Source organism: Cnephaeus nilssonii (assembly GCF_951640355.1).
Source record: "Cnephaeus nilssonii genome assembly, chromosome: 6".
Lineage (NCBI taxonomy): Eukaryota > Metazoa > Chordata > Mammalia > Chiroptera > Vespertilionidae > Cnephaeus > Cnephaeus nilssonii.
In genome coordinates, this window is record NC_137077.1 from 45,401,689 (window position 1) to 45,473,777 (window position 72,089).

Consider the following 72,089-nt stretch of genomic DNA (forward strand, 5'->3'; position numbering starts at 1 on the left):
GTGTTTTAGGTATATCAATATGGTATGTGGGTAGGATAAATAGTATTGGGAAAATAATAGATGGAAGAACTGTTAGGAAACCATCACAGTACTGTATTTCCCCCTTATCCATGTTTTCACTTTCCATGGTTTCAGTTACCTACTGTCAACAGTGATCCAAAAGTATGAAATGGAAATTCCAATAAACAAACAATTCATAAGTTTTAAATTGCTTGCTGTTCTTAGTAGCATGATGAAATCTCACACTGTCTGCTCCATCCCACCCAGACTTGAATCATCCCTTTATCCAGTGTATTCACACTGGTCATTGGTCACTTTGTAGCCGTATATGTTATTAGATAATTGTCTTAGTATCAAGTAACCCTTATTTTACTTAATTATGACTCAAAGACATATGCTAAGTGTCCGACCATTCGGTCGACCACTAGACCAGTGGCTATGATGCACACTGACTACCAGGGGACAGATGCTCTGACCGGTAGGTTAGCTTGCTGCTGGGGTCCAGCACATTGGGACTGGGAGAGAGGGTCAGACATGCCCTGGAGCCCTCCTGTGGTCCCTCCCCGGCTGGCCAGCCCCCATCGGCCCCAAACAGGACTGGGCAAGTCAGCTCGGATCGCCAGCTAGGCCGATGGACCCCAGCCATGCAGGAATTTGTGCACCAGGCCTCTAGTATTATGATAATTTTTACTTTATTATTGTTGTTGGTCACCTCTTACTGTATCTAATTTATAAATTAAACTTTGTCATAGGTATGTATATATAGAAAAAGCACTATTTATAAGGTTTGGTACTATCCACAGTTTCAGGCATCCACTGGGGATCTTGGAATGTGTACCCTATGGATAAGGGGAGACTAGTGTACTCCAGGTCATGAGTTCATATCCCTGTTCCATCACTTATCAACCATGTAACCTTAGAAACCTAACAGTGGCACCTCCACCACTCCATCAGTAAAATGAAGTGACATTGACTTATATGATCCCTATGGTCCTTTGTAGAGCCTGAAAAACCAAAGCAAAACTCTTTCACACTCTGGGTTCTATGAAGCAAAATTAAAGCAACATCAGAGTTGGGTCATTGAAAGAGCAAAAACAGCCTTGGTAAGTGTTGGTCAAGAGAAAGCCTCCTTTGTTTACTTCAACCACGTCCCAGTGCAGAAATACCACCTACATAATAGTTGATAGATGGCCCCCAGTCTGTGCTTCAATACCTCCAAGCGATGGGGAACGCACTCTTCTGAAGGACCCCACTTCATCCATTACTGGGCAGCTCTAATTGTGTTTTCATTTGCTTTTATGTTGAGGTAAAATCTGCTCATTATTTTCAGGTCTGCTATCTGGAATTACACCGAATAAGGCTATTTTCATCAGCATGACTGTAAAACTTGAGTCTAGTCCTTGTCAGCTAACCAATCTAAAGTATTTTAACTGTTTTCTGAGGATGTGGGTTTTGTAGCCTTCTTCATCTTCAGTATCCAGAGCACAATGGGTGCAGTTTAGTGAATATCTGAATGCTGCTGGGACAGCCCCAGGCTCTTCCACCCCTCCCCCACACACCCTTCCATTGCTGATGGAGCGAGCACACAGCTCAGACTCTACCTCCCTGATCAAAACCTGTGGTTCTTCAGGGATGGGGCTGGTGGAATCACCCAGGAGCTCTCTGTGGATTGTTAACAACTGAGCTGGCTGGGACTGAAGGTCCCATTTTCCCAGTGGGAGGGACTGTACCTGAACCCAACTTGCCAAGGATAGGGTGGCCTGGGACTGCTGGCTTCTTTCCCATAGCAGGAGGGGCGGCTAATTCCCATAGGCCCTCAAGGTCTGTGCCCCCGCCCCCCCCCCCCCCCCCCAATCCCAGCAGCTAGCATTGCCAGTATTTCCCTAATCAGCAGGCATTTAAATTCAGTTGGCTCAACACCTGAGTGCAAAAGTGATGGTCTCATCCACTACAAAGTTCACTTTCCAGTTTAGACTATCAGGAGAGCAGGGGCCTTCAAGCCCCCTCAGGTTACTTGTTTCCCCTGTAAATCTTGCCCCTGATGCCTATTCTGAAGTTGTAGAATTCACCTTCATCCACTTCACCGCAGAGTCCCCCCCGGCCCCCACACTTGCACGCACTCACGCGCACACACACAGAGACACACACATATAATATGCACGCGACCAAATTTCCCCTCCTAATTTCTTCCCTTTATTGGGGGATTAGATTGAAGTTTTAGCATTGGATGTAAATTCTGTTCTTTAAACCATGTGGGTTAAATTTTTCACTTATTGGTTTTTCTGAAAGCAGAAGTATTAATTCCAACCTTCATCAGGAGGTGATACATGCTCTTAACCCCAAGGACACACTGTTATCCCTAGGTATGCCTGCTGGCTGAAGAAGGTCTGGGGGAAGGAGGCAGGGGCCTCCCCAGGCTTCCAGAACGGCCCTCTTTGGCTGGCTCTTCCATCCATCAGCCTTTGGAGGGCAGCCAAGCAGGGACCAGGGGCTGGTGCTTGTCTAGGCAGATTTTAATCTGTGAACTTAAGGGTTCTGGAAGGTGAGGCTTTTAGTCCCCAAGAACCTGAACTATTGTTACTCAAGCTGGTTTCTGGCCTTCTGTCCACCATGATACAGTTGATCCTCCAAACACCAGCAAGCACGAAAGGGTGATGTCTGCTCTTGACTGGGGGTTCCAGGGTAACAGCTGGCAGTCTCCCTCCTGGGGTGGAACTAGGGAACCTCATGGAGAGCAGGGGCATACAGGCATCATCCAAAGTTACAGGAAGTCTAAGGGAATAGTTCACACCTGTTCTTTGTCTTTTGCTAAGAAAACACTGTATTATCTCAACCAGGTAATGAGGCAGAGCCCTTTCTCAGATCAGAAAGCCTCATCTACCTTAGTAAAGGCAGATCGTGTTTCTCTGAAGGGTAAGCATTTGAGTATGCTTCCTGGTGGTGACACTTCATGATGACTGTGTCAGCCTGCTAATAAGAACTAGTTAGTGTTTATTGGACTACATGCAGTCATAGTTCTAACTGCTTTACAAATTTTAACCCCTTGAACCCACAGAACAGGACAGCTGTGTGGCAAAGGCACTGTATTAACTCTGTTTTACAGATGACAGAATAGAGGCACTGGGAGTTGGTATCCTGCTCTGGGTCACACGGTGAATAGGTATGGCAACACCAGGAATGGGACCTAAATCATTTGACTCCAAAGCCCGGGCCTGAGCACTGTACCGCCCTGCCTTTCCAGATCCGGCCACCGCTTCAGAGCGGCCCCACTTTACCTTTCCAAGTCCACCTCTCTCCTTTTCTGTAAGAGAACTGGAGCATTTTCTGAACAAAATCCATTCTCTGTGTTCTTTCATGATTTTTTCTCTGCCTAAAATGCCCCTCTCTGTGCTCCATCTCACTCCTGTTTTTAGGGAGAGTTCATCTCAAGGATACCATCAAAGCAAAAGAAATTAACATTTGCTAACTTCCTACTATCTTTTGAGTACTGTCCGAAGGACATTAAAATAAAATATTTTAATTAATACTCAATCGAACCCTTTGGCATGGGATAGGTAAGGAATGGCTCTGAGATGAGTAAAGGGCAGAGCTGCCCTGACCACAGCATGTGCCCAGGGGCATTGTGGGCACTGGGCGTGTCCTCCTTTTCCTTGTTGCTCTCACTTAGCACTCTGTGCCTCTCTCAGGAAACTTGGCCATACCTTACAGTGCAGGTATCTGTGTAATACCCCAACGATAGGACTTCTGGCAGGAGGAATTGTATCATGCTCCTTTTCCTTGGGTGTCCAGCCTAGTCCCTTGTGCCTAAGTCAGTTAATAAATATTTGTGTAATTGAATGTCACCGAATCGAGGATCAGGGAGGCAACCTTTGTGGGGAGGACAGGCTCACGCTTGCCAACTCCAACACTTCTTCCAAGTTCCAAAATAATGAGTTGTCAGTTCCCTTGGGTTGCTAAGCCTTTTGGGAAGGAAGAAGTGAGCAAAACAAGCAAGTACATGCCTCAATCCAGGAGAGGAAGCTCCTGCTTTCAGACATGACGAGCTCCCAAAATATGTGGTGTTAACTCCAACAGTGTGCATCTAGCACAACTTGCGACTGTACAGGCGTGTGCGAACCAGCTCGAGAACAAAGAGGCACCCTAACCCAAATATGCCAAAATACATGAAAACACCACAAAAGCAGCTTAACTTGAATATTACATGGCTCCTGTAAAAGAACATAATTTGTTTGGTAACTCTCTTTTATCATATGCCATGTTTTTACTTACCTGTGTCTAATAAGCCTGTTTGTTGTGTGCCAGGTGTGCAAATAATTACTAGTAGATAAGGAGCCCAAGGCACTATGTCTGTTCCACCATTCCTGGATCCCGAGTTCCAGAAAATAAGAAGCCTAAAATCAAGAAATGAAAAAATGCTTTTCTTTTCCATTTCTGCTGCTTTTCCTCTCTCATTCTGAAGCAGAGGGCTGAGAGCCATAAAGATAATCTATTTTTAAAATATATTTTTCTTTAAATCTTTATTGTTGAAAGTATTTCAGGCATCCTCAAACTATGGCCCGCGGGCCACATGCGGGTGTTTTTGCCGTTTTGTTTTTTTACTTCAAAATAAGATATGTGCAGTGTGCACAGGAATTTGTTCATAGTTTTTTTTTTTTAACTATAGTCCGGCCCTCCAACGGTCTGAGGGACAGTGAACTGGCCCCCTGTTTAAAAAGTTTGAGGACCCCTGACATAGGTCATCCTTTTCTTCCCATTAACCTCTTCCAGCCTGTTCCCATCCTCCTCCCTCCCCGCCCCCCAGGCCCTCGCCACCCCATTGTCTGTGTCTGTGGGTTATGCACCTATGATCTCTTCCCACCCACCCTCCCTATCTTCCCTCTGAGGTTCAACAGTCACTCATATGTGGAATCTAATGAACCAAATAAACGGATCATCAAAGAAAATCTATTTTTTTTTTTTACTTTTCAATTACAATGTACAGTCAGTATTATTCTGTGTTAGTTTCAGATGTACAGCAAAGTGGTTAGAAAATCATGTACTTTACAGAGTGGTGCCCCTGCTGCTTCAAGTACCCACCTGGCCCCGTACATAGTTATCTCGATATTATTGACTATATTCCCTGTGCTATAATCTACTGTAATTGAAATATTAAAGTAAAAAATTATGATTGTAGATGTATCAATTCATTTCTGGACTTTCATTTCTATTTCATTGATTATATGTCTGTATTTATGCTAGTACCACACTGCTTTAATTACCGTAGCTTGTAGTAAGTTTTTGAAATCAATAAATGTGAGTCCTCCCGCTCTTTTTGGAAAAAAAAAGAAAGAAAGAAAGAAAAAAAGATAATCTAGCCATTCATGAGCTGCCACAGAGTTTCAAGATGCTAGCCCTCTTTATCTTGTTTTGATATCAAGTGTCTGAAAAACAGGATTGGTTTTAAAATACACAAACCTGATGATACAGTCACCAATAAAGTACTGGAAGAAGAAAAGGAGCTTAGTTTACCTTTTATCTTACACATGAGAACACAGGGAAGTCAAAGCAGTGGTGATAAAAATTGGATTTAAAGTCGATTAAAAAGGCTGTATTTAGAGGGAGAAAAAAGCCTGATGCGAGGCAACCAAGAGAAAACCATTGCAGTCGTTTCTGAAAGATATAAGGTCATCAGAGGCCAATGTTAGAAGGAATGATGAGGCAAAGGTGGGAAGCATTGTACTTGAGAGGGGACGGGGAAAGGTTGGAAATTGATTAAGGATTGGTGAGGGATGAAGGATGATTTCCTTCTGTAGGCTGAAATATAAAACACAGGAGCACAGGAGGTGTGAGGAGAAGATGATGTAGAAGTTGTAGCAGCGGAAGGCTGCTCTCTCCAGTTTTCTGGGTAAAGTACGGTAGGAAGCAGTGCCATCTGCTAATAATGAGAGGAGTGGGAGTGTGTTGGGGCCTTGAGGATGATGAAGATGTACAATGGTAAGTGAATGTAGAGAAGATGCCGACCAAAGGTAACCAAAAATGAAGAGCAGAACTGAGGACTCAGAGCCTGGAGAACACAGCCTGGCAGGACAGTGAGATTTCCTCCAGCAGCGTCAACTGCCCAGCTGTTAGAGGAGAGAGCAGAGCGTGGCAGCAATAGGCATAGGCGACATTCTGTATGAGGCGAGATTACTTGGTTTAGCATATTCTGATCACCAAAATCCTGCCTGAGACAGACAGGTAATATCTACCGAGGCCAAATACTGACCCAAACAATTTGTGTTTTAAGCGAATCACTGTGTAAAACAATATGCTTAGAGCAATTGGTGTGAGAAAGACTGAAGGGAGCTGTGCCTGGAGGAAGGGAGACTAGCCAGAACAGGCAGGGCAGAAGATAAGGTTCTGGTCTCAGGCGGTGTTGGTTGAGATATAACTCAAGACTTTATGACATTTCAACAGAAAGATGGATTTCTTTGTATTTTTGTTTGTCTGCCTTAATGTATGATTGGACCCTTAAAAGATAAAAAATGCAGGATATATCATTTTTAAGAGGCAGTATGCTTTGGCAGGTAAAACCACAGGTGCTGGTAAATCAGCTCCCTGGGTTCAGATCCTAACTGCCACATTAGAGTTGTGCGATTTTCAACAAATTACCTAATCCTCATCTATAAAGTGGAAATAATAATCTTACTCAGTTACTATATGGTTGTTGTGAGAATTAATTAGGTTAATACATTAAAGGGCTTGGGAAAACTGCCTGGTACATATTAAAAACTCAGGAGCAGCAGGAGGTATGAGGAGAAGATGATATAGAAGTTGTAGCAGCGTAATTAAATATTGGTAATTAAATATTAACCCAAATAGCCTCATCTCAAAGAATCATCTTGTTCTTGATATTAAAATGAAAACGGCCCAGGGTCTGGTCCTATCTATAGTGCCCCCTCGCCTAAATTTCGATACATTCCGATAGATTGTAGCAGCTCTTGCTCACTAAACTCTTCTGCTCATTTCTCATGTCTGTGGTTGTTCCTTTTTTTCCAACTTTGTTGGTCCAAATGTAGACCACAATCTCTTGTCCTAGATTTCCCCAAAGTATCTTCATCACAAAACAAGGTAGAAGAATTTTATCCAAGGCTGAGAGGGTAACTTGTGAATGTCCCACGTCCTGCATGGTTCAGGGTTCGGGCTCTGGAAGAGGGGCCGCACGCAAATGAAAGAGACGAGATAAGAAACAATAATTTGGAAATATTGGGGGACCAGGCGGGAGCCCAGCTCAAGAGGAAGGACTCCGCTTGGCCTTGTTATCCTTTTATTCAATTTGGGATACACCTATAGCCCATAGGCAAGCAATTTCCAGTAGCAGGCAGACTATCTTATCAGTAAGGATTTACATGACTGTCTGGTAGGGAAATTGCTTCAGCTACCATTGTCTGGACTAAACAGTGGGTGTACAGCCCTGACCTTTGCCACAGCTCAAGGGTCACCAGCCTTCCGGGTTCCTTGTTCACACCTCTCTGCTAGTGAAGACAATGGGCAGTTTCCCGCAGAGCTGCAGCTGTGCCACAGCACTGCAACTTACTGTGGACTGTCAAGGACTGCCTGTGCTTTTGAAGGTCCATTGGATATTTCCATTGCCAGGAATGTGTTCCTGGCCACCGCTTTGTCTCACATGGCCAAGTTACCGAGCCTCTTCCTCTTTCTTTCAGCTTACACTTCTTCATCTCTCTTCCTTTCTAGCCTTGTCTCCTCATGTCCTCTTTCCTGGCTGCCAAAGAAACTCCATCTTTGTTTTAGACCCCACGCCCCACTACCATGGCCTATCAGGGTGTTTTGTCAAATAAAAAAATAATTCTCTCACTACAAAAAAATGCTGCTGTTGACTTTTAAAATAAGTTTTACCTCATTAAATGCACTATATTACAATTAACAAATGCTACATAGTGCTGTTCTAATATAAATGTCCACCTCTGTATATCAATAATTCATGAACTCTAGTAAAAAGCCTCCTTTTATACATTGTACTACTATTTTGTGGAGGTTCACATCATTGTTTGTGAGAGAGATTAATTTACAATTTTCTTTTATTTTACTATTTTAAACAGCTTTTTTGTGTCAAGGTTATACTGGCCTAAGAAAATGAGTTGGGAATGCTTATTCTTTTTCTCTTCTCTGGGAGAGTTTTTGTAAAGGTATTATTATTTCTTCTTTAATGTGTATGAGAGTTTACAGGAGAAAACACTGAACCTGGATTTTGTGTGTATGTTTATGTGTGTAAAAGTTTGTTGATGGGGTGTTTCTTATATAAAATTTTAATGTTTCTCATATATACAAAAAGAAAAATTAGTTATAAATTCCTACAGCCCATAAAACCTATACAAGCATGAGAAAAAATAAATTTATCTGCTAAAAATCAACAATGCTGTAAAAACCATAATATTCAAAATTAACAATATTATTTCAGTGTGATGGATAATTGTTTTCCTTGGCTAAGTTGCAATTTGAAATGTGAATGCGGTGTTGTTTGGGTCTTCTGAGATTGCTCTACCTAAGCTCTCTCGCATCAAAGGATTACTCAAGTTTCCCATCCCTTGTCTTCATTCAAAATATGAGAAACTTGAGGAGAAACCAAGATGGCGGCATAGGTAAACACCTAATCTGCAGCCTCGCACAACAATTTCAAAAATACAACTAAAAGTCAAAACGGACATCATCCAGAACCACAGGAAAGCTGGCTGACTGAAACGCCCACAACTAGAAGGAAAGAGAAAACCACAAGAAAAATCTGAGGAGCCGTAAAAGCCTGAGGTACGGAGACACGGGCGGAGACACGGGCGCGCGTGTGCGGGGAGGACGGAGCCGGAGAGGACAAGGCGGCTGAGTGCCTGGCCGGCGTTCTCTAGCGGGAAGGAGATAAAAGCTCCAGATTGTGCTGAACCCCAGCTCTGACTGCACTGAACCCCAGATCCGGGCGAGACCCTGGGAAGCCAGGCTCATACTGGGGGAATCTGGGCTGTAAGGCGGAAACTCAGGGGAGGGCGAAAGGCAGAGCTCTGGAGGCGCGCACGTGAATGCACACAGAGGACGGACTGTTGACTGTGCCACTGAATTGCCTTAGCGGGAAGGAGACAAAAGCTCTGGACTGTGTTGAGCCCCAGTTCCGACTGCACTGAAACCCAGTTCTGGGCGAGAATCTGGGAATCCAGATTCATTGGGGGAGAGACTAGACTGTTTGGCAGCGGGCGAAACTCCAGTGCACTTTTCTCTCAGAGGTGCTTGCAGGGAGTACAGAGGGACACTGAGGGACACTGAGACCCAGGAACCTCATAGGGCGGGGCTGACAGGAAGCCAAGACTGTAGGCTCCACCTTGAAACTCCGCCCCATCCAAGCTGAGCACAGAGGCTTTTACAATTTTGCAAGTCTAGTTGAATAAGGCTGTCTCCCGGCGTAGACACAGCTGATCCTCACAGCCAATTGGACTGGAGGTCAAATCCTCCCAGTGTACCAACAGCAATCAAGGCTTAACAACACCAAGACTTTGCACTCAGCCCACAAAGGGGGGTATCAAGAGCAACCACCTAGGGAGGTTGGGGAAGCTGAGCTACCGGCCCCTATAGGTCACTGACCACACAAAGCCACTCCATCAACACAGAGAGGCAGCCAAAATGTGGAGACACCGAAGCAGGTCACAAATAGAAGAGATGGAGGAAAGTAAACTAATGGACGACACAGTGTTCAGAACCACATTTATAAGGTTACTCAAGAATCTTCTAAAAACTGCTGACAAACTTGAAGAGACCTTCAAGGACCTTAATGAGAATACCAAAAAAATGGAAAAGGACCAGTCAGAAATTATGCACACACTGTCTGAAATAAAGAATATACAGAAACTCGACTGTAGATCACCGTACCCAAGAGTCAAACCAAAGATCTGGAATATGAGGAAGCAAAAAACACCCAACCAGAGAGGCGGAAAGTAAGAAGAATCCAAAAGTGTGAGGATAGCGTAAGGAGCCTCTGGGACGGCTTTAAGCGTACCAACATCTGAATTTTTGGGGTGCCAGAAGAAGAGAGAGAGCAAGATACTGAAAACCTATTTGAAGAAATAATGACAGAAAACTTCCCCCACCTGGTGAAAGAAATAGACTTACAAGTCCAAGAAGCACACAGAACCCCAAACAAGAGGAATCCAAAGAGGACCACACCAAGACACATCATAATTAAAATGCCAAGGACAAAAGACAAAGAGAGAATCTTGAAAGCAGCAAGAGAAAAACAGTTAGTTACCTACAAGGGAGTACCCATACGACTGTCAGCTGATTTCTCAACAGAAACTATGCAGGCCAGACGGGAGTGGCAAGAAATATTCAAAGTGATGAACAGCAAGAACCTACACCCAAGATTACTCTACCCAGCAAAGCTATCATTCAGAATTGAAGGTCAGATGAAGAGCTTCACAGACAAGAAAAAGCTAAAGGAGTTCATCACCACCAAACCAGGATTACATGAAATGCTGAAGGGTATTCTTTAAGAAGAGGAAGAAGAAAAAAAAAGGTAAAAGTAAAAATTATGAACAACAAAAAGACATCAAATACATACCTACCAACAAGTGAATCTAAATATCAAGTGAATAAAAAAATTTGAAGAACAGAATGGACTGGTGAATATAATAGAATCAGGGACATATAAAGGGAGGCGACAGACAATTCTCAGGGGGAAGGGGGTCTGAGGGGTGCAGAAAGAGATTGGACAAAAATCTTACACCTATGGATGAAGACAGTGGCGGGGGGGTAAGGGTATGGGGTGGGGTGGGGAATCAGGTGGAGGGGAGCAATGGGGGGGGGGGGCGGGAAGAGGAACACCTGTAATAATCTGAACAATAAAGATTTATTAAAAAAAATATGAGAAACTTTTCTTATAAGGTACACAGTGACATCATTTGGCCTTCATGTAGCAGAAATGCCTCATCTGTGTACTAAATCCTCACATTAGCTACCAGTGTAATGCTCTTAATAAAAGGCTTTCTTCAAATATCAGTGCTGGAAGCGGGTTAGTCTTTGATGAGTAACTTTTCATACTCTCTCTCTCTCTCTCTCTCTCTCTCATCATTAACCTCTTATCAATTATCTCTCCTATTGAAAGAAGTTCCACTTTCTGTCTCTCCTTTCCTCACCTTTCTGTTTCTGTTTCTTGATTCCCTGGTCTCCCTCCCCTCTTTCTTGCCATTCCTTGCACTCTTTGCCTCCCTTTTCTGCCTTAAGAATGGGGTTTTTACATTATTAGAAACATTTCATATTATTCTTTTCTAGAGTAAAGCCCTTTTGACTTCACTATAGTGAGTTAATATTTATAAAGGACTTAAAATAGTTCCAGACATATAGCAGGCATTGTTTGTTATTTATTTTTATTTATTTACTAATTTAAAAATATGAACATACTCTGAGGCCCATTTGCTTTACAATGATTTTCTTTAAAACTTCAGGAATTAAACACTCTGGATGGGATCCAAGATGGACCTACTTCTTCTGTTTCATTGAGATATAATCCTATATAATAAAAGCCTAATATGCAAATTGTCCCCTTGGGCAGTTGTTCGACTGGGAGTTTGACCACTCGCTATGACATGTGCTGACCACCAGGGGGCAGCACAGAACATGGTGGGTGTTGGCAATGCACTGCGACCTCTCACTAGCTGCCTGGGGGCAGGGGTGATGGGGATAGAGGTGCGCTGAGAATGCGAGAAACCTCCCCCCGCACACCACCACCACCCCTGTGCTCAGGTGTCAGGCGCCCGCCTGCACCCATGAAGCCTCTTCCTGGTGAGCCTGGCCACAGCTGCCAGGACCAAAGGGGCCGGTCAGGCTCCCCCATAGGTTCGCGTAGGAACTATTCTGCAAGGCCGGCCGGGAGAGAGCACACTGCCCACCCTGCTTCCATGCAGCGCCACTGGGTGGCCCAGAGGCCCACTTTGCCCTGGACCACAGCATCCGGCTGCACTCACCGCATCTCTACGTGGGGACTCGGATGCCATGACTCAGGTGGCGGGGGGCGCACAGAGGCCCGGGGCCCAGGTGCTGCCCAGGGCACAGAGATCAGCTGGGACCTGCCCTTCCATGCCAGGTGCTAGTGTTTCGATTGCCGGCCAGGCCTAGGGACCGCATCTGTGCACAAATTTCATGCAACAGGCCTCTAATTGATATATGACATTGTATTGGTTTAAGGTGTACAACATAGTGATTTCATATGTGTATATATTGCAACATGTTTACCACAATTTTAGTCAACATGTATTACCTCACATAGTTATAAAATTAGTCTCTCCCTGATTCAGGCAACCACTAATATGTTCTCTGTATCTATGAGTTCTGTTTTTTAGCTTACACGTGTAGTGAGATCATACAGGACTGTCTTTCTCTGTCTGACTTATTTCTCTTAGCACAATGCCCTCAAGATTCATCCATGTTGTCACAAATGTTGTAAAATGGACTTATTTTATAATGAATCTTGCTCTTGATTGTGATTAGAGGGTGATTTCAATACTACCATGACAAAGATCCTAAACATCATTAATGCTGTAGCTGATAGTGCAGGGAGAATCAACTGATGCTGAACATTAGGTCTAATTTCATGTGATTAAACTTAAATATTATGCATAAAAATAACCCTGTTGTTTTAGATGCTCAGCTTTGCATTTCTTTTAATATCCAGTTTCACACATATGTTTCTGCTTAACAAGACTGGATACTGGTTTTCCAGAAAAACTCAGGAATAATTGAAAGGGAACTACACACCTATTTATCACATACATATATGTATTTGGGACAATTTTAATTATAACCTAAGTGTGGGGATTTTTTTTAAAGGACCTTCAAGATAGTATGAGAGTAGAGGTATATTTTCAGAGAGTAAACACTTGCAAGTCAGAGAGGATGTACCGGAATATGCATTCAGGGCCCACATCCTGGGAAGCTCATAACCCGGAAAGCCTGGCCTGTAAAAGATGTTGAAAACTTGCAGGATGTGGCGACAGGATTGAGTGGGAAACCCTGACTCAGGTTCACCTGGGCCCTTAACAGCTCTCAGCTGCTTTGTTTTCTTGCACTTCAAACACAATTGGTTTAATACGTTTGTTTGATGGTCTTTTCATCTACCCATGCTTCCCTAGGTTTTCCTGAGCTGTGACCAGCCCATCTGGATATTATGTGCAGAGCTCTCAGCCGCCAAGATGGCAATTTACCTCTTAAGTTCCTTCAAAGGAGCATTTTACAACCTCTGCCTCTCAGCTTTTGGGTGTGAGGAAATGATCATTTTAAACAAGGGTTGCAAGAGACCTCAAATTTGGCACCTTCTTTGTTAGATGTAACCGTTTTAGGAGTAAATAGGATGGCAGAGTGGGAGCTCTCATCAAGAATGGCCATTAGCAGAGCTTAATTCAAGAACTAACAGACCCTGATGTTTGTAAACCGTCCTTTACATGGAAGTACATAATTTGCAATGTAAATTCTTCAGCAATGCTGATGAAAGCCCATAAATGATTTGTGGCCAAGCAAGGATCCAGCTGTTTCCTTCAACCTGACAGGACTCTATCCAGCAAAGTGAGTGTGACTGACAGATGACTACCTCACAGGTAGAATGACCATATATCCCCATTTCCTAGGACAGTCCTGGTTTATGCATATTGCTTCCACATCTGTCCAGTTAATAGCCCTTCACTCTCAAGCATGTTCAGATTTGGATAATAAACAACTTATTTATAAACAAACAAGAGGTCAAGAAAAAGTTACATCAGGATATGTAGCATCTGCTCTTGTCCTATAGGATTTTTGGGGTTTTGATAAATTGTGATTTCTGCTCATTGAATTAGGAACTTAATGGAAACATCAGGGACACAGTGGGGGTGGGTCCTTCCCACCAATCTGTATTCTACTGAGCACTGTATCCTCCACTTAAAGCTATATTAACAAGACCATTGGCATCATTTTGCTTCCTTCCCACTCTCTCTTCCTCTTCTTCCTTCTTCTCAATTGTTCCAGATTGTTTTTTTAATTTATTTTAATTTTTTATTAATCTTTATCCGAGGATATTTTCCCATTGATGTTTAGAGAGAGTAAAGGGAAGAGGGGGGGAGAGAGAGAGAGAGAGAGAGAGAGAGAGAGAGAGAGAGAGAGAGAAACATCAATGTGAAAGAGACATATCTACTGGTTGCCTCCCGCACATGCCCCTGACCGGGGCCAGGGATTAAACCTGCAACCTAGGCAAGGCCCCCTGACCAGGAATCAAATCCTCCACCATTTGGTGTGTAGGCCAATGCTCTAACTACTGAGCAACATCACCCAGGACTATTTATTTATTTTGTTTTTAAAATTAAATGTATTGGGGTGGCATTGGTTAATAGGATCATATAGGTTTCAAGTGTACATTTTTATGATACAAGATCATTATGTTGCATTTGTATTTATCAGTGATATTGGTCTGCAGTTTTCTTTTTTGATGTAATCCTTGCCAGATTTTGGTATCAGAGTTATGTTGGCTTCATAAAATGTGTTAGGAAGTATTACCTCTTCTTCAATTTTTTGGAAGAGTTTGAGGATAGATTTCAAATCTTCTTTGAATGTTTGGTAGAATTCACTAGTAAAGCCATCTGGTCCTGGACTTTTATTTTTTGGGATGTTTTTGATGGTTATTTCAATTTCCTTACTGCTGATCAGTCTACTTAGATTTCCTAATTCTTCATGATTTAGCCTAGGAAGGTAATATATTTCTAGAAACTTACCCATTTATTTTAGGTTATTAAATTTGGTTGAATATAATCTTCATAATATTCTGGTATGATCCTTTCTATATCTGTGATGTCTATGATAACTTTTCCTCTTTCATTTCTGATTTTGTTTATATGGGTCATTTTTTTCTTTTTTCCTTAATGAGTCTAGCCAGGGGTTTGTCACTTTTATTAATTTTTTTTCAAAGAATCAGCGCTTGTATTAATTTTTTTGTGTAGTCTTTTTCTATTTCATTCAATTCTGCTCTAATTTTTATTATTTCTTTTCTTTTGTTGCTTTCATTCTTCTTTTTCAAGTGCTTTAATACATAATATTAGGTTGTTTACTTGGGATTTCTCTTGTTTCTTGAGGTAGGCCTGTCATGATATAAACTTCCCTCTCAGTACTGCTTTTGCTGCATCCCAGAAGTTTTTATGTTGTATTGTCATTTTCATTTGTCTCTATATATCTTTTTTTAAATCCTCACTTGAGGATATGTTTATTGATTTTAAAGAGAGGGAGAGAGAGAGAGAGAGAGAGAGAGAGAGAGAGAGAGAGAGAGAGAGAGAGAGAGAGAGAAACATCGATGGGTTGCCTCCTGTACATGCCCTGACCAGGGATTGAACCTGCAACTTAGGTATATGCCATGACCAGGAATCGAACCCAGAAGTTTTTGTTTATAGGATGGCACTCCAAGCAATTGAGTCACTCAGCCAGGCTGTCTCTATATATCTGTGATCTCACCTTTTATTTCTTCTTTGCCCTGTCACTTTTTAGTAGTATGTTGTTTATTCTTCACATATTTGTGGGTTTCTTTACCTCCTTTTTGCAGTTGATTTCTAATTTCAAGGCATTGTGGTCAGAGAATATGCTTAGTATAATTTCAATCTTCTTGAATTTGTTGAGACTAGTTTTATGACCCAACATATAGTCTGTCCTTGAGAATGTTCCATGTACATAGGACAAGAATGTATAATCCGATGTTCTGGGATGAAAGGCTCTGTAAAAGTTAATTATGTACATTTGGTCTAATGTGTCACTTAAGGCTGATATTTCTTTATCGATTTTCTGTTTGGATGATCTATCTAGAGCTGTCAATGGAGTAATAAATTCCTCAACTATGATTGTGTTTTGGTCAGTGCTCCCTGGTTGGGTGCATGTATATTAAGAACGGTTATGTCTTCTTGATGTAATGTTCCCTTTATCATTATAAAATGTCTATCTGTGTCTCTTTCTACCTTTATTATCTTGAACTCTATTCTGTCAGGTATAAGTATGGCTACACCTGCTTCTCTGTAGATGTTATTTGCTTAGGGAATCATTTTCCACCCTTTCACTTTGAATCTACCTTTGTCTTTGCAGCTTAGATATGTCTCCTGAAGAGAGCATGTGGTGGGGTTTTGTTTTTGATCCACTCTGCTACTCTGTGCCTCTTTATTGGTGTATTCAGTTCATTTACATTTAGGATAATTATTGATGTATGAGGATTTCCAGTAGTCATTTTATCTTTTGTTTTCTGGTAGCTCTGTGTTTTCATTGGTTCTTTTCCTTTGTGTTCTTACCTGTAATTTCTGTTTAGTGGTATTACATACTCCTTTCCTCTTTTTTTTAAGCTGTTTCTCAGTTCTGGTGTTTTGTGTGTGGTTACCATTAAGTTTATGAAAAAGAAGTTTCATATATATAGTATTTTTTTTCTTTTGAATGCATCTGATCTTCACTCTCCTTTGCAAATTCAGACTTTCATCCCTTCCCCTTTTATATGTTTGTTGTCACAAATTATCCCTGCTTATCTTGTAAAGTTGTTGGTAGTCTTACTTATAGTGTTGTGACCTTTCATTCTGTTTCAGATAGAATAACCTCCTTGAGTATTTCCTGCAATGGAAGTCTTCTGGTGATAAATTCCCTCAGTGTCTGTATGTCTGAAAGAAACCTTTATTTATCCTTCATATTTAAAGGATAACTTTACTCTATGTATATTGTTCTTGGCTTGTAATTTTTCTCTATCAGTAGTTTGAGTATTTGGTTCTACTATCTTCTGACTTGTAGAATTTCTGCTGAGAAAATCTGTGATAACCTAATGTTCTTGCCTTTATAGGTTACTTTCTTCTTTTTTCTGTCTGCCTTGAGAATTCTTTTGTCATTAATTTTTGGCAGTTTTAACACAATGTGCCTTGGAGAAGGCCTCTTTGGATTGAGGTAACTAGGTGTTCTGTTTGCTTCTTGGATTTGAGGATCTACTCTTTCCATAGGTTTGGGAAGTTCCCATCCACTATTTGTTTGAAAAAGCTCTCTGTTTCCTTCTTCTTCTCTTCTTTTTCTGGTATGCCTATTATTCTTATTTTGATTTTTCTGATGGAGTTAGATAGTTCACATAGAGCTCTTTCACATTTTTTTATGTTCAAGTCTCTCTCTTATTCCCTTTGTATCATTTCTAGATTTCTATCTTTAGTAACATTAATTCTTCCCTCCATGTGGCTGGCTCTATTTCCTATGCTCTCTATTTCATTCCTGATCTCTTTTATTGAGTTTTTCATCTCCAGAATTTCTGTTTGTTTCTTTTTTAAAGTTTCAATATCTTTGGTAAAGTACTCATTTTGTTCATTATTTGTTTTCTGAGTACATTAAATCACCAGTCTGTATTTTGTCACATCTTATTGAGTATTTTCAGAGCTGAAATCTTGAATTCTTTGTCATTCATTCATATCACATATTTCCATTTATTCAAGTTTACTTTCTGGAGACCTTCCTTCCTTCCTTCCTTCCTTCCTTCCTTCCTTCCTTCCTTCCTTCCTTCCTTCCTTCCTTCCTTTCTTTTACTTTTTCTTTTCTTTTTTTTTGATCTGCCTTGCTACCTTGGTTATTCATGATATTTGATGGGTTCCTTCTCTGTCTAGGCATCTATGTATAAGTGGCATTAGTCTAGCAGATTACTACAAAGAGGTCTTTCTGTTTTTTTTTCCAAAAGGTGGCACTGAATCAAAAGTTTTTTAGCTTTGCGGAATCCAAAAGCTGACCCCTCACCGCCCCCCCACTCCCCATTGACTGCCATCAATGGTCAGTGTAGCCACAATGCTTGGGAATGGGGTTGTCTGAGGGAAACCTGCTGCTTTTTTTGTTTTGCCCTCTCATAAATTGTGACCTTAGAGCTCTGTGGGGGTCCTCCCTCCCCCATGTGCCCCAACCACGGATCAGTCAAAGAGTGCACCCTTTGCTCAGGAAAAATAGTGATTCTATAGTAACGCTTCTTGTGTTTGCAGATTATGTGCTCTACAACCCAATACTGAGAGCGACAAGATATGAGTTTTGGGGGTCTATAGGATGACAGGGTGCCCTGGATTTTTTTCTTTGTCCAGAATTCCACTCGACAACCATGGCAGAACCCCAGTTTCTGGGCAAGGACACAGCTGCACCTTGCACTGCTCACTCCTGCAGAAGTGCTCATTGAGGTTTTCTGCTCCTCCTGGCTAAAGGAAGCACCAGTCACAACCAGCTTCCTCCCCTCTCTGGGCTGAGCCCTGCCATGAGCTCCTGGCTGCAGGGCTGCATCTGTGGCTAGTCTGATCCCTCCTCCCTGCCCCCTCCCCTGTTTGTTCCCTCTTGTCCACTTTTAGATGCTTCAGTGCAGGGATCTCTGAGGCATGCCTATATGTTGAGCAGGGGATCCTTGTTGAATTACAGCTGTTCAGATTGTTGAAATTTCAGGGGGCAAGACCAAGGGGATTTCTCACACCAATTTCCTCTAGTAGTTTGTAAATTGCATTTTCTATTTTAGGAATCTTTGCCCAACAATTGTAATACATAATACAGCTTCATGTTAAAAAATTGTCTTAATTATATGCTTTACTGGTTACTTGTTCTATTTCTTCTATTCTTGTTCTGTTTCTTATATCCTATGTCATTCCATTTCTTGGATTACATTTTTACATTGAGTAATATTTTCAGAAGGTTATGTGGGTGAAAAAATTTCTAAATTGCTTGCATATTTGAAATTATCTTCATTTTGCCTTCATACTTAAACGGTAATTTGCCTGGGAGAAGTTTCCAAAAGCTTTTCACTCAGAATGTTTTGCCTGTTTCTCCATGACTTTGTAGCTTTTCCTCTTGCCAATCAGAAGTCTGATGCCAGACTCATTCTAATTTCTAATTTTTCTTTCCTTCTACCCTCTCTGATTTTGAAACTTTGTGGCATTTTATTTTTATCCTTGGAAGTCATAAAAATCACCAAAATGCATTGTTTCTTAATATTTTTATAAAGCACATGATCAGCCCTTTTAATCTGAACACACACTTCTTTCTTCAGCATATGGAAATTTCTTCCATTTTTTCTTTGATTTTATATTTCCTCTATGCTCTCTGTTCTCTCATTTTATTGGGTAAATATTAGTCCTCTGGATATTGCTCCATATTTATTAACTTTTCTCTCATTGTTTTCATTTTTATTTCTTTTTCTGTGTTCTTAGTAAAGTTCTTATCTTAAACTTCCAGGTTGCTAAGTATGCCTCTAGTCCTCTCCATTCTTCTATTCATACCTTCTACTGAATTTTCATTTGAGCAACCAGATTTTTTAACTTCCTAAGAATTATTTAGTGTTCTCATGCTTGAATTTCATACTATTTTCTTATCATTTAATAGATATGATTTTCTTGAATTCTCAGAAGACATTTCTGTAAATAATGTTTTAGTATTTACTTAATTTCTTGCATTAATTGTGCTTCCCTTGAAAGTAATTCCTCTGTTTATTCCACTAATTGGCTTTCTTTTTTCTTAAATGTTGGGGCTTGGCTCTGTAGTGGGTGGGCCTGTGTGATGGGTAGGTTTCTCTGAAGGCTTGAATCTTTGGGGTTTCTGAAGGGGCAAGGTGGAGCACAAAGTGATGCCAAAATGTTAGACAAAAATTTGACCAGTCCTCTGATGATGGGGGCCACATTTAGGGCTTCAGCAGTACACGTTTGATTGTAGATCATGTTCCTACAAAATTCTTTCAAGAAGTCAAAGAATGTTTGGAAAATGAATTTCCCGTGGAATCCTGTGTGTAGTTCATGAAGTTATGAACTTCTTTTGCAGATTGTATTGTATATGTGAATGTACTGTGAAGAACTAAAACTATGCAAGATTGGTATTAATCATGATGAAATCCTTTTGACCTGTTTTTCTTTTTTATATTCCCAGTCACCTCACTTTATAAAAGCTAAATTTTTAAAAAACAGACCCTCCATATTGTAGGATTACTTCATACTTCACCCATGTACTTGCAAGCTCACAGACAGTAACATCACACTAAGCACTAAGGAGAAAATTCCAAATAAACTATAAAAATTATTAAATACTAATGTTATAATTTGATGAAAGATTATGAAAACAAAACAATACACTCAATTTTTTAAGCTATAACTTTATTTGGAGCAGAATTATTTTTACAAAAAGTTAGCAGTTTTAAATACCTCAGAACAAACTACTGAAAAAGTAACATTTTTATTCCAAAAGGGTCTTACTTATGTGATCTACCCTCTTTTTGTTATTGTGAATATTTACTTTATAAATATATTCTCACTGTAATCAAATCAGGTGACTACTGGTACTGAGATATCTGATATCATCAAACTGTTCAGATCATTTAGGATTCACATCAGCACAATGTGTATAAGAAACTGATAATACATATTAATGTGTAAAAAAAGAAACATTCACACAAAAAATGGGCAAAGAATATAAGCAAATAACTTTCCAAAGGTTATAAATATATCACTAAATATGTAGTCAGATTTATGCTGATTAAAATAATGAAATACTATATTTGCTCACATAAAGGCAATTATTAAATAATGAGACTATCAAGAAGTTATCAAATTATAGGAAAATGAGTACTCTTGTGTACTACCAGTGAGAAAATAAATTTATGCAGTGATTTTGAGAGTAATTTGACAGTTTCTATTAAATTAATAATGTGCAGGCTGTATGACCCAGCTAGAAAAATATTTGCATATGTATATAAGAAGATGTGAATGATAGTTGCATAATTCACTGCAGCATTTTTGTGATAATAAAAATATTAGAAACAACAAATAACTCTGACTTGAGGAGTAGTTAAATGAAATGTGATAATTCTTACACTGGAGTTACCATAATTAAAGCAATAAATGAAATCTTTATATAAATCAACAAAATATATCTTAAAAATTATACTGAATAATAAAAAGAAAGTTATAGAATAAATATACCATATAAACTTACATTTTAAAAGGACACAAAACAATTTTATGTTTTATTTATGATATGAAAACATAGAAAAAGGTCTGAAAGATTCACGGAGAATGTGAAAGAAGCTTCCAGGTCTCTTAAGTGTCCAGAACTGGCATAGGATCATTTCAACTATTGGTCAAAGAAAGTCTCAAGGCCAGCTCAGATTCAAGGGGACTTCATTCCTTGATGGGAGGAGTGGCAAGTGTATGGGCAGTGATGGTGGTGGTGGTGGTGGTGGTGGTGGTGGTGGTGGTGGTGGTGGAATTGATGGGAACCATCTTTGGAGACTATCTGCCATATTTTCCTTTCCCTCTTTTAAGAAGTTAATATCCTCCAGTTCTTGGCTCTTTAACTCTCCCCTATATCTCCATCAAAGCTAGCTTTTAAGAAGATTTTATAGGATTCTTTTACTTTAATTGTGAACTTGAAACAAGATAAGCCATTCTAATGGAACATTTACATTTTATATCCCTCTCTGATTGTGGCAAGAAATGATTTATCTTTCTTAAGACAAGTTTGGGCATTAACAAGAGGGAAAAGTGCTTTTCAGAGTTTTGCGTTTGAGTCACACCTCATGGTTTTCTAAGTGCTTCACCTCCTGCACCTTCTTAAAAGCTGGCTGGGGATAAAAGGGTAATATTACCCTGCAGGGACTGAGTTCTCCATTCACGGATGCTGCCCAGACCTTGGCTCTGAGCTTCTGAAAGGTGTTCCGTTACCTGAAACAGAAGTATACTGTAACCACTTTCCCATGGCTTGCTGAGCCACAATTAGTTATTGGCCATGTCAGATATCAAATGGGAGGGGAGGGACAACAAGAAGTCAGTGAGTCATCTACTCAAAACTATTTGTTGAGGTCAATGTAGCTGGATACTATACAAGGCACTGGGTGTACCAGAAGTGAACAAGACAGTCAGGGTCAGCTCTCACAGAGCTTATAGTCTCCTGAGATATAGAGACAAGGAAACAGCAAGAGTTATAAGTGTTAAGTACAAATAAAGGGAAATTATAAGGTGCTTTGGGAAGACCGCAGAGGGATCTAAACAGTGGTATGCTGGTGTTTAACATCTGGCTCTACCAAAAAGACAAAACAAAACAAATGCCCCCCAATCATTTGTAGCGTTTGTCAATTTCCATGGTCTAAAGACTCCAACCAGTTTCAAGCAACCATCATGATGTCACTGATGGAGTTGTAAAGAGGTACAGATCTTGAAAGCTAGTACAAGACCACTGTAGTACTCCACTGGATCTAAACGAGTTGGGGTAGGGGGAGAGGGATTTCAGATGTCAGAAAGGATCTCTGGAGGTAGAACCATCTAAGCCTTAGATTCTAAGGTGAGAACTGAAGGATGGGGAAGAATGAACCAGATGAAGAGGATCACAGAGAAATGTTCCATATAGAGGGAACAGCGTGTGTCAAGGCCTGAAAGGTGAGAGAGGGCATGGCACACTCGAGAATTACAGAGGATCAGTGTGGATCAAGGACATAGTAATGAGTAGTATGTATGTGTGGGTCAGGGAGGGAAGGGGCACGTGTACATGTGTTGTGTGCAGTGTGGTGTGTATACATTCATGGTGTGGTGTGTACATGTATGTATCTGTGTGCATGTATATGCATGGGTGTTGTGTGGCAAATATATGTGTACATGGTACAGTAACGTGTGTGTGTGTGTGTGTGTGTGTGTGCACGCGTGTGTGTGTCTTAGCTCTAGCCTCTATATTAAAATACCATTGACTGGGTGGCCTAAACAGTAGACATTTACTTCTCACAGTTCTGGAAGTTGGAAAGTCCAAGATCAAGATTTCTGCAAATTTGGTATCTCAGAACGGCCCTCTTCCTGGCTTGCAGAAGACTGCCTTCTTGCTGGGCCCTCATATGTAAGAGAGAGAAAGAGCCCTGTTCTCTATCTCCTCTTCTAAAGGCGCTAATCTCTTTATGGTGTAATGAGGTCATCCTCATGACCTCAGTAGTGGAAGCCCTGAAAGTTGTTTTTGTTTGTTTGTTTTGTAATGCAAGTGGCTGATTTAACACTTTGATTGCCAAAGCATCTATTTCAAAGAGGTATCCACTTCTAAGACAGGGATCTCAAACAAACACAAGCCAGGAGCTCAAAAAGAGCCAGGCTGCCTCCCTGCACTGAGGATCCTTTGTTTTAGAGATCTTGGACAATTTTAGTAACTGATCATATGGAATGCTTGTGTGGTTTCTCTCTCTCTTCCCATGCTTTAAATTCCCACTATTGTGTTTTAAATTCACAATAGAGAGTGACCTCACAAAAACTTAGTTCTCCACCCTCCACCCTAATAAAAACAGAATCCTGGGCTCATCTATCTATCTATCTATCTATCTATCTATCTATCTATCTATCTATCTATCTATCATCTACCTACCTACGTACCTATCTACCTATCTCTATCACTCTCTCTCCTCCCTGCCACCTCACTGTGTGGCCCCAGGTGTACTATGTAATTTCCAGATCCCATGATAATAAACCTTTTTATTTTTTTAAGTTTCCTGATGGTTATTTCTGAAAGGCATCTTGCAATCATAATAAGAATCACAAGGCTAGGCTGGCCACTACTTTGGTTGTTGATAGGCTGAGACCAATACAAAACACCTCATCTAAATCTAATTACCTCCCAAAGGTCTAACCTCCAAATACTATCAGATTGGAAGTTTCAACATGTGAATTTGGCAGGGACACATTCAGTCCACAGCAGTATGTGTGTTGCTGATGAAAGAAACATGGGACTGGGATTTGAAGAGTTGTATAAACCAGGACGTTATATGCTGGCCCTTGACTTTAACACAAGATTCTGCCCAAATTGTGGGGCAATCTGTCTTTCAGGGAGATTTTGATAATAACACAAGAACCCAGCAATTTTACAACTTTCACTTGGTAGGCTTTTCTCTAGCTGAAGGCTCCTCTGTAGACTCAGAGGGTTCCTAGGGAGGATCCAGCTCAGTTCATTTGTGTTTTCTGTGGGGAGGACTGTGATGTAGGAAGGGCCTTTCCCAGGTCACCTGGCAGGGAGGAGAGAGAGAGAGATAGGTAGGTAGGTAGGTAGATAGATAGATACATAGATAGATAGATAGATAGATAGATAGATAGATAGATAGTTCTCAAACTTGCAAGTCTCCCATGAGAGTCGGGGTTGGAAGTAAAATAATGTAATTTAGTTAGATCATGCTAAATAAATAGCCCAAATCCTTCCTAAGACTCTACTAAACAGTACTTTATTTAATAGCATTATTAAATAGAAAATGATCCATGTGATAAGCATCCTTCATAGATATACAATCATTTGATGACATCGTCTGTCTTATCCTTTCTTTCCTGCAAGACAAGGTGAGGACTACTGTCATCTTAGCAGCTATACCCTTTCAACAACCTATCAGTGGCTGACCAAGATTTGTACCTTTAGAAAAAAAAGATAATGCAAAATGGCAACTATTTTTGGCCTTCTTTAAATTACCGAGTTTGCATAGGCTGAAAGAAATGCTGATTATACATCTGGGAACGGAGGTTTGGGCTGCAGACCAGGTTTAGACAACCTCTTATTCACCAAGTAAAACTTGGTGAGTTTCCAAAATTTTAAGTTAAAAAGCTGACAGTAATGGAAGAAATATGCCCATCACTTTATGGAGAACAGTCACGTTTTCCTGTTGAGATGATAATATCAGAACCTGACTATAAAGTAATCACTCTCACATGACTTATTCACAGATAATCCTGATAAAATGCTCCATGACCCTGTGCCAGGGAAGCTTAACAAGAAAGTATTGGGTTTCTGTTTTTATCTCTCCAGGGCTGGTGGAAAAACCCCACCTTAGTGACACAAACGTACCGTCAAACTGAAGCAGGATAGTAAGAAGCTAGGGAAATTTCTTGACAAGTGGAATAAGGGAAACTGAGACAAAATAATTAAACAAGGCCAAACACTTTGGGCAATTTACAGCCAGCTAATGAATCACAAGGTTTTATCTTCCCTGACCAAGGTCATAAGGAGCAAATGGTTTACATATTCCAGACTCTCTCAGGGCAGACCATCCTTGGTCAGGTCCCTCTTCAATATCTGAAAGGACACACCTGGAAAGCTAATGACTATTCTGCTAAACCCTCCCCTGGACCTCCCCTAGGATTCCCAGGTGCCTCAAGACCAAGAATCACGGTGTAGCTCTCACTAGCGATACATCCACCTTGTATCTCTGCTCTCTTTCTCCTAAACTCTAAGGGTCCCCATGAGACTTGCAACCAGGGGAGCCCCTCATCCCGGCTAACCCCCTGGACCTGCCTTCAAGGCCCCCCTTTTCTCGGACTTTCCAGTGAGATGACAGCTGGGACTCTTACTCCTCAGGGAGCCAAAGCAGCCCCGCCCAGGTCCCTCCTGTGGCTGCTTCTATCTTAAGCCTTTTCTTTGTTCCACGGTCCCCAGCTTTAATACACATCATCTCAAAATCACGTGGACTCACATGGGCTCATGCAATTTTTTCTGCATAAAGTCAAGAACCCACACATGACTGGCCGGCCCGAGGCATTCCTGCTCTGGGTCCAGTCCCCATCCAGTAACAAAACTAAGAGTAATGATTGCTGCCACGGAGCCTATTGCTAGAACTACACACTGCCCTGGCCAGGCTTGAACTTAGGAGACCAGGAGGTCAATTGCAGTGTGGTGACCATTTTGCTATTTCTCCTTTATTTCTGGGCCTCCATTTCCCTTTTATAAAATGGATATAATAATTTCTTCCTAATGGATACAGTAATTTTTCTACTAAGCTAATCAAATAAACTGAAATCAGATTGATTTGGAAAATAATTCAAATTGCAGTGAGTTCATGTTTTATTGGGTTACCTTCTGTAACCCTCCTTTGGTCTGGCCTGGCCCCCTCAATCCCACCTCCAACACACACACACACACACACACACACACACACACGAATTAGAGTGGCATATGCTGATGGTTACCATACCATTTTGTACTTCGGTGCTCAGAAACTCTAGAAAAAATGAGCCCAATATCCTTTTGACCACAGAAAGCTAATACGTTTTTTTAATTGAATTTAAGAATTTTTATTTTAAGGTGAACCATTATTTTATATGCCACTAGAAGGGGAAAACTGATGCCAATTAAAATGATGTAAAATGCTGTCTTTTTTCTTTTTATTTTTGTCAGTCTTGCTAGAGGTTTATCATTTTTATCGTTTTCCAAAGAAAACTTTTGCTTCATTGATTTTCTCAGTTTCCTATTTTCTGTTTCCTTGATATATGCTCTTATCTTTATTAATTTTTTTTTCTTCTGCTTGGTCTGGGTTTATCTTGTTCTTCTTTTTCTGGTTTCTTAATGTAAGAATTTAAAATATGGATCTGAGAGCTTTCTTTTTTTGTAATGTAAGCATTTGGTGCTATAAATTTCCCTCTCAACACTGCATTAAGTGCATCCTACTTATTTTGACATGTGTATTCATAATTACTTTTGTGATTTCTTCCATTGTGTTTTACTTTCATAGGCACCTATCAAATAGTTCTTTCTAAACTGCCTACTGGTTATGTTTTGGCTTTCATATTGAAATTTTTCATTTTGGTGTGTGATGCAAGAGAAAATGGCAACTCTTTACATATGAAAGAAATATGTCAAAATAATCTCAAACAATTAAAATATAATATACTAGAGGCCCGGAGCACAACATTTGTGCACTGGGGCGGGGGGGGGGGGGTGTCCCTTAGCCCGGCCTGCGCCCTCTCGTAGTCCGCGACCCCTGGGGGGATGTCCGCGGCGAGCAGGATGAAGCCGGCAGGCAAACATTCCCCAAGGGGTCCTTAGCGCTGCTGCAGAGGCTGCCACTGCGCTCACCAGCCTGAGCCCGGCTTCTGGCTGAGCAGCGCTCCCCCTGTGGGAGTGCACTGACCACCAGGAGGCAGCTCCTACGTTGAGTGTCTGCCCCCTGGTGGTCAGTGCGCATCACAGCGACCGGTCATTCCTCCTGTCAGTCAATTTGCTTATTAGGGTTTTATTACATAGGATATTTATAATTCCAGGCCCCAAAAGCTTATTTCTAAACTTATTTCTTTTTTCAATCAGTTTCTTCAATATTGTCCATTAAATAGTTAGTACAAAATTTTTATTGGGAAAAGACAGTCAGGAAGGTGCATCCTACAGAAGCCAAGGCTGTACATACTGCTTTTGCACAGGAGGCAGAATACTGAGTGAAGAAAAAATGGCAAACCTTCCAATCTGGTAAATAAACATCAAATGAAACAATTTCTCCTATTTCATTTATTTGTATCTGCAACAAAGGCTGAGAAAGCTAATAAAGTTGATTTTTTGCTACCCTGGGCCTGTCTATGTAGTACTGGGTCTCAACTAAGATTCAACGTGATTTAGAAAAAGTTACTTTTAATGAAATATCTGTATAAGACAAGAATTATATTAGCATATATTAATAAAGCAAAAAAGAAAAACCAACAGAAAAAAAGAAGACTCTTACACTCCAAATTTGAAAATTTCAACATTAATTACAACAATACCATTCCAATTAATCGTATCCTGGTTAGGCAGGAATTGTAGAGCTCCAAGCTATACACACCTGGCCCCAGAAAGATGTAAATAAGATACATTAGGAAAATGAGTAGCATGCTATATACTGAGAAAATATATTTGCAGTCTGACAAAGGACATATATCCAGAATACAAAAAGAACGTTGACAAATCAACAATAAAAAGACAAGCCTCCTAATTTTAAAAATAAACAAAATACTCGAACAGGCAATTTACAAAAGGAAATGTGAACGGGCATGGAACACATGGAAGTTGCCAACACTAACCATCAGGGAAATGCAAATGAAAATCACAACAACATACTATAGGGTGTCCCCCCAAAAATGTATACACACTTTGAATGACTATAAAGTCAGTGTTTATTAACATATAGTTCGTTTTCAAAATTTAAAAGAATCTACAGTAATGAATACTTTTTTTTTGGTCAATGCCTGCTTTCAAACTGATGACTCTTCTGGTCCAAGCACTGCTAATAATGTGATGCAATGGAATCGCAAACATCAAGAATCATTTCCTTCGGTATTTGTGACCCTCAATTAATCAACTGTTGCCAGTTTTATACCATAAACTTTTATCTTTTATGTATCCTCATAAAAAAGTCTGGTGGATAAATTTTCTTTGTTCAAAGCTTAGTCTAGCTTCACCCATTATTTCAACCAGTTAAACCTGAAAAGGATTGAAAATTAAGTGAGTTATCAGAATTTGTTATAATTATAAAGGCAGTGTTTGTACTTCAACTGTGCTTTCAAACTTCCAGTAGCCTTTTAGGATGAATTTCCTTTGTTCAAAGCTTAGTGTGGCTGAAAATAAAGAAACATCAATTCAACTATCAGCTGTTAAAGTACGACACAGGTTTTTGGGACACCCTACATTTCACACTAACTGGAAAGGCTATCAAGTACAAAATACAACAGCGAATGTCAGGGATGTGGCACACCTGGAGCTTGTATACATTACTGGGGAAAAGGAAAATGGTAGAACCACTTTGAAGAACGATTTGGAAGTTTCTTAGGAAGTTAAGCAAACACTTTACCATATGACCCATCATTCCCACTGACAGACCATTTCTGCCCAACCCTCAACACTTGCGTGTTGCTTTCCTCTCTCCCAAATCTTCCATGTCTTCATCTTACTATTCTCATGTTTCTTCTAGTTCCTCTTTTTTTCCCCCATCTCAAATGAATTCTTCCTAATTAACCATAAAGGGATTCATTTCTTCCACATTTGTTCTAAGAGGTATATATGTGATGATATAAAATAAAGTTGATTTAGGATTAGCTGTGTATTTGCCTAAATAAGAGGACAACTATTTTTGACAGCTACAGATGTTAGTTCTATGTCAAGAGTAACAATGAAAATAGAACAAAGACAATATTTATATTAAAAATTTTTTTCTTATATAAATAATCCAGAGTCTTTAGCAATGGGAAAAAATCACATCATAGTTATTTTGAAAAGTTCATTTATTATATACCAATATACACTTTCTGTAATAAAAAAGCCTCCCAATACATTGAACCCTCTTATAAATGAAATAAGAAAATAAAATTTTCATCTGTTTACAAATGGGGTTAAATTATCCATATGTATGTCTGCCCTGCAGTCTGAATTCATCCCGAAATGGCCATGAGAAAGAAATGGTGCTTCATTATGGGGCACTGTAGTATTGCTCTTGAGTATTTATATAATTACATATGTTGACATTTTTAAGTTAGTCATTTCAAATGTAAAACATTCAAAATATATACAGATTTTACAGTTTTCCATTGTTTTGGTTAATCATTGATATTTACATTTAAAAACATTAAAATTAAACATTTTTTTTTTAACACTCAGAAAGTACCTTTTCCACTTGCTATCTCTTTAGATGAATGAAAATACATCTTTAAGATGCTGTTTGGAAAATTTTTTCCAATAATAGTAACTTAAAAGTTATGATAGTTTCTAGTAATGTTCAATTTCCATAACAAAGTGCACCATTTTACAGTATTGTGCCTCTAGAAAAGAATACATAAAACAAATATATATTTTCTTACAGCACATTCCAGAAAAACTATTGGAATATGATTTAATATTATCATACTTATATGATGCTTGTATTTCATACTTGCCTTTACTAAAATATAAAATATAGAACAAATGTTCTTGCTACTGATTTGAACAAAAAAAGTAGCAAATCCAGAAATTCCAGGCGGTAAGTTCTATTTTTAAAATCCATTTTATGTATGTCGTAGAAGTGAGCAAAAGTAATAGTTTGCTTCTCTTTGTAGTGTTAGCATTTATTTTTATGGAGAACCACTCAACATTGTATTAAATGGCAAATAAATGTCAGCAAACACCTGTCTAAGATATAATGAACTAAATGCTATTGTAGTTATGCTAAATTAAATGAACATTATTATTAATAATTATTTGCAAATAAGAACTTATCTTCTTGTAGGTGATTATGATATTACTGTAAACATTGAAAAGGAACATTACTGAGCTATGTATAACTTAGGTTTCAAATTTAAAATATCCCCAATAGACAGATACATACAAATGGATTTTTGAGCCCATCAACTTAATTCCCTGCCCTCACCCCAAATAATATAAATGTTTTAACTGTAATGAGAGAAAAACTACACATGTAAAAAATAAAAATCAAATGTACATACATTAAAATTCTGATGACTACAGAATAAGATTATATACACAAACATATAGCGATCACAGTTTCCTGCACTGAATGTTTATCAAATAAAAATGTATCAAACAATACTGGGTAGTGTACCTCCACATGAATTGTGGTCTTCTAAAAATTCTGAATGAGAATGGAAGACGAGAGGGAGAGCATTGTTCAATGATAAAAGTATGATAAGAGGACTAGGACTAATATGAAAAAGCAAATGCTTCTAGAACAGGCAGTTTGGCTATAAGCGTTATTTTTGTTGTTGCTCTATAATTTAAATAAGACCCCTCTCTTAATGTTTAAAACAAAATCTAAATGAAGAAGTCACTAATTCAATGTCACAAATAGGATAGGCAAAATATTCTTTTACTATTGACAATATGATATTCTAGCCTGGTGTCTGATCATTCATGTGTCTTACAGGGACAGTTTGTAAGACATGCCTTTTGCCTCTGTTATTAAATAGACCCAAAGTGTTTAGTGCAAGATTAGGGGAAGGCATTAAGTGGTGATAGCTCTGCCACCAGGGCATTTCGTTTGATGCTCTGAGAATACAAGTATTTGGTACTATGGACAGGGGGCGGGGACTATCTGATGACCATTACACTCAGCTACCCTTATTCTGCTTGTACAACAGCAAAAATACATCATCTGGCAAAACCTGGGTAGAAATGTGCACCACAGATTTTAAACACATAAGCAGCCATTCTTGACAAAAAAAATGATTTTCTCTTCTGAAGGTGCATGGTGATGTTACTGGTGAACATCTTTGGAATCTTCTTGTTATTTCCTATGAATAACATTCCAATCGTCGGGGTAAAATAGCTCACATGTCCTTTGGAGCATAATTTGCAACCACTTCCAGTAGAAAAAGAAAGTATTTTTCTTTGGGTTAGTGATGCTTGGAATTCGGGGGGTTGTAAATCCAGTCAGTGATAATGAGCGCCATGCTTCCACTCATGAAGATGATGCCAACCACGAGGAAAATTAAAGCCTGTAAGTCAGAGAGAACTTGTTAGGAACACAGAAACCATCCCTACTTAGCAAAGCTTGTGCTAAGTCAGTAAACAGTAAATTGTTTACCTAAGCCAGCAACCTGATTTGCCTATTGAATTGTATTATTCTTATAGCTCAGCTATCCATGCCTAGCAATTCAGTCAATTTAGAACCCTAGTTCAGGAAAGAGGGTGAATACAGTAGAGAGATTTTAACCCAAGTGTTCAAAATATGGTAATAGTTCATTGATTTGGTACATCAAAATGATGGAATACCCTGTAATCATTAAAAAGTCAAGCAACAGAAAACAATTTAATGACCAGGGGAGAGCTAACAATCTTTTAGGTGAAAGAAAGGCAGGTCATAAGAGAGTAGTAGGTGTGATGAAAATTTATAAAGCCAACAAATAAAAATAAAATCCTAATATATGTTGCATATTCCTTGGGGAAAAAAGGAAGTGTGTATGTGTGTCATACAATGTTTTAGAATAGCAACACTAGAAGCAGCCTTATTTAGTACCACACAGGTCAACCTCCCAATTCTATATTCTAGGAAGCAGCTGCTAATTTCTTTTTAACTTGAAAGAGTCTAGAATATAATTTTACTCATTTTTACATCTGATAAACTGAAAATGGGTCACAAAAAGGACAAGTAACTTGCCAAGGTCACACTGCTAGAAAGCCCAAGGAAGACTACATAGAGTAGAAACTTGGGGGTGAGATGATTGGAGGAGCCTTTGATACCAAATTGTCCTGAAAAACCCCAAGAGGTGAATGACTCCCAGGCAAAATTCAGGGTACTTCTGTAAGAGGCATTCTTTTCAAGTCTTAATATAAGACTGTATTAAGCAGTCATGGATAATATGTTATTATTGGAAAAACAATTATTTCTAGTATATTTTTCTGTAGTTATATTACAGAAAAGAAGTACATACTCTCCAGTTTCATAAAACTATATTTTATATCTAAAGAGGTTAACTGGAAAAGGAGTGCTTCTGCTCTGGATCGCAGTCCACACCAGAGGACAAGAAGCTCTGCGGAGGGGGAAACAAAAGTCACGTCTTTTCTTTTGGCCTTACAGACCTAACGAACATGGCCAAGAGGTTTACATTCTTTCTTAACACTGTCCTTCCTGCGTAATTTCCCCGAAAATAGTGCCACAAAAGCTTTGTGGGGAGACTAGGATGCATGTGCGCTTGTGGGAGAGCTCCATTAGCCTCTGACAGATAGGAAGAACTCAGGTATTTGAAGAGAAGAAATCCTGGTCATCTGAGCCAGAACTCCAACCCCCTTTCTCTCCACCAGAGAATTCGAATTCATCTTTGATGGTTCATTCTTGTTCAGCAATTTACATTTTTTTTTGAACTATGTGTATTTTCAGGTTTATTCCGAGTAGTCAAAGAACAACTTAAATGGGAAAAATTGCAAGCCTTACTTACCCCAACCTTTTGGGGTGACCGAAGTGGTTCTTTCTTGACAAGTTTAAGATAAAAAGCTGCGGGGAGAATGAAGATCAGCATAGTGGCAGAAGAAGCCCCTGAGGAGAGAAACACGGGACAGGTCAATGTCTTACATAGCAGGTCTGACTCAGCAAGGCAAAGACGGGGGCACGCATTTTAAAGACACCAGATCTAAAGCTGCCCTAATCTTAGCATTAAATCCACTATAAGATCCTCTGGGTGCTTATTCAAAGAAAATATGTTTATAAGGAAAATTAAACTGTACCTAACATCAATAGCTGCATACTAAGTACACATAACCTATAATCAATAATAAAACAACTGGATGTTACAAATTTACAGGAAATTAATAATACTATAAGCATCTACTAAGGAGGCTGAACTCATCACACACCCTTCCTATTTGCTTCTAACTTTTCAAGTTGCTTATACCTAAGTTTTAGAAGTTTTATACAGTATTGTATTTAAAGTTGTAGTAAACCCCCAAATCAGCAGAATAAAAATATTAAATACTAGAGGCCCGGTGAACAAAATTTGTGCATGAGAGGTGTGTGTGGGGGTGTCCCTCAGCCCAGCTTGCACCCTCTCCAATCTGAGGAATGTCCAACCGCCTGTTTAGGCCTGATCCGGGCCTAAACGGGCAGTTGGACATCCCTCTCATAATCCAAGACTACTGGCTCCCAACCACTCACCTGCCTGCCTGCGTGATTGCCCCTAACTGCTTCTGCCTGCCAGCCTGATCACCCCCTAACCACTCCCCTGCCAGCCTGATCGACACTTAACTGCTCCCTGGCTGGCCCGATTGCCCCTAACTGCCCTCCCCTTGCTGGCCTGGTCACCCCTAATTGTCCTCCCCTGCAGGCCTGGTTGCCCCCAACTGCCCTCCCCTGCTGGCTCGGTAACCCCTAACTGCCCTCCCCTGCTGGCCTGGTCACCCCTAACTGCCCTCCCTTGTTAGCCTGGTTGCCCCTAACTGCCCTCCCCTGCTGGCCTGGTCTCCCCCAACTGCCCTCCCCTGCCAGCCCGGTCACCCCTAACTGCCCTCCCTGCTTGCCTGATTGTTCACAACTGCCCTCCCCTGCTGGCCTGGTCCCCCCCCCAACTGCCCTTCCCTGCAGGCCTGGTCCCCCCCAACTGCCCTCCTCTGCAGGCCTGGGTCCCTCCCAACTGCCCTCCCTTGTTGGCCTGGTCTCCCCCAACTGCCCTCCTCTGCTGGCCTGGTCACCCCTAACTGCCCACAACTGTCCTCCCCTGCAGGCCATCTTGTGGCAGCCATCTTGTGTCCACATGAGGGCAGCCATCTTTGACCACATGGGGGCAGCCATCTTGTATCTTGGAGTGAGGGTCAATTTGCATATTACTCTTTTATTAGATAGGATATTCGCAGGCCACACAGTAAAGGGAAATAATATGCTTTACGAAAATCAATCTCTTCCTCCTCCAAAGATATCCTTAATTCTCAGCTAATCACAGACCTGAGAGAGCATCCTGAAGGTAAAATCTGTCTCCCTTACTTTTTTTTTTTAATATATATTTTATTGATTTTTTACAGAGAGGAAAGGAGAGGGACAGAGAGCTAGAAACATCAATGAGAGAGAAACATCGATCAGCTGCCTCCTGCACACCCCCACTGGGGATGTGCCCACAACCAAGGTACGTGCCCTTGACGGGAATCAAACATGGGACCTTTCAGTCCGCAGGCCGACGCTCTATCCACTGAGCTAAACCGGTTTTGGCTGTCTTCCTTACTTTTTGATGCAGAGTTAAGACATAAGTGCTAACCCTGGGTCCACTCCAAGGTATAGGACTCGACTTCTATGGGGCTCAGTCTCCTCGTCTTTCAGAAAAGGCAGCTGGACTAGATGACCTGTAAGGTAGCTTTTGGCACTAACATTTTCGGATCATGTGAGTAACTTCCAGTGTCACCTGGGAGGGAGGGAAGGTGACAGCTGGAGTCCCATGGGACTATTAGGAAGTCTGGGAGCCTGAGACAGATGGGGATTCTTGGCCTCCCAGGAGAGGCTCCCTGTCTGCCACTTAAGGGGCTATCAGCTTGAGTTGACTACATGAAAAGGTGGAGGGATTAAGAAGTATAAGTCGGTAGTTACAAAATAGTCATAGGGATGTGAAGTACAGCCCTATAGAGAATATAGTAAAAAATATTATGATAACTATGTATGATTTCAGATGGGTGCTGGAAATTTCAGGGGGAACACTTCATAAAGTATATGGTTATCTAACCACTATACAGTATACCTGAAATTAATATGAATTAATAGTAAATGTAAACTGTAATTGAACAATAATTTTTTTTAAAAAAGTAGATGGAAGAAAATAAAAGCCTTTCTGAAACTTACCTATGAATCCAAAGATGTATTTTATAGTTGGCACAAGGATGACCAAAATATTGTTAACTGCAATAAGCATGGCTGCAATCAGGATATGTCTTATCCAGCTGAAGGGCCTTCTGGGAAATAACAGTGTTGTCACTGACGTACGAATCTGCAACAAGAAAGTTCAAAGGCAAGGTCACTGCTTTGTTTTTACTTTATTATTTAAAACTAGAGGCCTGGTGCACGAATTCGTGCACGGGTGGGGTCCCTCAACCTGGCAGGCGATCAGGGGTGATCGGGGCCGATTGGGGCCGTCTCACCCAGTCTGGGAGGAGGGACCGTGGGAGGTTGACTGGCTGGGGGAGGTTGGCTGTGGGAACATGCTGACCACCAGGGGGCAGCTCCTGCATTGGGCGTGTGCCCCCTGGTGGTCAGTGCGTGTAATAGCGACTGGTCGTTCGGTTGACCAGTTGTAACCGTCACTTAAGCTTTTATATATATAGATATTCTCATTGCTCTGGAGCATTTTCTTTGTTTCTCCTTTTTCTCCCAGAAAATACCTTGATGCTGATTTTTTTTTTTTTTTAGAATTTTCTTACTGTGGTAAAATACACATAACACAAAATTCACCATCTTAATAATTTTTAAGTGTACAGTTCAGTGGTAATAAGTAAATTCATATTATTATTCAACCTTGATGCTTATTTTCAATGTGTTATATTTCCTTATTAATATATTTATCATGTGCTCACTTTCATAATTTTTTATTAAAATCTCAGTCAGAAAGAGATAAAATAACAGACAAGAGATATAATTCAGAGATAGTAAAACCCTTATTGATTTCTAATTATGTCTCATCAGACTGGATCAAGCATTAAGGGTGAGCACTGAATTGATTTGCATGGGATTGCAAATTGAATCTTTACAAACCTGGGTTTTTCTTAACTTCGCATTGTACTTAACATGTTTTTTTCCACCCAATTTTTTAAAATTATACGATTTTTAAAAATTTACTCCTTTCTCTTTCTACCCATTTAGTACCCCCCCAACAATTATAGAATATAAATGCACAAAAGACAAAGAACAGAACCTAATAATGTTAACATTCATCATAGTTTCTAGCTTAGAGTCTTGCACACAGCAGGCACTCAGTAAATGTTGAATTAAATGGAACAGAACAAATCTTTCCCCTCCCTTCAGGGTCCTTGACAGATTTCAGCCCTATTTTAGTGACTGAAATAAGTAGGTGAAGGGTCAGGAGAGGCTCCCTTGGCAGCAGCTGCTCAAGTTACTCTGATGTAACTGGATGAAAGGGCCCTTTTGAGTAGAGGGAGCGCCAGTTATGTTTGAACAGCTTAACAAAGTTGGAAATACTTTTATCTTTGGAATCTTAGAAGACACTTTTGACTTTGTGGAATTAGCCGATTGGCTTTTCAATAAGTGAGCACTTCATTTAAGCTGGGACGTCACATTTTTAGAAATGCTGGGATTGATTTGCACTTTAAAATTTTACTTCTGAAGTCTCTTAATGGCATGGAGATGGGAATTTACTTAAAAGAGAAAATGTAAAATAAAGTATTTTGAAACACATGTATGAACGACAAAAACTTCGCACTGAATTGCTTGCAGTTTCTAATGTGACATTCCTTTCATACCACTCCACCAAAATGAAAGCCATCTGTTCAGGTTTAAAAAGCAATTTCATTTCCAGAATGGCAAACCAGAGAGTCTCTGGAAATGGTTTAAGAGCGACTTTGTAACGGGTTTTAAAAATTGGATTAGCAAAAATTATGGAAGTCATTGTGCAGAGGACTGGGGAAAGCAAATGCCTTGATTTTGTTTTCCCATCAGCTTATAAATTCTACATTATGTCCTACTTAATACTGTCCAATCTGGTCTAATTAGTGGGCTTGAAATGAGCTTTCTATGGTACACACATAGTGCTGAAGGGTTTATTTGTCTGCAAGTGCTAAATTTATAGAATAAACAAGTAGAATATAGGTTATTTCCAGGCAGAGGTCACATCTATGTGCTTTTTAGTCCTTTGTTAAAATAATGCATTTAACTGAATAAGCTGAGTTAGAGGCAATCCTATATGTACAGTATAAATGGTTTCTTAAGGTCATATGGCTCCCAGAAGGATGAAGGTTTAGCATAATGAACACTGGCTGGAGTGAATGGTGAAAGCTTGCTCCTCATGGTGAATAAGGAATAACAAAACCCAAATGGAACCGAAGATGTATAGTGTTGCCAATGTATTCTTGAAGAGGGCAATAGGGCAGCAGGGAGGCAGCAGGCTGCTGGTGATGGCAGGGGGAGGTGGAAAGGAATAGAAGGAAACCTGCTGGCCGTTCCATGTTAAAATGCAGCCTTGAGATGTGAGCCTGGGATCAAAAGATCCTCAGCAATTCTGTTTACCTATGTCAGGACAGAGATCACTCTGGCTTATTACCCACAAAGCACTGCCTGCTGCTTCACTTATCTAAGTGCCCTTTTCTCTACAGACACAAACTGATAAGAACCTGGAAATGTGGGTCAGATGCTATGGGTGGGGGAAGTCCCCAGCAACCGCCATAGCTTCCAACTCTGAATGATTCCAAAAAGCTCCAGAGCTCTAGAGAAAACTTGTTATTTCCAGAGAGTGTTCTGAACGGGAGCCTTACTTAGGAGGTGCTATGTTCTAATGCAGGACTCAACGTGAAAGTCAGAAATGTGGAGGGAGAGGAGAAAGTGGGAACCTTAGATCTAAATTCTAAAAAAGAAAACTTAAAAAAAAATGAATTCTATTGCTTAGGAGTAAATCACAGTTTCACTTTGTAGGATTGCTTAGGACAATACCTATGGATCACGATTTTATTCCAGTTTTCGTAGCAACATCTGCCACATTTCTATGCCTACATCTACGTACAATTAAAAACAAATCTGAAGGCAACAGACATGAAAAGAATGACTTTACTATGATCAGATGAAATAGAAATAGCTAGAGAATCTGAGACTTGATCTCTTTTTTGTAAGGTGTGGCAGGTGGAATTTGAGTCTCTGTATTCTTGATAAACCTGTTAGAATCATTTGCTTTTCTGTTTTTCATGTTGTTGTGTGAATTGTACTATGTAAAGGAAAGTGTAAGCTAATATGCATTATTAGTCCTTGGGGAGGACTAACAGACACCCTGCCCCATATCATCTCCCTTCTACTACTAAGAAAGAGAAATGTTGGGCTGCCAGTGAAAAAGCTCGCATTTTAATTCACTTCATTTATTCATCTGCTCAACAAACATTGCAAGCTCTCACTATGTGCATTTGACTAAGAAGGAAAAAAACTAATCTAACTGGAGAAAAGAAAGATAATAAATGGATTAATCAAAGGAAAAACCATCCAACCATCATACAGCAACAAAACCATTCTCATACCTTCCTGGGTTTGTAAGAAAGAGAGCCCCGTTACATGTTAAAAGAAAAAGAATAAAAAAACCAAAAACCCAAAACCCAACCCTAAAATTGACATATTTTCATCCAGATTAGGTTTTATTTGCTTGTTTGTTTTATTATTTATATGGGGATATAAATCCACTGCCATGATCCAGCCATCACCGTCATGCTACGAGTGCTACATTAGTTTCACTGGTTCTGATTAGCTGTGTGACCACAGCCACATCTGTTAATCCCCTGACACCAAGACTTAAAAGCACTGTATTCAGGGTTTATGAATAAAGCAATACAGAGGCACATACCAGATTTCTTTTACAAAATTCTTTGATTCAACAGTGATGCGTCTACTGTGTGCCAAAATGTAGTTAGTGATCTTTACATACAAAAAGAAGGGCTCCCAATATTCTTTCCCAGTGATGTGATTTGCTTAGAAATTCTACCCTATAATACACTTTCTGTTTACAGCTGTCTTCCGCCTTGTCTCCATGATGGAGCTGATTTTAGGCTAAAGCTGTGTACCTGTCATTTGAAATACGTTCAGATATATGAGAGGCAAGACATTATTTAACAGTAAATATTAGCCAACATAGTAATGAGGATCTGATTTCATGCACTCATGAAAAAGGAATGTGCCAAAAAATATTTCCGCACACACACGGCATTTAAAGTGACCACAGGGTCATTATATGAGCAGTCCTCCTCTGCTTGGCCCTGTATGGAACGTTCTGTGCAGGACGGTGCCGGTTACTGTGTCGCTTATTTCCCCTCCTAAAATGAATGAGTAAATTCAGTGTTTATGAAAGGAGAAGAGTTGGCAGGAGAGCACAGACCTATGTTTATCCATAGGTGGTGGGTTTAACTCAGGCAGCTCAAATCTCTACAATCAGCCCCGCTCTGTGATCCCAGAAAAACTGACGCCAACGCACATGCCAGGAAGGGGCACGCCAATGAGGACATGTGTCGGCTTGGGGGGCAGTAGAAGAGCTATATGATGGATAATGTAACTTTTCCAAAAAATTTGGTTTTAGGATGCCATTTACTTCACACGAACCCCTTTTAATTAGTCTTCAAGGAATTAGGTTAAATAATGCGACTTTTGGATGTTACTGTGTCACAATAAACTGGGCGGGGGGATGAAATACCTTCAAAACCGTGGTGAAATGTAATATGAGTTGAAAGTTATTGTGGTTTTGGCTTTCAAGTGTCAGAAGTTATATGAACTCCTACTCATTTCTACTAACCCACATGATAGAAGTTCAAGATCTGTGTGTTTGTTTGTTTGTTTTTAAATTTGAATTTAAAAATAAATGTCAGCCTCAATAAGGCTGGAAATAACTAAAAATAAATTTCATGATTTCCGCCCCCCCCCTACACTTTAAAAATACCTAACATCTAAAAATACTTGCTCTATAGTCAATTTTAAGTGGCTCCAAAATGCTGTATAAAAATAATAATATTCCTCGGGGATTGCAATTGCAAACTCACATTATAATTAAGCCCATATCAAGTCAGAACATATGTACTAATCTACGGAGTCAAGCAGGATCCTTTCATCAAAGCTCCATGTACTCACCGGGAACAGGACAATGGGCACAGTTAGCGTTACTGCCATGAGGACCGCCAGGCGTACCATGAGGAGAGTGGTGTCAAAGGTGTACACTTTGATGTAAGCATGAAGTAATTCATCTTCAACTTCTCCTACAAAGAGGCAAATAGAAAGAGTCTATTTGGTTACCTCTGGCAACATTCTACAGAGGGAACATAGTACAGTAGAAACAGCTCATGTCAGCAAATCCAGACACTTCTGTTTTTACCGTGTCTCTGAGCTTATTTACCACTGAACAAAGGGACCCTGAAGCTTATACATTGCAAAGGCTATAATGAAATTGCTGAGGGGCTTCTCTAGCTCATTTGCATGGTGATAAATTTATTTCTGCTCTACTGAAGCATCACAAAACAGATGATAGACTGAGGCGCTCTGGTTCAAGGTCATGAAAGGCTCAAGCACCACCAGTGTCCCTCACATCCTGTCACCACCACCCGCTCTGGCCCCACCTGCCCAGTCAGCCTGAGGCAGCTTATCCTAATCCAGTATGGAAACCCTAGTACAAATGATCTATAACAGGGGTCCTCAAACTTTTTAAACAGGGGGCCAGTTCACTGTCCCTCAGACAGTTGGAGGGCCGGACTATAGTTTTAAAAAAATATATGAACAAATTCCTATGCACACTGCACATATCTTACTTTGAAGTAAAAAAACAAAACGGCAAAAACACCCGCATGTGGCCCACGGGCCGTAGTTTGAGGACGCCTGATCTATAACATTTTTCAAGCTCAATGATTATGACTCCATGACAACACTAATACACATACATTTGGATTTTTCATGTTTTTGCTTGTCTTATGAAACTCTACCCCTTAGAGTCAATATAAGTAACATGCAAGGATGAGTTAGCATGAGTTTTACAGGGTCTCTCAATGAATATTGCGCTAAGATTAAGATGGTGCCCTCCTGGAAAACACAGTCATTGAGAATTTCAAGCACAAATGACAAGGAGATGCTGATAGAATCAGATTCAGTCTGTTTTTCCCATTACTCTCCTCAAAATCAGACAAAGAGGATAAAAAAATATATTCAATGATATTGACCGGACTTTCATTAACTCACTACCAGCAAGGACTTAATGCCCACTCTAAAGCAAGTACTTGGTTAATAGCCAAATGTTGGTCAAATAGAATAAAACTCAATCAAATGGTGCTTTCCCTCCCCCTGTCTTTCCCCCCAACTTGTCTTGCAAACAATTTAATTTACGAAGTCACTCAGAAAAATGCGAAAAGTTAAGTTTATACAAAAAGTATATTTATGATTGGTCTGAACAAATACTAGCAGGCCAGTGTTTGACTCCCTGAAATTTGTCTGTAGGGCCATGCTTCGTGGAAGGCAATGACAATCCTATTCCTTTTGTGTCCTGTTAAGATGCCACAGAGGAAGTGTTTTAGGCATAATCTAATGGGGCCATGTCACATTTTGTTTTGTTAGTACATTCCCAGATTGAAGGGAATTCTAGCATGTACTTTTCTTTCTTTAGGAAACCTTCATTATAACAGAATAGAATAGAATGAGCAGAAAATATTGCCTAATGCTCCAAGCCCTCAGATTCGACTTAACTGGTAAATGAAAAACAGGTTCTAACTCTAGAATGTTGTACTTTTTCTGCCATTTGTTTGGTAGGTAGTTATTCTACCAGTAGAGCTTTACAACATGCAATTGGATTCACTCTCATTGCTTCTAGCCTGAAATGGACTAGGGAGTCAAGCCAAAGAAATACCACCTATCCCAGAAGGAAAATATTTAAATTTGAGGAATTAAAAAAATATATGAATTTACAAATTGTTGTAACTTGTTAGCCAAGCTGGTTCAGGTCCTATTTTTTGGGGTCAAGTGACATGGTTAAGAGAGCATGTTAACCAAGTACTTGTATCTACAGTTCATGCTGCTTAAGAGGATAATTAAAAGAATGATACCTACTAGGGTTAATGACCAGTTCAGCCAGGATTTGCACAAAGAGAATGACTTTGTCAGAGTGACCTACCATAAAATGTTAGGTAACCAAAGAGGGCAGCAAGCAGGTACATGACGAGCATCCCTGTGATGGAAATATTTGACACTGACTGCATCTTCCTCCGGGACCGACTGGAAATAAAACGAACACTGAGTTTTGTTTCTTTAAATTTATGAACAGGTCACTGTTTAAAACTAAAATAAGAAAATAATGAAAGGATGTATGTCATTATAAAACCTCATTTCTGATGCAGAAGCATAGCTTATTTAAATTTGTCTTATAAAGGATTTGTTTCCATTTTTCTAAAACATTACTCCTTCGGTCTTAGAAACAACCACCTTCCTAAAAGAGGACAAGTTTATTTCCTGTTGACAAGTAAGCTTGTCTACTGAGAATTTAACAATGTAATTAACATGAAAGCCTTAATATTTCATAGTGAGGTGGGTTTAATGAGGACAAGTACTTACGTGAATCAGCAAAGCCCTACCTCTAGGAGTTCTGATATTATTACCAGGATACTTGATATTATTACCTAGACAGCTTCTAGAAATCATTCAGGAAGGCACCCAGTGGCTTGAGATCAATTGTCAGGCCTCTAGAGTAACTGCTACATGTGATTTTCCAAGTCAGTCAAAGACATCAAAATAATTTAAAATTCCAAAAAATTTTTATGAAGTAAATCAGAATTTATGGGGAAAGTTATTGCTATTTAGTAAAAACAAAGACCGAGATTATTGATGTCTGTGTTAAAGAAGCTGAAAATTATTATATGACATTGTCCCTTAAGGGCAAAGAGGGAAGCTGCTATAGTGGGCTCAGATCCAACTCATCCTCAAGTGGATGCAACAACCTCAAAGAGCAAAGAGTATTAATGACATAGAATATCAGCTGGAAGAAACAAGATTGTCTAGCCAGTGTCTCCATTGTACAGTTAAGACAATGGAGGCCAGATATTGGCACATCTCTGTGGTCAATGTCTTCTAGACAAGGGATAGGGACTGACCACAGGTGACATCAGTGGCCTCGTAAGGTCACCCTAACCATAATTTTTTATCTTTATGAGTGTGGTAGTTTCCAGTTCAAGTGACATCACTTCTTTCCACCAAAATTAAACTTTGAATTCTCCATGCCGGCCAAAATCCTTACAGCCACTGGCTTCTCCCCTTCCCGGGATCCTCCCCTGGACCATTAGGGTGGAGGAATAGAACAGTAGGACGTAGAGAAGGTAGTGCAGTGAGGAGTCTGACTCACACCTTTCTGAAGAGTAGTTATAGCACAGACTCTCTGAAGAGAAAGCTATAAACCATGCTACTGAATAAAGCACCCTTGAATATATGAGCCCATTTTCAAAGCAAATTAGAATGCTGAAATGATGGCTGCCTTACTCTTTAAGTTCACTGTAGATGGGAAGGACCTCAGGGTGGCACACAAAAGCAAATGCTAGGATAGGAATTGCATAGGCCGTCTGAAAAACAAAGACAACACCGCATGTTTAGCATTCCAACATGATGGCAACCCCAGGCCACCTCAGCTTATGCAATAAACGCTCAGAGGCCACACTGCTAGGCTCATTAGAGACTCAGGCCTCGCACTTACCCGGGAGTTGAATACAAAGTATTTGGGTTGACACTTGTCATCACTGTGAGCTTCATACTCTACTCCGCTGCCATGAAGAGAGTCCTTGGCCTGGTTGTCATCGAGCTCTGCAGGATTCTGGTGGGTGTAATCCATCATGAAGTTCACACCACTGCTCTCAGAGTTGTTAGGTAGCATTACCATGTGCATTGGAAATGTATTGTTGAATGTCACATTTCCAACATTGTGATCCAGATTGGGCAGAGGGCAGGGTATTTGGAATTTCTTATAAATCACCTAGACCCAATCATAAAAAACAACAGCGTTAGCCTTTTGAACACAATGAAATGAAAATCTGTTTGTGTGCCTTATGGGATGGAGGTGAGGGGCCTATGCTGAGGATTCCTTTTAGACTAATGGAGACTCCCTCTAGCCTCTGTCCTAAGGAAAGAGCTGGAACTATGGTTGGAAGCCCTACCCCTTAGAGTCAACAAGACAGTATTCTGCATGAATCCATCCTAAGCTTCATTCATACTCTCCATGAGAAAGATGATCATTTCCTTGCTCTGCTTCATGTCTTTTATTTTTTCAAACTAATAATAATATGGGTTATTAAAAACTCCCTTCTCCTCCTTTACCTCTTTGGAGAAATGCTGTATAAAATCTGGCACCCATGATATTGCAAGGAAGTCCTTTCTGGTAGGGATTGGGGAGACGTGAGGAGAGGGACTTCTTCTTTAATCCCACTATGGTTGCCCTCTCTTCATAGGTAGGATGATTAAGAGAAAAAGGCTAATTCATGCAGATATGGCTAATTCTGTAGACTACTCATTTCTCTTCTGGGACTCTTCTTCTTCTTCTGCCACCTTCTAAATACTAGGTTATTGTCATGTTCCCACTTGAAGTATTCTTTTGGTCCAAATATACATTGTGTGACTAAAACATACTATTAACAATAGTCTTTACATTCTAACTCAACTATTTTTAAACTCATGACTGTTCTTTTCTCATTCCAAGTTAGAATACAAAAAAAATATTGTTTGTGTTGCAAAAACTATTTCATGCTAGTGAGGTGCTTGAACAACAACAAAAAAGAACACTAATTCGGGCACTAGATGCCTCTCATGCTCCCCAAGCTGTAAGAATCATGTCAATAAATCACTTACCACACTGACAAAAAACACCATGCAGGTAAGAGAAAATCCACTGGTATAACCAAGGTAACCTAGGAGTTAGCAGAGAAATTATGGAAGGTGAATATGGCATCAACAATCAGCTTACTATAAATATAAAACAAAAATTAAAATTAAAAACAACTTTACCTAAATTTTTAAGTAGAGAAAGTGGGAGAATGACTCCAACAGACACAAATATGACGAGGTAGTTGCCATCGAGGTACCATTCTCTAGAAGAGAAAGACAGACCAGAATATTGGGATTGGAAAAGACCAACTAGAATGAGTCACTTGACATAGCAGAGAGAACATCAGACCTACCCAGTATTTTCTTCAAGTCCCATGAATGCTTTGATTACTTCAGGTAGTTCGTATTTAATGATAAAGAGGTAGGTTGACATTGCTAAAATGAAAAGCATGACAGCTTAGTAGAGTGCATAGCATTAAAGTCACGGGCAAGTTGTGAGAAGTCCTTGCATTTGGGATACACATTCTTCCCCATAAGGTGCACATTCAGTCCCCCAAATGGCAAGGAAAGTTACCCACTGTGTATTCTGTACTGCTTCCAAGTTCCTTCCAAAAATAGCCATTTGGCCCTCGGGCTCTGGCGTCCGGAACTTCGCTAACAGTATCAATACGATTCTGTGTTCATCCCGCTCTGAGGTTTTCAGTGAAGCTTCACTTTGAATGTTTTCCCCTCATTAGTCACAAGTCATCACGGACTGTGCTGGGTGGTCCCGTCTTAGTGTCTATAACTCGAGGAGGGGCCTGGCAGCAAAAGGCCTGGTGCATCAGGTAGACTACGTGTCACTCCAGCTCCCCCCAGGTGGATGCCAGTCTAGTCCTCTGTATCTCCCTGAGCGGCACACCAAATCTCAGGCCGCTGTCTCAACCGCCGTCATACTGGATTGATAAAAGAATACAGGAGTGGATGGCGCCTCCCCCCGTGGTCAATGAAGTTCTTCCTCCTCTACATCCTGGCCTTCCTTTGGCCAAATAAGAAATTATACAAAGTGGCAACATTTCTTGAGTATTTAGAGAAGTGACAGATGTGTGATCATGCACTCTTCTAAAAACCTGATAAAATCTAAAAACCCAATCCCTGGAAAAACATACACTATATGTGTATATATGCATAATATATAATTTTGCCTACAACTGTAGGGATTTATGCAACATCCCTTCCTCAATTCCATCCACTCAGTGATTTGTGATTTGACACACCGTCAAAAGTTTCAATTAAAAATAAACGGACGGGTTTTACATTGGCAGCTTCAGCTGAACGCTACATCCTTCAGGCGAATTTTTGCTAACACGTTTTAAAGCAGTTACTAAGTTGTAAATTAAACTATTAACATTAAACGAATGAATATTAAAGATATCTCCTTAACCTCAAATAAATGGAAGTAATAATGGTGATAATAATCCCCCACACTTTTAGTTCTGCACATCACTCATTTAAACAGCAAGGAGGTACATTATTATCTTCATTCCGCAGCTGAGGGCAGAGGGCTTACATGGCATGTTCAAGACCATGTAGCTTGAAACTGACAGGCCTCATCCAAAATGCAAGTTCCCTGCTTTCAGGCCAGTGCTTCTCCCCTATTGTGGAGTGAAGTGATTCTTACAATACCTGCTGTATCTTCTGCAAACACTATTTGGTTAATCTTTACAAAGCTTGGCTAAAGCGAAATCTTACAGAGAGTAAACAGAGGAGACATTTCTGATTAACTGGCTTCGTGCAGTACCATTCAATTTTAGAGAGCTATTATTGCTGACTTTCAGTGACGTTACCACTGTTAATGTGTTTGGTCTTCAAAAATTCAGAATGATCCCGACCTGTCTGGTTAATGTCAACATTATTCTGCCAGCGTTGAAACATCCATGGTAAATGTTAATTTTCAGGGGACTGAGAAAATTGAACGTTCTAAATGTGGAGTTGCTAAATACAGAAATACAAGTGATTCCCCTTAGGGCAAAATAACCACTCATCAAATAGAGTAACCAAAGTGAGAGCATTTTTAGGAACTATATATAAAATTTTATCTTTCTCCCTTAAAGCCACACTTCTTGTCACGTGTGTGGCTTCATCACCAGACCACTTTATAGTTTATGCCATTATTTAGAAGCATAATAGTAGCTATACTTTGAACAATAGACGGTGCTATTGCCACTTAGCCTGTTGTAGTCAGGGCTAAATATGTGTGAGGTTATTTCAGTTGTCCAAACAAATAAAATAGATCAACTGTAGCTAATCTTATGAAATGCTCGATACTTTAAATCCTAATAAGGCTGAAAATTTGAACCAAATGTAGAGCAGTCTATTTGGTGGAGGATGGGGGGCTTACATGCTTATGACCCCAAACCAGTAAAATGAATGAAGCAATCCTGGCAATACTGCCAAATTCTGCCCAAGATTGTAGTCTTAATATATAAAAATATGAGAAGAAACAAATATAAATCAATATATTCCTGGATTTTATCTGCTTAACAACTATCCATTATCAGGAGCAGATATAGTTAGATAAGGTTATTAAAAGAATCGCTGCATTCCAGAAATCCTAAAAAACTCCAGTGATTTTATTTGTCAAAAAGGGATACCTATTTGCAACATCTCTGTGCAAGTTTATTTACTGCAGCATCATCTGTAAGAGTGAAAAACGGGAAACAATCCAACTGTCCATCAATAAGGGATTCAGTAAACCTATTATGCTACGCTGGCATGATGAAAAACGCAAAAGCCATTAAAAAGAATAATACGTGAATACAGTCAGGGCATATTGTTAAATTTTAAAAAACAAACTGCAAATCAGTTTTATAAGAAGATCCAATTCTAACAGAAACAATATATTTATTAAATTTGGCATAGAGAAAAACCTGAAGTTGTTATTTCTAAGGGTGACTTACATAAACATTTCCTTATCATTTATATTTTTAAGTAATGTTTTAGTTTTTCACAGTTAGCATTTATTTGTCTTATAATTATAAAAATGTCCATTTAAAAAATAATCAGAAGGGCTCCAGAGACATGGACATCGGATCCGAAAACCAGGGAGGAAGGAAGCATGTGCCATATGTTGTCTTCTTTCATCCTTGCAGTGACCTTGTGAGGATGGAATATTACTCCCATTTTCATAGGTGGAAAATTAGACTCAAAGGAGCAACGTGACTTTCCCAAGGTCACAGATAGTGACAGAAATGGACTCAAATTCAGGTGCATCAGAATCCAAAAGCCTATCATCTATGAAAGAGTTTTAAATACCTTTTAAAAATAGTAACAGACAAGATACCTACAAAGAGGGCTAAGGGAGCCCAGAGGAACTAGGGAACACTAGTTCCTAAAAGCCTAGAGAAGTGGCGGGTTGTGGGGGGAGACAGAGAGAGAGAAAGAGAGAGCGAGAGCGAGAGAGAGAGAGAGAGAGAAGAGAGAGAGAAAGAGAGAGAGAGAGAGAGAATCTGTGTAATTGTGTTTGTGTGTTAGGGTAGAGAACTACAAAAACAGGAGAACTGAATATAGTTTGTTATGGGATGACACAGGACACATAGAAGATAGATAGGTGAGATAGATAGATAGATAGATAGATAGATAGATAGATAGATGATAGATAGATTTGAGGGGGTTGGTAGGAAAGGTATCAGAAAGGTAGGGGAAAGATGATGAAGGCCCTTATGTATCAGGCCAAAGAGTTTAAATTTTACCTTGAAAATAATGAGGAAGAATTTTATGCACAGTAGAAGTAAGAATAGATTTGATTTGAGAAAGTTAATCTGTAGGATAAATTAGAGATAGGAGCAGGGGAAACTCAAGTTCAGGTGATCACTGTAGTGGTGAGAACAGAATGAGAGGAAAGATTGAAGGGGTAGGTAAGAGATAAAATGAACAGGAGCTGGTTGGTATTCGACTGGATGTTCAGGGTTAGGGAGAGAGTGAAAAACTTAGGCTGACACCCAGATTTCAAGGAAGGTTTTACTCTATATTTTAATTCTAGAAGTCATCGGTAGGGTTTTATATAGTACTAGTAGCCCATTTGCAGGAAGAATCCTGCAAGCGGCCGCTGCGGCCTTGTGCTCTGCCGCTGCCGCCGCCGTTGCAGCCACCATGCCTGCACCCGCGCACGCCGCTGCCGCCTGCCCCGCCCTGCCCCGCCCCGCCCTGCCTGGGCTTTCCCTCTGGCAGCCACCTTGCTTTCCGCTTTTCCTCCCTCTTCTTTCTAAGTTGTCTTCAGTCTTCACTCCTCCCTCCCTCAGTGTATGCAAATTAACTGCCATCTTTGTTGGGTAATTTGCATAGTCACACTGATTGGCTGGTGGGCGTGGCTTTGGCTGGTGGGTGTAGCAAAGGTGCGGTCAATTTGCATATTACTATTTTATTAGGTAGGATTTCATTGTTACATATTGTTATTTTTAATTAAAGAGGGACAGCAAGTCTATTTTTAAAACTTATTTTTTTAATTTAGAAACTACAAAGCAGTTATTTTTCTGTATGTAAAGTGCTCGTGTATTGCCGTAAGAGTTTTCTTATATAGTAAACATTCTTTAGAAAGTTTAAGTAGCCTGTTGAAGGCTATATCTCCTTACCTCCAATGTTCTGCATTGTAATGGAAATAAAAGCTGCGAGTTTCCCAGGCCATCCAAATGCCTTTTCCCCCAATTTTTCATAAATCAAAGACCCTACAATCAAAGATAAAATAACCTTGTTAAAAAAGATTGTTTTAATGGCTAAAATATTTCTATAATATAATTCTACACTGGAGTCTCAAATGTATGAATAAGAACCATATATAAATGATAAACTCAAAAGATGCAATATCAAAAAACAATGCAAAATATGTTAAAATATGCTGCACACAAGAAGCAGTGGCTTCATTCATGTGAGCTCCATGCAGCAAGTTGAAACTCTTATTATTTGGATTATTCACCAAAATATTTTTATCTATTTGGCTTCAACTTGAGCCAGTTGACTTTCCCGTCTCTCAGTTGCTCAAATAACTAAAAACATCGAGAGACCATGTCATTGGGATCAGAAGAAAATGAAGTGTGAAACTGACCAAAATCATCCTATAGTTATGGAGCTATAGACTGGCATACCCTTTAAAGAGAATCACAATAGGACATTTGGACTTAACGGGTAGCATACCTCCTTCCTTTGAAGTCTTCAATAAGAGGTGAACTGAATAGAGTGATAATATTGCCACAGCAAGCAGCATGATTCTGTGAGGGGAATAGAGAATAGAAATAAGTTTCTATAATACATAAGACATAATAACAGATGTTACAATAAATTATCATATTGGTCTTTTCAACCATTAACTTTCCAAAAGTATGGATTTGGGGGAAGCTGAGAAATCCTTTTCAGAACTCCACACATACTCTTTAATGTTACAGAACTGGAATGTGCTATTACTTATGTACCAAAACCTACTACTTTTTTTTTTTTTAGTGTTACCCAGTAGTAAAATCTGGTTCATAACTTAGGTGCTAAATATATAGCGAAATTAGCAAATACCATATCTGCTTACTCAGCACATGGGGCTATGTACATCCTATTTGCATGATAATTGTACCAACATTTATAGGGCTATTCAATAGTCTGGCTAAACCTTAATCTAAAACCTAAAAATAGAAAAGCCGAAGTGAGCAGCGTCTGAGCTCCATTACTACTATTCCAGCACATTAGGGGTCAAGTGGTGAACGAGAGGGTCAGGCAATAGAGAAACAGAAAGGTAAGTGTAGGGTGCAGGGAAATTGTTTTCTTGTATTAAAAAACATCATTTCTGGTTCAGGACCCTCCACATGTCTACATGCATATATGATTTCTTTATCGAGATAGTTATCAGTGTCTCTCCAAAAACAAGACTTGAAAAACAAAAATAATATAGAGGCATTTATGTAATAACTTAAAGAGCAATACTAAATGTTATCTGACATTAAAAAAAATCATATTCTTTGTTTTTACATGAAGAGAGCACACTAAACATTTTCCCACCGTTGATCATGTCCTTTGGTAACTCCCGCTGCAGTCAGTGTTGCAACTGTACATTTGGACCACAAGTTACTAATTTTTTAATGACTCTGACTTTGTTGTGCCAGAACTGACTAATCAATGACTTGTTCATGTGCTCTTCTGTATGCCTTATGAACTTACCCATTCTTAAAGAATTATATAATGCAGATGACATTATTTTGTTTCTTGGAAAAATACTGGACATTCCCAGTATGCTAAACACAGGCTTGCTTTGGCAGGAAGTACTCAGAGTAAAACCAATGAAACGCTGTGTCATTTGCTGTGAATTAAGGGAGAGAGCTGAATCCAGTCTGTGCTGCTTACACATAAAACATACCCGCAATGTAGAGCAATTTAGCTTCTCTGGCCAAATTAATCTGCCACATGTTTGTAAGCCTGAAGTGAAGCCCTTGTTTCTAAAACTGGAATATTCTCCTCCCGTGAAAATGATCTGTGGCTCTAGCATTGGGGGAAATGTTTAGTTTTTCTGTTCATCAGTGATCTATGCTAACGTCCTAATTATTGATAGTATGTGTAATTAATGAGAAGATATTATATATGCAGCTATATATGTGAATACATCTCTAGCTAGGAAGATTCAGAGAATTTTTTAAAAAATGAGTTTATTTCAAACATGGCTTATAAAAGTAAAGTTGATATAAAAACCCATTCAGCTAAAAAAGATTATAACTAAAGCACTTCAATGAAAGCACTAACTCAATATAAATATTTGTAGTCCTGCCTGATCCTTAGCTCTCAAATAGCTGTGTGATTATCTAATCATAAGTGATGTTCAGAACATAAATAGCATATATTTGTAATATAAATATTGCATTCTTAGACAGTTATTTAATGCTGTAGCATTGCATTAGAGATTGTGATCTGCATTCACGCTGATGCCTGACTAATATCAGACTTGATTCCTGTGAAGAATTCCAGTGCTGCCAACTGTGTCTTGGAAAATACCAGGCAGGACGTAATGCACACAAGCATCTGTGGCTGTCTGTCACCGACAATGCAGTATCCTTCCTCCAGGTCAGCTGTGTGACATTGCTAACCTTAGGCAGCTTTTGACTACAGTGCGTTTGATTAAAGTGTGTAGGTTTAGGAATAAACTTGGGCCACTCCACAAATATTCCCTGTGCCAAGCCTGTAGCAGGTCTTGGGGATACAAACATGTGATGAGTGAAAACAGACTTGGACTCTCTGGAGGTTATAGTGTAGCAAGGAAGATAGACATTAATGAAATAAATCATACAACTATACTGAAACATTAAAAATGGTAAGTGTATAATGAAGGTGGTAAGGTGGTTTGTCCCAGTCATGAAGGTCAGGGAAGGCAGCACGGATGTGAGGTTGAGCTGAGATATCAGGAGTTAGCTACATGAAAAGGAAAGAGGATTTCCAAGAGCATGTGCAAAGGCCCTGTGGTAAGAGGAAACATGGCGCCTTCATGGAATGGAGAGCAGGCTAATGTGCCCAGTATGTCTGGTGCCCAGGGACATGAGAGATGAGGTGTGACACAGAACCAGGGTATGCAAGGCCCTGGTTTAAAGTGGGTCTTTTTCCCAAAAGTGTTATAAAGTCAGCTTTGCTTCTGAAAAAGATCTTTTGACTACTAAACACCAAATTATTTTAAGCATCCACTAAATAATGAATTAGTTTTTTTTAATGGTCCTATAGGTTGTGGTATGGAGCTTCTCCATCGCTATGGTTGGTTGAGAGCATAAAGTTTCTGCCATTTGATTAGGGACAGTTGGTTGAACATGTACTATGATTTGACTACTCTGATTCTTCCTCAGGTTGCTGTTTTATCTAAAAGCAAGAGGAATATGCTAACTTCTCAGATTATTTCTGTTCACAAAGATCAAACTTCAGATTGTTAATTAAAAGAACACCAGGTATATATGGGCTACAAACCAAAAGTGGACATGTCCATTCACTTACACAAACAGTATGATTCCTGTGTTGGCCATGGCATAGGAAAGGCCCAAGATTCCACTGCCCATGATGGCATTACTCAGGTTAAATGAAGACATTCCAAACGAGGTGTTGCCAGGATGCTTGAAGAAAAAGGGACACATTATAAGCAAATATCTACCAGAGAATGAGGCAGTTTTGGATTATTCTTATTTTCACATTATCTTTATTGGAGGAGATTATAGCCTGAGATTGAAGACTAAGATAATATCACACGAATAAAAGCTTTTTTATTGACTCAACTTCAATAAAAGCATGTAATTTTCAATGGAATTCAGTGCTTAGCTCTAGCAAGGATCTCAGTAAAAAAAAAAATACAGGTTGAGTAACACAAAGAAGGGAAAACATGTATGATTGCAGATTACATTTGGGTTAGAATGATTTCTCCAAAAAACAAATAAATTTCATAAATGATTTATGTAGCCATATGGCGAACAGGAAAAACAAGCCTTTATTCCAGTAAGGGCCTGAATAAACAGAGAATGTGCTGATCAAGGCTTGGAAAATTTCAGTCACACTGTTTTCCCACAGAGACCTGGGTAGATCAGACACCCTCAAGTCCTGTTTATTGCCTGAAAGCAGAGATTCACTTACATGTTCATCATCATAATCTGCCAGCTTCTTTTTCCCCAAAAATCCATTTGTCAGGAATTTCTGACTTTCATCATCTTCATTAGTAAATTGACTGAACGAGAATAGAAAAAGGAAAATAAGAAAGTAAACGCATCTAAGCAAATGCTCTGAATTATATCTATGTTTCAGGTGATTTAAGTAACTGAATAAGGGGAGGAAAAACAGGACGCCTAAAACTTTTTTCTCTTTTCCTCCATACAAGCATCCCTTCCAGCCCAATGACTGAGCTCCAGTTAGTGGAGGGAAGGAGGAAGTTATGAAAGAAGAAAATATTGGCGCCTTAGTTGGAATTTATAAAGCCACATTTCTTCTCCTCATATTAACTGTGCAATAAAAAGAATAATTAGAGCTCACTTTGTTCCCACTTAGAGCTCTTCCAAAGGAAAGATAAAGACCCATAATGGAGGTTTTTCAACTACTCCCACACTATAATCAAATCATTTTATTAATTCAATAAATGCTTATTAACTGACTAGGCACTGTGGTCCTCATCTCACCTGATGCTCAAATATACCCATGAGAGGGCTTTTTGTGCCCTGAGTCTAAGGACAAGGTGACTATGGCTCATATAAGTGAAGTCACACGCTTACACCCACCAGACCCCAAGTTCAGCACCTTCCACATGCTGTCCCAGGCAGGGGCCTGTAGCTGATATTTTCCTCTTTTCTGTCTCCACCTGTTTATTCATATAACCCTCTCTAGAAAGTAGTTCATTGGTAGCTTGATGTTGTGTTTGGTTGTTTTTGTTGTGTGTGTTTGTATATTTTAGTCACTCTGAAACTAGGCTTGGGTGATTAGACAATGGATGAAACTAAGAAAACATTAAAGAAACCAAATGAATTATTAGAAGAGTTGAGAGGAAAGCAGGCCATTAAAATGTCACTCTTGATAGAACATGTGATCTTGGTTTACTTGTGCACAGGCTGGAAGCTACACACCCCTAACTGTGCTGGTTGGTTCCTATAGTTGCTTGCCAGGGGCTTTGAGGGTATGAACCTAGTACCAGCCACATTTCCAAAGGCTTGACTAATGAGTCCAGCTGTCACCATTGCATATGGATACTGCACAATATCACACAGGCTTTCTTTTGGTCATATGAAATGCTCAACTATGCATGCTTCTTCAAAGTGCCTTATAATGAGATTGATTGTGATTTGTAGCACATTTCTTACATGTTAGAGTAAGATAAAACAATTGGAGAATATTTTATTAAAATAACCCTTATAAATAAAAAAGTGGAAAATAATTATTATGGGAGATCTGTGCCAATTATCTATACTAATAATAGAGGAATATGCAAATTGTCTGAGACGCTGTCACATAATGACCAATCAGGACGGGGGCAGGGCCATGGCCGAGAGCTCTCAGCATGCCTGTGCCGGGGTCTGAAGGGTGCGGAGAAGAAGGGAGAGCAGATAGGCAGTTAGGGGGATCAGGCCAGGAGAGGAGAACAGATAGGCATTTAGGGCGATCAGGCCAGGAGGGGAGTGAAGATAGGCAGTTAGGAAGATCAGGCTGGCAGCGGAGAGCAGATAGGCAGTTAGGGGGATCAGGCCAGCAGCGGAGAGCAGATAGGCAGTTAGGGGGATCAGGCAAGGAGGGGAGCACAGATAGGCAGTTAGGGTGACCTGGCCAGGAGGGGAGAGCAGATAGGCAGTTAGGGTGACCAGGCCAGGAGGGGAGCACAGATAGGCAGTTAGGGGGATCAGGTCACCAGGAGAGAGCAGTTAGGCAGTTAGGGTGATCAGGCTTGTAGGGGAGGGCAGTTAGGGCCATCAGGCCAGCAGGGGAGCAGTTAGGGGCATCAGGCAGTCAGGCAGGGGAGTGGTTAGGAGCCAGTGGTTCCAGATTGCAAGAGGGATCCCAGATTGGAGAGGGTGCAGGCCAGGCTGAGGGACCCCTCCCCCCCATGCATGAATTTTGTGCACCAGGCCTCTAGTATTTAATAATAAGAACTAATCCTGAAATGAACCTTATGAGGAAGAGGGATGAAGAAGTTACTTTTTGAGAATAGAGAACAATTATCACAGGTGTTGACAGACCAGCATACAAAATCACAAAGTTCTATGTGCTTTCTAGAACCTAAGGTGTGGGTTTTCAAGACCCTCAAGTGTACATCCAAGTTGGAACATTTCCTGGCATTCTCCTCCTATTTCCCATAGGAAGTGTAACGCCCTCAGATGCTGCCTTCTTCCATCTCTGTACTCCACCCCTTTGTGTTTTATTTAATCTGTAGTTAATATACTTGCTATGTGGAGACTGGTATATAATATTCATAATTAGAATATGAGACAATAAGATGAAATTGAGCCTAAAATGGGCCTAAGGATAAAAACAAAAGTGATTTAAACTCTGGAACACCCAGCATTCTACTTTTTACCTTAATCAATAAACTAGAATCCTTTAGTCCATGAGTAGTTTTTAAAATTTAGAATGTGGAAGTAATTAGATTTTTCTCTAAGGCATTTGCATGCTCTTATTTTGGCATGGGATGAATTGTGCTCAAGAAACATGCCAAGATTGTACAAAATATGAGGAATGTCCCCAGTGTCTTAAATGTTTTGATACTGAACCCTGCATGTATTGAAAACACAGTGTAATGATTCCAAATAAATGCATTATGTTGAATTTCTCAAAAATTTACATTTCAAACCAAATAAAAACAAAACCCATTTTAAGGTCATTATAAAATTGGAATCCAATGACCCATGTTTGAATCAGAAGTGAAAAGGTAAGGCACTGTGAATGGTCCAGAACATGCTGTTTGAAGCTTAACAAAAGCGTGCAAATGGAATGGCTCCACAGGGCTGTTCTTGGGACGGTGTCTCCTTCAGCGTGGCCACCTCTGCAGAGCTCCTCTCTGCGTGCATCCTTCTCAGAAACAAAAGAGCCCTCCGACTTGGATCAGTTTACCCAGGGTGATGCAGTAGAGGAGAAAGAACAAGTTTGCTGAGTATTATGTATATTCTAGGCATTCGTTTTATGCTCAGAAAAGTGGGTGCTCATTTGCCATTCTGCATTTTCTACTAACACCCAAAGAAGATAAATACCTTCTCCAGTGTTAGGCAATTACTAGGCAGACTCCAAAGCCCTATGTTTTACCACATTGTTTTTTCTGCTGTAGAAAATACCATCATTTACATCTCCAAGGTCTTTCTTTTTTATTTATTATTAATAATCCTCACCCAAGGATATTTTTCCATTGATTTTTAGAGAGAGAGAAAAGGAGGGAGGGTAAGAGGGAGGGAGGGAAGAATGGGGGGCGGGGAGAAGGAGAGTGAGTGAGAGAGAGAGAGAGAGAGAGAGAGAGAGAGAGAAGAGAGTGTGAGAGAGAAATATCAATATGAGAGAGACACACCAATTGATTTCCTTCTGCACATACCCCGACTAGGGCTGGGGATAGAAACTGCAACTAGGTATGGGCCCTTGACCAGGAATCGAACCCAAGATCCTTTGATGTACAAGCCAACACTCTAACCACTGATCCCACTGGCCAGGGTTCCAGGGCCTTTCTAGTCCACCAACTAAACTTCACTGCATTGACTCCTTAGAGGAAGAACAGTGCTTCCTCCTGATGGCCTTTCCTGGGTGTTGTGAATAAAATGAGACATCCTTGTTTGAAGATAATATTCTTTTTGTTTGTTTGTTTGTTTGTTTGTTTAAAGTATTACATATGTCTCCTTTTCCCCTGATTGACACCCCGGCCACTCCCACCTCCAGGACAAGCCCCCATGAAGATAATATTCTTTACTTCAAAAATTCCCTTCTGGGTATCTTAAGTCATGCATGTGTATTATATAACATTGTTTGAGAAATTAATTTACTTATCAAGTAACTATTGTGCACCTGCTATGTACCAGGCAGTGGGACATATGCCGGACCACAGAGGCCATTAGCCTGCTGTAGTGGCATGATGAGTATCTGGATAGGGAGAGGGTGTACAAAGGAGGGGGTGCCACTACTCCCTGGGGGAAGGCTTCATAGGAGACCTGCCCTTAAGCTGAATCTTGAAGGTGAGTGGAGTCACTAGAGAGAAAGGGAAAGGTGGGTAGGTGATACTAAAAGAGGGCATTCCAGAGAGACCGAGAAGAATGCGCGAAGGCACAAGGATCTGAGAGCGGCTCATGAAGGCGAGATAGGAGGGTAACACAGGGAGCAGGCAAGAGATAGGACAGGAGAGTGAAGTAAGGGACAGATCATGAAGGGGCTTACATGCCAAACAATGTATAGTCTCATCTTTATCTCAGTTAATGGGGAGCCATGGAAAGATTTTACCTAAGAACGGAACATGAGTCAATTTGCATTTGTAAAAGATTACTTTGCCCTAGCTGGTTTGGTTCAGTGGAGCATTGGTCTGAGGACTGAAGGGTTCCAGGTTCAATTCCTGTCAAGGGCACATGCCCAGGTTGTGGGCTTGATCCCCAGTGGGGGGCATACAGGAGGCAGCCAATCAGTGATTCTCTCTCATTGATGTTTCTATCTCTCTCTCCCTCTCCCTTCCTCTCTGAAATCAATAAAAAATATATATTTTTTAAAAAGTTTACTTTTGCAAGGGGGTGGAGGGCTAGTTGGAGGAGAACAAAATGTATAACAGGGAGCCCAATCAGATGATAGACAGGTGAGAGAGGATGAGGGCCTATAGTAGGTAGCAATAGAATGCATACAGAGAAGAGAGTGAATTTGAAACATCAATGAGGTGCACCCAACTGGATGTATTATTTGGGATCGGAGATGTGTGGTTTAACAACTGAGGTCTTTTGGTTGAGTTGTTGAATGACAGCGGGTACCTTCACCATCATGGGAATTACTGGAAGAGGAGCAGGGTTTGAAAGGAATCACAGGAGTTCCATGTTAGACATTACAACTTTGACTTCATAAATTAAGGCAGTTCAGATACATGAGTCATCCAGTCGAGATGCGTAACAGACAGGGGATATAATGATTTGGACTTCAGTTAAGAAGTCTAACAGGCTAAAGATACGGCATATGTTTAGTGGGTAAAAACCATGATAGTTATGAATGAGCTTCCTGATAGGGCACTTTTACTGAGAAAAGAATCCCTACAGCACTCTGGAGATGGAGCAAATGTTAAAGGGTAGTCAAAGGAAGAAGACTCTAAGATAGAATGGTCCAATAGGTAAGAGAAGTGATAGGCTAATACCATTTAAGTTATTCTATATCATTAATGAGGATAGGAACAATGTAACTTCAATTCTAAATTAACCACACAAAGGATTGACATATAAAAATGGTGTAATAATCAGTACTTCAGGATCAGGGAGTTGATGGGTTAACATCGATGCCATTGTTATCTGTCAAATAGGTAATGCATTCAATTCTTCCTGACAAACACCTTGTTTTCCATGTCCACAAACCTGTCTAATTTTCCCATGGAACCTGATCGTTTTTAACCTCATACCTGCTCATTGCTGCCTTTTCTAAGTTCCCCATCTCGGAGGAGCTATCTTGAGCACTTTCTCCACTGCTGCCCTCGTCATCGGGTCCCATGTTGACATTTGTCAGTTCCACGGGATCCATTTGAGCCGTCAGCGCTTCCTTGTCCGCACACGAGCTCCTTCAGTGTCAACAATATACTGTGCCTCCAGCTCAAGGCTCTTCCACTTTGGGTTGGTGTTCAGTACACTCTGTTCTGCAAATAGAACATAAAATAAATCATTACAATTTTCTTTAAATGATAAAAGAACATGAATCACCTATTTTGTGTATGTTCTCTGTACAAACGTGGAAAGGAAATGAACTCCTGAAAACTTCACATAAATATTCACAGAAAGATTGACTTGAATTGCAGGAAGAAAGAAAATTATTAGTAAATTGCCAAGTCAGCACATGTTTATATAGTGCCTATGTATGTGAACTTGGCAGGTGCTTTGCTAGTAACCGCGGGAAGAAAAAAAATAAATCTTAAGATGTAGCAACAGTCTTCAAGAAGCTTTAGCTATGTTTTTTATTTTTATTGAATTTATTGGGGCGACATTGGTTAATAAAATTATATAGGTTTCAAGTGTACAATTCTACAATACATCGTCTGTATATTGCTTGTGTGTTCACCACCTAAAGTCAAGTCTCTTTCTGTCACCATTTATCCTCCCTTAACCCTCTTCTACCTCCAAACCTTTAGGTATTTGTAATCAGATTGCATGACTTAAAAGAAAGGGATAAAAAAGTAAGTTGATGACAAATAAGATCTACCAATGCAGAATCTATCAATGTCTCTACTAGGAGTAACATCCAAAAATTACCACTTTAATTTGCTAATCGTGCATGAAAGAGTTAACACCACCAAAATGCTTGATAACATGCAACCCAGGGTAGGATTGGGCTCAGGGAGCTACTTTCTAGGCACTTGGATCATGAAGCCAATGTTAAGAATAGAAACAAAAGGAAGTTCAGGTTTATCTTTGAATCAGCATCAGTCACCATCTACATAAAATTAAAACACATTTGAACAACAAAGATATTTAGCTTTTAGACTCCCCTCTATCTTTAATTCATGAGATCTCAGCACAAGTTATTTAACTATTTGCCCCTTAGTTTCCCCAGTTGTAACTGAAAAAGGGTGGACTGGCATTGAGTAAAAAAAGAAAAGAAAACATGCTATGAATCCATCATGCTGTTGATACAATTTAATATGAAATTTCTGTTATTAGAATCATGCATTTCTTGTTGAACCATTATATTGGGGGAAATACTATCATTTTTGGAAGGTGTGGTTCTTGGATGTGCACTACCCATTTGGTAATGAAATCCTGAGCAGAGAAACAAACATAAAAATACTTCAGAACTCATTAAATCCATAAACCCCCTAACAAATATATGTATATATAAGCACATGGAAATGCTTACACAATCTGGTGTTGATGCAGCATATTTGTGGAAGGCAACTCATCTACCAAACACATAAGGAAACTCCTTGGGAGAGTGTCACAGGCATGAGAACAACAGCATTCACACCTGAGTTAACTACAGATAGCAAAGCAATTAAAAAGGGACTTTAAATTAATATAATAAAAACAATAAAAGATTCAAAATAATAAATAGCATCTTTAGAATAGAAGATCAGACTGGTTTTTAAAAGAGCCAAAAGAGAATTCTAAAAATAAAAAAACATAGTCATTGAAATAAAGAAAACTCCACTGAAGGGAGAGTAATGAAACTGGAAGATAGATCTGTGGAAATCACTCAAATTATATCAGAAGGAGATAAAGAAAAAATATGACATGGGGGAAAACAAGAATAAGAAGTTTAAACACACTGTAATAGGTATTCTAATATGAGAGAATTGTGAGACTAGGGAGTCACAAAATAGAAAGACATAATGGTAGAGAATTGTCTGGAACTGGAAAAAAAGATGGTAGTTCTTAGGGTTTAAAAAAAGCACATAGTACTTCAAGCAGGAGGAGTGAAAATGAATATGTTCATTAATATGAGGTAGTTCAAGATGTCAAAGATATAGAGAAACATCTTAAAAACCACCAAAAAGAATAGAAGTCAGAGGGTTGGGACTTTCAGCACCGCACCCTCAACCTCCTGGGAGTGGGAAGGGGCTGAAGGTCGAGTGAATCACTAGTGGTCCGTGATTTGATCAATCCTGCCTAAGTAGTGAAGTCTCCACAAAAACCTTAGCAGAATTGTTGCCAGGGTGGTACACCAGGAGAGAGTGTGGGAGCTTACACCCCTTCCCCATGCCTTGTCCTAGGCATCTCTGCCATCCGGCAGTTCCTGAGTTCTATATTTTTATAATAAACCGCTAATCTAGTAAGTAAACTGTTTTCCGGAGTTTCTGAAAGCAACTCTAGCAAATTATTGCATTCAATTTACAGCTGGTTTGTCAGAATTACTGGATGTCTGGACTTGCAATATCATCTGAAGTAGGGGTAGTCTTGCGGAACTGAGCCCTTAACCTGGGGATCTGACAGTAATGCCTAGTAGATAGTGTCAGATTTGAATTGAATTGTAGGATATCCAGCTAGTGTTAAAGAATTGGTGAGACACACACACACACACACACAACTTAGTATCAGATGGAAGTATTGAGAATAGAGTAGAAAAACATTATTTACTTTTAACCTGTATCCATTTTATTTTTCAACCTGTCCACTCATTATTTTTCACAATCATGTTTTTAACTTTCAATAATTTGTTCCTATCCCCTTCCTCTTTTTTCATATTACCTTTGTTGTTTGTTTTCAGATGCAATTATTTTCTTAACTCTTTCTCAGAATATTGATTGGAAGTTTCCAAGGGTTCCTTTTGTTCCTTAAGTCATGTTTTTTTTTTTTTTTTTTTTCTGGAGTTAGTTATTCTGCTTGTTCATTCTTGGCTCTTCTCTTTCATGCTGCTGGTTTTCCTTACATTCTTAGCAATCCTCAGTTGTCTAGTCATATTTATGAATGGAGTGTATATTGGTTAACCTCGACAGCTAGTACTCAGGGTTGCTCTGATGTCTTGCAGGCCTGTCACTGATGGCTGCTCTCTTGGAGGGCCTGTGTGGAGTGCCCTTAGAAGAGCCCACGCCCAGACACAGCTGGCCCTCTGGGAGAGAGAGGTTCCTCTGAGAGCAAAATGCTGTGATGTGTTTTCCTCTTGGTGGAGCTTCCAGTCCTGCTTGTTACCCATCTTCGTCTGCTGTGGTGGCCCCTAGACCTATTATAGAGTCCATCTTCAGATTTTCTCTACAACCAGCCTTATCCTATGGGCAAAAGTGGCAGCCCAAACTGACCAAGATGTCCAAATGGAGCTTGCTCGGTGAATACTGGTCACTGGTTGCCTTTGATCCAATCCTCCTCTTTGTATACATTGACTTAACTTGAACTGCTACCAGGCTCCCACAGTCCCTCCCACTCCATACCCTGGTTTACCCTGGTATTTTATTTCATAGATTTCCCAGCTCTATCTGCTTTCTGGCTCCTAGGAAGTCTTCAAATTTTCTGTTTGTTAATAACACTGCTGTTATTTTTCAGAGCTTTTGTTTTGTTTTGCTTCTCTTTTTAAAAGTATCATTTTGTTTGAAGTTTCACTGCTTGAATTCCTCAAGGCTAGGTCCTGAGCCCCTCTTCTTCTAATCCACTCCTAAGATTTCATACACCAAGAATTCCTCAAGGTCATCTTCAGCCCAGGCCTCTACTCTTGTCTCTAGGTCCATGTGTCCTGTGGCCTAACTGATGTATACACTTGCGTATCTCAAAGGTAGTTTAAACTCAATGTGTCCAAAATATAACTGGTGCCAGTTTCCTCCTCTTCCAATGTTCCCTATCCAAAGAATGTTGTCACCCCTTATCCAGCTACTCAAACCAAGAAATAGTCTGCTATTATAATATTTTCTTTCTTCCCCCTGGCATCCAGTCCTTCACAAAGTCTGATTGAATTAACAAATAACTAAAGTATTTCTTAAATTAGTCTACTTGCATTTCTTCCACCATCACTCTTAGCCGGTACTATTTTTGTCCTTATTCCCGTTTTACAGATGAGGTCATGGAGGCACAGAGAGATTAAGTAGCCTGCATGCTCTGCCACCTCTGGACTGCTTGCTATCTCTGCTACAGAGAACTCAAGCCCACATGGGGAATAGAAACTCTGGCTTTGATGATAAATAAAAGTGGGTATAAATCCTGGCCAAATTAGCTAACTTCTTACTTGTGTCTTCCCACGTGTAAAATATCATTTACCATGAAGCAGTACCGTGAGGGTTTAAATTATACTATGCATGTCAACGTTTGGTGTGTAGTGGGCCCTTAATAAATTTAAATCCCTTTTCCCTCTTCCAATAATCAGTATTTTATACCCATATCTACACATGCATATAACTAGACCTTAGGCAATTACAAAAGAGAACTTTACAGTTCTCAGAATCTCACAAATATTGTAAGAAAGGTAGGTACCCTTCACCAATAAGGAAATTGAGACCTAACTTTAAAGCTACTTTACCATATATAAAATACTTATTCCACTCTTTTTTGAGGTGATATAACATGATGTTATGCCCCTTGTAGTCGTTTAAGACCTGGGCCCCTCATCCTAATTTTGGCCCCAGTCAAGAGACATCTTCTCACAAAAGTTGGAACACTTTTGCAGAGCTCACATATTTAGCTCTGAAGATTCTATTACTGATCTATTTTAAGGGAACAATAGCTAAAAGCAAAATTTTAAAAAATTGAACATTAGGAGAAACTAGATATTCTGAACCATTTGCCTGTAGCACAAAGTACATGCTTTGAAGCATTTACACTACATCATAATGGCTAAAATTTACTTTCATGATTAATTACACTATTCTACTTAAGTGCAGACGTATTTTACAGGTGGCATTTATTTATTCATTCAACAAATATTGAGAATGAAACACGAGCCAGAAACTGGATTTTCCCATTCCACCTCAGGACCTTTTAACATTCTGTTCCCTCTGCCTGGGGTGCTCTTCTGAACCCAGGTTTCTCCAAAAGTTAATTAAAAGAACCTGAAAATCTTTAAATGCCACGTGGTCACAGAGGCCCCACATTGAAACTAACTCCCCTGTTACATGTTCTCATAGCATGTTCTCCTCTGCCTCAGAGTCCTTGTCACACTCCTCACTTACATTTTTAGTTGTGCTTGTTTAATAAATAACTGTCTCTTCCACTAGGCAGAAAGCTTCAAAGGTGGAAACGATGTCCAGTTTGTAGACTCTACATATTCCCAACATCTAGCACATTGCCTGGTGTTATATTCTACTAAGACCAATGCACCTTTATACGGTTTCCTTTGTAGATACAAGTATGCCTGGGTTAATATTTCAAAGTGAAATGGAAAAGTTTCCCTCTGGTTACCAGAAGAATAGCTTTGTTGCACAATGAATGTTCAAAATTATTCTAAAAGAAAAATCAAATTTGATTTGATGGAACTTTGTGTAGTCTATTCTTTCTTTCTGATGAAGTTGTTATTCTGTGATACAAAGATGTTTTGCAGAAACAGATTGGATATTCCAGTGCAGAATTATTGCTTCAGTTCACTCATTCACGAAGATGCAAAATCAAAACTTGAAAAAAAAGTATTTAGAATATTATCAGCATTAGAAGATCTTGTTTCATGACATTTATTAAGAGATGTCTAAATATTCCAACTAGCTGATTCCTTATATCCAAGTTCTTGTTTTTTAAACACTATATTGTCCTGTTCTTTGAAAAGGTACCTAAGAAACTCAGTATAGAAGATTCTCAAAAAAGCAAATTTCTCAAATTTTTACTTATGTTGTTCAAAGAAGAACATCAACAATCTGGAAGCAAACCTGTCCTTGAGTCAAGAGACAAAAGTTATGACCTTCCCTAGTTACTGCAAACATTTATTTTGCCTGATAAGTGAGAGTGAGAAGGGAGCTAACGTGGCCAGAGCATTTCCCACCATCCCTATCTGTTCTGTCTTTCATGCCAACCAGCTCTGACGAATCTACTCTGAAATCTAGATTAAGGTAGCAGATAGCCTCACATGCCATGTACCCTTTGGCTGAGCAAACAGGGTGTAGCTGGTCATGCAACTTCTAAAAGCCAACTATGTTGGATCCAAGGAACTGATTTAAATCCACATACAAAATGTATCTGAGATCTATGAACATAGCTTTGGCAATGAAATCAATCTAATGTCATTTTTTTATTAAATTCTCTTAACCAACATCCCAAACAATACCGTTCTAGTCCTGTACATTGATAGTCAGATGGCTTGTTAGTCTCTGACATGATTTCTAACACAAATTAACTTCCAGAGAAGCATTCACTACAGTCAGTCTGAGGTACATCTTAGAAAAGAAATGACGGCCAGTAACAGCAGAACTGTGTTTATTTGACTACTCCCTATTGCTGGTGCTAATATTATAGCATTTTCATTCCTTTCCTCTACTTAGACACAGCTTAGAAATGATATCTATGGAGAACTAGAAAAGTTAAAATAACCCCATATTGAGGTCTTTTCTCTTTGCTAAGAATATTACATGCTTGCTAATATAAGATTTAAAGCAACCATTTGAAGAGGTATAAAGGACTGTTCATAAAATCTGAATACGTTATGTTGCTTACAAACTTTCTAGCCCTGTTCTTTGGAAACATGGATTCTCTAGTCATCTTAAACATGAAGAAACATCTTAAATTCCTGCTTAATTGTAGTTCCTATTTCCCCAAACAGTAGTTTCCATAAATGTATAGGGATATGTAGCATATATGATATTAACATAGTAAACTCTTTATGCTATACATGCTAATGCATGATATTCAATAACTTACAATGAATTGTGGGTACAGTAAATTCCAAAATGTATTCATTCTACATAATTGATAGTGGGCCACCTCTGGAGGTAGTTTTTCTTTATGAAAATAAATTAAATAACATGGTTAAAGAAAACTCAAGAGTTTAGCCACAATACTATACACTGAGTGGCCAGATTATTATGATCTCTGAATGCATAATAATCTGGCCACTCAGTGTATATCCTATATAATAAAAGGCTAATATGCAAATTGTCCCCTCGACCAGGAGTTCGACCAGCAGGCAGGCCGGCCAACTGCCCATGTGCCTTCCCCCTGGCCAGACCCCACCCGTGCACGAATTCATGCACCAGGCCTCTAATATTCATATATATATATATATCACACACACACACACACACACACACACACACACACACACTGAGTGGCCAGATTATTATGTGTTCAGAGATCATAATAATCTGGCCACTCAGTGTAAGTCTCAATACTTAAACATTGAAGTGTTTATACTTCTTAAAAATATAAATAGAAAGACTTGCGAGAAAAACCTCCAAAACATTATCTAAATATAAATCTGAATGAGTAGAAGAGGTTGACCTGTAAAATAAATGCCAATCTTTTCTAGAATACATACCTAAATTTCTTTAGTTTGTCAAAAAATAAAACTTTCAACCAACTGTCCATGAATATGATCTAGGTCATCAGTCAAATTAAATTTTCACTGAGTTATAAATCACTGTTCATTTTATCACCTGGCAATTTAATAAAAACCATCACTATAGGCTCTATAAGATGCCCCAAATGCAAAGATACCCACATCCCCTGAGCATTCTCCCCCTGTCTAATTAATAAATGCGAGTATAGCTCTATTTTTAGATAATTGATTTCAGTCCTTCACAATCTAAAGCTGTGCTTCTATTCTATTCAATTTATCCATTTCTTCCAGTAAATAGCTCTAAAAATACTATATTAAAATGGTCACACAAGAAGACAAGGTGAGACACTCTCTTTTTCATTTAACAGTGACACAGCCCAAGCCCTTACTTAGCCTTTCCCATCCTCTGCATGTGATGTTCCTTCTTGGTTACTCTTTTTGTTTTCAAGATAAAATCTTCAATGTTATAAATTGAGAATGTATTTTTAAAACTTCATATTTTTGCCTAAGACAAATTATGTTAACTCTTCACTTTATTCAGTGATTAACCAAAAGAAGTAAATAACTAAACCTTTCTACCACTGGGTTTGGGCTGTTTTCCATTCCTATTATTCACTGTCCTGATTTTATGCTCAAACTTAAAATTATCTGCAAAAGAAAGTTGCAATCAGAATCTGAGTAAATAATTCCAATGTCTGACATTATATTAAGTGGATCCTTTTTTTATATTCATAAAAAAGCGACCCAAATAGTATCTTTAAACTTTTAAGTCTGTAGTAAACAATAAACACTATAAAAAGAAGAAAGGAAGTATTATTTTAACACTGCATATATTCATGTAAAAACAGATTTACCTTAACTATTCATCCAGACCTGGGCAATCTTTCCAGAATTGTTTGGAATGCAGAACCCTGAAACAGAGTTGACTTATATGAACCTTTGGGCATCTAGACAATGATTTAAAGACCAGTGGGCGTAAAGGAGACAAGCCAATCACCACCACCACCTTGTCCCAACACCTCCCTCTGCCCAACTTGCGTCAGTTCTTTAAAAAAAAAAAAAAAGAAAAGAAAAAAAGCTAAATCAGTTTACTGTTTTTCATTTGGATTAAACACCAGTTACACCAATTTCTATTTGCTTTTAGAATTTTGGCTTTTATTCAACGAAATACCATTTACTGAAAGTTCTACCTTGATCATTGTCATTCTGTATCAAGATTCTGTAATCTGGTTGACTGATAAATCTAGAAATGTTAATTTTTCCAAAGGTTTATGAACTGAAGTCAAAGTAAAACAACACACTAATTATAGTTGTGGAGTTAGACTATTAAATGAAATATTATAACGTGAATACATAGAAAAAATAATTACACAGCAGAAGAATGGTTTTCTTTTGAATTGTTAACTTATTTAGAGAAAATGTAATAGAATGACAGACACTTCCAAATGGCACCAAGTTACTCAAGGTGCCCTGAGGTTGGAAATAAGCCCTGTCATTGCTGCTGCCATTCCAAAGGAAGTGTGCTGAGTAAGCAAAACTCTACTTGGAGTTTTTAAAGAATTTTTAAACAGACATTTTAAAAAAACGACTTAGCTTTCCACCTATCAGAGAAATAATTAAAATGTGTTGGCAAATAATTTGTTCTGTTACTAGAGGCCCGGTGCATGAAATTCGTGCACTCATGGGGGGGGGGGGGGCAGGTTCCTCAGCCCAGCCTGTGCCCTCTCGCAGTCTGGGAGCCCTCAGGGAATGTCCAACTGATGGCTTGGGCCCGCAGGGAGTGGGCCTAAGCCGTCAGTCAGACATCCTTAGTGCTGCCACGGAAGCGGAAGAGGCTCCCGCTGCTGCGCTCACCAGATGTGAGCCCGGCTTGTGGCTGAGCGACCGGTCGTTCTGCCGTTTGGTCAATTTGCATATTAGCCTTTTATTATATAGGATGAAAAAGGATCAACTCGACTTAGTCTGAAAGTAAAGTGAGAAAAACATATTAGAAATCATCCATGCCCTGGCCCTGGTTGGGGTGAGTGTAGGAGACAACCAATCAATGCGTCTCTCTCACATTGATGTTTCTTTCTCTCTCTCCTCCCTCCTTCCCTTCCACTCACTCTAAAAAAAAGCACTGGAAAAAATATCCTCAGGTGGGGATTAACAACAACAACAAAACAACACCCCCAAATCATTCAGAATTAAAGGGTTGTTTGCCTTTTAAAAATATCTTTATACTGTATATTGAAAAATGTTATACTTTTTAAAAATTGAAAATTTATAGAATGAAAATCAATTTTTATAACATGAATAAACAATCTGATAAGCTATTAGAAGAAATGTTATAAGAGTTGTGTTAATTCCCTGTTTCTAGAAAAAACAACTAAATATTATTCTTAGAGCAAGAAATTCTTAAGTTAATGCAAGATCTTAAACAGTAAACAAAATGCCCAGTGCCCATTTCTCTTTTCCTTATCAAATGTGCCCATTTGGTCTATTAACTTGGATATGGTATGTTTCCTTTTATTTGTCTTTTAGTTAACTTGTTCTTTATTTTTCAGAGTTATCCTGTAGTTTTGTTCTTTATCAGATGAAAAGTATTATGGTTTAGGGAAAAATAATAACAAATATGCTATTTTAATATATGGAAAATTTGAAGAATATTTCTTTTCAAACAATTTTTGTCATTTAATTGTGATCTTTTCAACTTAAAATGTCCGTCTGTTTGCAAAGTTACCAGATGAGTATAAGATTAAGCAAGCACAGTCCTGAAATAATTGTTAGAAAATTAAATATTTGTATCCTAGTAAAATCCCACTTGGTAGTGGGTCAACTGAAAAAGAATGAATATACTACAAAATGGGAATTTCATGATATGATACCTTCATATAAAATCGGATAGAGATAAATGTATATATACCTCAAGTTTTACCTCTTTAAATCTTTAAAGTTCTAAATTCCTTATAATTCTGATCTTCTTCAAGTGTAATAAATAGTTTCAGTAAGTTAGCATGTTGGATTAAAATAAAAAGCACACAAAGGGACTTCTATTTCTTTTGAAACTACGCTAATTGCAAAATTCTTATCATAAAACTTGCCTAATTCTGACTCAAAAATTGAATATACACATGAAAACTATCTTGACAAAAGTTAGCTGAATTAAAATAGCTCAGGAACTTGTTTATTTAGATATGCCAAAATTAATGAAGAAAGGTATGGTCTTGACAAAACTCACAGTAATTTTCCTTCCATAAGGAAAACCCAGACTTAAACATTATAGTTTAATGTTCTGAATATTTCTTAAAATCATACCATAATGTAATTTCATATACATTTGATAATAGGTGTAGGCTCTTTTGATATCTAGAACATGGCAAATGTAGAAAGTGGTAATGAACCAGAATATGTCTAGATTTTACAAAATGAAAAATACGTCAGTTGTGAGCAATGAAGGAAGTCTGAGCAATGCGATGACAAACACTTTAACTGATCCTTCACATATGGGATTCATATAAGTGCCACCAAGAACAGGTATATGAGACTTGGTCCAGAGAGGGGCACAGTGGGTTGCAGAGGGTAAGAGATATACACATACAGGGATAGCTGGCTTTTCAAACTATAACCATTAATGTTAGTAGAATTGCACAATATGCCCAGGACTCTAAAAGAGTCCCCAGGGGCTGAGGCCATCCACAAAGCTTTCAGGGAGTCCATGTACCTTGAGGAGGGCCTTAAAGTCCAGGTGAAATTCCAATAGATAGAGAGGAAAGGGAAGGCATCCTGGACGAAAAATGCAGACATGCTAAAAAGATATTCTGGCAGCAAAGAGACCAGTCTGGCTGCAGTGGAGACTTTCTGGACCAAAACAGAACCAAATGGAATCATCCAGACCATAAAAGGCATTAAGTCTAGGAAACCCAGATTTTTAGTGATGAGGATCTCTTGAAAGCTTCTAAAGGAAATCAGGGAAGGAGTGCAAGTGGGATGATGGGGTAGAGACGGAGACCGGGACTGATAGATGGCCTTGGCAATGTTTGCCTGTCTGAGAATGATGGCCGAGGAAAAGGCACATGGAAAGAATTTTAATTGGGGTCAAAGGTAGTTTGATTCTTTCTTGTAGTACTGTTTCTGTTTATCACTTTCACTAGCTATACTAGTACATGCTATAAAAACTTTTATGTAATCATTCAATAAGAAACAGAAACTTGCAATAAAACCTTCATTTTTATTGACATAGAGAAAGAGAATATATGGTATGCTTCATGCACTTCAGCACCCCTTTCCTCTGTCTCTGGCTGTCATTTTCTCATAGTCCAGAGAAGGTCCTAGAATGTACATTCCAATATACTATCTATTGAATGTACAAATTTGTTTGCTCAAAGTAAACAAAGTGATTCAGATCATACTTATGCCCATATTTAAAAATTACTGATCATCTTGTTTAAAATTTCTACCTTCAATGACGTACTCAAAGAGAACGTGCCAGCTGGACCAAGTCAAAATGAGTCAACAATTAAAAGAAAAATCCCTTAGCCAGACCATCATGGCATTTTGCAATGACACAGGGAAAGATAACCTCTTGTTCTAATCACGACTGTACCCAAATTTCTAATTTTAGTCACAGGACAAAATAATACTTGGAAACAAAATCTAGTTATAGCCAAATTAGAAGAAAACAGGTAGAAATAATGATAAATAAGAAACCAAATTCCCTAATTTTTAAAAATTTCATATTCCCTTTGTACCTGCATTCACTTGCTTTTTTTTTCTTCTCCCACTTCAAATACCCTTTAGGTCACCTTCCTTTTTTCTCCTTTCTGTTTCTTTTTAACCTTTCTATACTACCCTGCTTTTATTATGCCTTACTAGAGGCCCGGTGCATGAAATTCGTGCACAGGGGTGTGTGTCCCTCAACCCAGCCTGCACCCTCTCCAACCTGGGATCCCTCTCACAATCCAGGACTGCTGGCTCCCAACTGCTCACCTGCCTGCCTTCCTGATTGCCCCTAACTGCTTCTGCCTGCCAGCCTGATCACCCCCTAACCACTCCCCTGCCAGCCTGATTGATGCCTAACTGCTCCCCTGCCAGCCTGATTGCCCCTAACTGCCCTCCCCTGCAGGCCTGGGTCCCCCCCAACTGTCCTTCCCTTCAGGCCTGGTCACCCCCAACTTCCCTCCTCTGCCGGCCTGGTCACCCCTAACTGCCCTCCCCTGCAGGCCTTGTCCCCCCCAACTGCCCTCCCCTGCTGGCCTGATCACCCACAACTGCCCTCCCTTGCAGGCCTGGTCCTTCCCAACTGCCCTCCTCTGCTGACCATCTTGTGGTGGCCATCTTGTGTCCACATGGGGCAGCCATCTTTGACCACATGGGGGCAGCCATCTTGTGTGTTGGGGTGATGGTCAATTTGCATATTACTCTTTTATTGGCTAGGATTCTCCAAGAAGAGTTAGTTACCTTTTATCATTTTCAGCCTTCAGATTTATAAATGCAAAATTTAATGAAGTAGATCAAGTCCCAAGAGTATATGTCCTGTCTTCATCCTATAGCCACTATTAGTGCTTCCCAATATAATAAACACTTACATTGATCCAATTGTTTTTATAGTATTATAGGTAAATGTCTATCTGACCTACCAAGTTATTCCTAAAATTGGAAGACACTAGCACAACTGCAGTTAAGAACAAGATTTTGGTGATTCCTTGTTAGCCTAGGATTTACCCTCTAGCCTTTTGGGTTTCCGACTTACAGTGATGAAGAGAATTTGTGATCTCTTTTAAAGACCTACTTTGGCACTTCAAATCCTTTATTTTATCCCTCTTAATATGGATATGGGCAAAAAGGACTAGGAGGAAGA

General features: G+C 39.5%; 1 protein-coding gene across 1 annotated transcript; it reads right to left on the bottom strand.

Annotated features, from left to right (window-relative positions):
* Positions 1 to 31,094: 31,094 nt before the first annotated feature.
* SLC38A4 (solute carrier family 38 member 4) lies at positions 31,095 to 58,892 on the bottom strand (the record flags this gene model as incomplete). The annotated part of the gene is made up of 15 exons (XM_079776007.1): positions 58,767 to 58,892; positions 53,309 to 53,399; positions 52,682 to 52,797; positions 49,868 to 49,941; positions 49,309 to 49,401; positions 45,052 to 45,133; positions 44,879 to 44,961; positions 44,723 to 44,781; positions 43,578 to 43,853; positions 43,367 to 43,446; positions 42,012 to 42,112; positions 39,992 to 40,116; positions 35,015 to 35,159; positions 32,637 to 32,734; positions 31,095 to 31,196 (listed from the first exon to the last, which is right to left on the bottom strand). The coding sequence occupies exons 1-15, from the start codon at positions 58,883 to 58,885 to the stop codon at positions 31,095 to 31,097; spliced, it is 1,644 nt and encodes a 547-aa protein (XP_079632133.1). The 5' UTR covers positions 58,886 to 58,892.
* Positions 58,893 to 72,089: the final 13,197 nt, after the last annotated feature.